General features: G+C 35.8%; 3 protein-coding genes across 3 annotated transcripts; all 3 read right to left on the bottom strand.

Annotated features, from left to right (window-relative positions):
• Window positions 1-12,252: 12,252 nt before the first annotated feature.
• LOC137398147 (uncharacterized) lies at window positions 12,253-25,455 on the bottom strand. Its single transcript, XM_068084252.1, has 11 exons — window positions 25,437-25,455; window positions 23,217-23,358; window positions 23,088-23,098; window positions 20,497-20,662; window positions 19,214-19,361; window positions 18,150-18,270; window positions 16,903-17,093; window positions 16,372-16,542; window positions 15,624-15,732; window positions 13,587-14,294; window positions 12,253-12,383 (listed from the first exon to the last, which is right to left on the bottom strand). The coding sequence occupies exons 1-11, from the start codon at window positions 25,453-25,455 to the stop codon at window positions 12,253-12,255; spliced, it is 1,917 nt and encodes a 638-aa protein (XP_067940353.1).
• Window positions 25,456-49,776: 24,321 nt separating this feature from the next.
• On the bottom strand, window positions 49,777-50,502 carry LOC137398146 (dynein heavy chain-like). The gene has a single exon (XM_068084251.1). The coding sequence runs from the start codon at window positions 50,500-50,502 to the stop codon at window positions 49,777-49,779; it is 726 nt and encodes a 241-aa protein (XP_067940352.1).
• Window positions 50,503-51,722: 1,220 nt separating this feature from the next.
• On the bottom strand, window positions 51,723-53,041 carry LOC137398718 (uncharacterized). Its single transcript, XM_068084905.1, has 2 exons — window positions 51,952-53,041; window positions 51,723-51,822 (listed from the first exon to the last, which is right to left on the bottom strand). The coding sequence occupies exon 1, from the start codon at window positions 53,010-53,012 to the stop codon at window positions 51,978-51,980; it is 1,035 nt and encodes a 344-aa protein (XP_067941006.1). The 5' UTR covers window positions 53,013-53,041; the 3' UTR covers window positions 51,723-51,822; window positions 51,952-51,977.
• Window positions 53,042-72,089: the final 19,048 nt, after the last annotated feature.

Raw genomic sequence — 72,089 nt, 5'->3', positions numbered from 1 at the left:
GTTTGTTTATCAATTAGGTCTGTTATTTAGACGTCTATGTACAGCGGTTTAACAGAAATGCTGAGACCGATGCCATTAATGTTGCTTCGCCTGAAGGAGAGCGTAAACTATGGGCGACATTAATTAGCATCGCTTCACCTGTTTTCGTTCGGAATTTATTTTTCCAAAATTCTAACAAGCTAGTCTAGAATTACAGTATATCCATATGTATGTCACCTCTAATAAAACATCACTATAGGGCAAGGGTTAAAAGTTTGGTCCATAGTGTTCAAATAAAGGATTTACGGTACATGTAGGTCATTGAATTGTTGCTATATATTCTTACATTCAATTTTTTTTTCAATTGGTTCACTTTTTTATCTCGCTCTGTTTTTTCACGTCTATGAAAAACGGTTTAGCAGAAATGTTGAGACCGATGGCATTAATTTCGCTCTGCCTGAAGAAGATTGCAAATCATAGGCAACATTAGCATCGGTTCATCTGTTTTTCGTTTGGATATTGTTTTTCCAATTTTCTGAAAAGCTGGTTAAAAATACTGCGCCATTTCAGCGTCACCTCTAAAAAAACATCACTTTAAGAGAAGGGTTACGAAGTGTCTTTTGCAGATCAGGCTATCTAAACACGAGTCACAAGCCCGCGGCTTCTTGAAGTTACTAGTAGATAAATCAAGGTGTGCGTAAAACACCTGAACAAGAAATGATGTTTGTCTTGTCTTTTTTTCTTTGCTGGTTAAGAGCTCTTGTAGAGCTTAAATTATTGATTTACTGTATTTAGACACAAGGAGTAACAATAAATAATATGATATATTAGCTACTTATTTTATTAAATAACAGAAAGTAAAGAGTGACATGGAGTTTCTGATAACATTGTAAGATTTTGCCCACAATATTCACCATTGAGATAACCTCAGCTAGTTTCCTTTTATAATAGTTTATTCTTCATTCTAATTTACCAGCTCTTCACTAATACTTACTAGTTATTAACAGTAACAACTACTAGTTTATATATTTGTGTAAGTTGAAATTATAGCATAAACTCAGAAGATTTAATCTTAACCATAATTCACCGTCATAAGTTCTTTTGCTTGTACCTAACCGATAATCAGAAATATTGTACCTAAATCTTGACAGGCCAATAAATATCGTAAAACTATTTTCGGCTGACTGAAAATGTTTGAACAAAAATGGTAAACTCTAGTCGTAATTGGTTCAATTTGCAAATGATTGTAAGACAACCTATCAGAGCAGCTTGAGTGCAGTTGCTTCTTCTAGAGTAGTACAAGCTAGCGGCTGATAATAACCAATGAGAGATGATCCGTGTGTAATTAACCGCTATTAAGTTTCGTCAATTTTAATAGTGAAATATCCCGCTTTTAACCGCTATCAAGTTTTGTCAATTTTAATAGAGAAGTCTCCCGGCAGTCAGATCGCCAAAGATGTCAAAATCAGTCGCCAACGATAGGACAATACCAATACTTCCTAATAAAATCTACTAAAATTTTATGCAAGTTCATCGCCGATTTTTAACATTATGGAGTTGTCCTCTAGAGCTAAGTCATGAGCTGACAACTTCTACTAAATCAAACCCGGTTAGAAATTTTCCAGTGTTTTGTTTTTAGACCAAAGCCGCGTGTGAGGAGGCCGGCCCACTTACAGTGGTTACTACAGTACATGTACCTGTTGATACTTGTCAGCTGCTACTTGTGGAAGGACCGAAGGACTATGCACGGATAACTTAAGATCATGGGCAAATACAGACAGAAAACCTGCATTATTTATATACTGAAGTTGTGACGTGAATGATAATAGATTCCAGTGTATAAAGTGATTGAAATTGGAACTGTTTAATATTGTAAACGATTCGATATTCACTAAAATAGAAGTTGTGTCTGTCTGTCGTCTGCTGCGAGCATTAGGAAAAGTTAACTCTAGGAAAAGTTAACTTAGGAAAAGTTAACTCTATTACGTCTGGCAATAGAGTTAACCTTACGCATGCGCGGCTGCGCGCATTGCGCGTTTCGTTTTCTATTTAGCTTACAACTACGGGTAGATCGTACGAAGCTATAAATTCTTTGTTGCGTTCAGAGGTTTTCACGAGTATTCACAGATTTGGAGGCCTTTGATGAACCAACAATTTGTGGTAAGTGATGAGTTTTTCACATTTACTAAATTAGTTGAATCTTACTTTGGTTCTTCGGTAAAACGCAATATTCATGTTTTTCATCCCTACCAATTCATTATTTGTTTTAGTGTGAGAGATAGATTTTTCACCATACACGGAAGAACAATGATTGCAAGGGTGGTGTATGTCATTTTTAGAAGATCACGAATCATTCAGGGAAGTCTGGAAATTCAGATAGAAGTGACCGCAGCTACTTACGAGGAGAATATATCTGATTTTAAAAAAAGCTAAAACGCCTTTACGAGCACAAATCTTTGGCCAACCGGCAGAACTTTGCAATAGTCAGCTACAAGGAGAGTTCTGATGATAACTTCCTTACCAGCCATGTAGTAGTGAGAGAATCGCCTTTAACATCTACCCAAGACAGTGACAGCGATGTAGAGCTGCTATTACCAAAATAATTAGTCAGAGAGCGCCATTACACGCTAGTATTCACTTTTCAAGAGTATCAGTTTAATTTTATTGCTCTAGACAACCGCAATATAGACTAAACTGTTTGTATTTACTCCATTCATCGTTTGTAAAATTGTATTTGTACACTCAAGTTTGTAATAAATTATAATATATCTATACATGAAATAAAATATATAATTTAATCATGTTTGCTGCAGAGATATCAAGGAGTTGTTGTCAATGAAGGGGTCTAGGTTGACTGGTTGCTTCTCTGCCAATATTCCTGCCTTGATGAATATTACTACTTGTCTCTAGTTTTCGTAATCGGAGTAGGTTGTTTCATTCTCAATCTGCAGTAAACACAAAAGAGAAAAAAATCTTAACAAGTGTCAAGGAAGTACAAAAACAATAGCTGAAGTATTTAATTAAAGCGATCAGTTTTTAAACAAAAGAATTATCTAATGCAGTTAATAATGGAAAAACGTATCTGCACTGCACATCAAATACATACTATAATGTCCAGAACAGAATCATGATCGTCGTCAACTTCGGTATTCGAGATTGATGGAGTTGATTTCAGTGTAAAAATACTAGGAGAGCTTTATTGCGATGATGAAGCCATGCCGAACTACTTGTAAAAACCTTGAATAATTCTGTAAAGTTTGCTGCAATGGCAATAAAACTCTAACCCCGGCGAGGATTTTAAAGAAGTTTTGGAACTCGGCTACGTTTAGTACTTCTGCCTAGTGGCTATTTTCTCTATGACGCCATTCTGCCTATCTTGTGACAACCTTGAATAATTTTGTAAATAAATGTGATGCATTGGCAATGGTGTTAGCTCAAAGCCTAGGCGATGATTTTAAAAATGTTTTGGAACTCACCTATGTTTAATAGTTATATTAAAAACTAGCCTAGCGACTAGTTTTCAATTTGATGCAGTAGTTATTCTCCCTTGTGATAAAAAATAGAACTAATTATTCACGGAATTTAATAATTCGCGGAGTTGACTGCTCGCGAAATCGCGAATTTTTATAACCATCGGATATTTTCATCCTGTACGGTATTCAGCTTCCCAACTAAGCTTACTACCATCTATTAAACTCAAACATCTGGTTGTATTCTGGAATAACTGTACACATACTTATTACACATGCACAGGACTGTCGGTGTACCAGTTTGTGGTTATCACTTCATATCTGTTTCTGATTTTGCAGCCAATGCTCAAAAATCATGCTTTATAGACATCACTTGTCTAGCATGAACAATAGTTGCATTTGTCTCCCTCGTTTACATTACTTGTCTTGTTAATTACTGTAAACTGTTTGGACTGGTTTATGCATTGCTAACAGAAGATGGTCATGAGGATGTTAAATCTACTCACTGTAAGATTTAGTGATGCATGGGAGGTTATTAGGCAAAGTGGATCTGGCTTCGATTTCTTCCTCTTGTCTTATCAAGGAGAACTGAAATATGTTGGTTCTGAGTCTATATAGTCATTAACCAGGTATAGAGTGAGTTTTGTGCACAGCTTATGTTTTCTCTGAGAAGGCGGATTGATCTAAGGCTTTATCTTTTTGTTTAAAGCCATGATTAAATGTTGGAAGATTAATGTAAACAATTTAATATTAATAAAATTATATTCATGCGTACCTGGCAATCTGTTATGTCTACAGAGATTGTCAGGTGCAATAACTATATTATTTTGCATTACTCTGGTAAACCAATAGGCAGTGAATTGGAGCAGTTATTATAGTGTCAGTCCACTAAAATGAAAGGTGCAGGTTCAAATCTTATACAGTGCGATCTTTTTCCAATCTGTAACCATGGCTTCGAACAAACACAAAACTGACATGGGCTCTTGCTATTGTAAACATCAGTCCGCTGGCAGTCCTGTATGACGGGAAAGATAATCAAGTGTAATAATCATGTGCATAATTATTCTTGAATATAAAAAGATTGATGTGAGTTGCAGATGGTAGTGTGGTTGGCTTGAAACCTAAATATGTAGGTTCAATTGCTACCCGGAGCAATCTTTTTAATAATAACGCTCCAACCGTGGCTACAGAGAGACACAACTCTCATTACAGTAAGCATTATGATAAACAGTTCCAATGTTTTCTATTCTTGAATTTAAGCTCCATCTGATGAATGTATTAAGAAGGCAGTTCAAAAGACAATCAATGCTGCCTCTGATCATGTCTTCACTACGTACTAGTGCTGTGCACCAGTGCTTTTTCAAACGGTCCACTCATAAAAAAATGGCTCAACATTAACCATTGCCAAACACTTTTACGTAAGTGTGATTATTTTATTCATTTCAAGTAGCTTTAGTTACACCAAGTATCAGTACCTAGAGCAGTTATACCAAGGTCATGTGACGTCTGCTGATTATATCCAGTACATATTCCAACAAGCTTGGTTTTCAAGTGAGCAATAGATATACTGAGCACTGTTTGCTATAACATATGGTTAATACTTTTATTGTTTTTATGTTATCTAATTTCCACATTCTATTACATTTTTTACTTTTATCAGGAACCCTGTGAAACTTTGAGAAATTTAGGTCAATATATGTTAAAAACATTGCTTATGCTTAAGTAATTGTTGAGAAACTTTATATTTTAAGATTTTGGTAAATAATTTTACTTTAAAATATTGAACTAACGCTGAAAAGTTGACTTTTGCAGGTCAAAAAAGAACTATGAATGAAATTGTCGACATACTGAATGTACACACAAGGATTATATATAGCAAAAAATAATATAAAATATTTGCTACTTATTTTATTAAACAACAGGAAATAAAGAGCGACACAAAGCGTCTGATAACTCTGTAAGATTTTGCCCACAATATTCACCATAGAGATAACCTCAGCTAGTTTCCTTTTATAATGGTTTATTCTTTATTCTAATTTACCAGCTCTTCACTAATACTCACTAATTATTAACAGTAACAATTACTAGTTGGTATATTTTAGTAAATGGAAATCATAGCATAGACCCAGAATATTTAATTCTAACAATAACTTGTAGACATTGGTTGTTTTGCTTAAATCCAACAAGTAATCAACAATAATTTACCTAAATCTTGGTTGTCAACAAAAAAACATTTTACGGCTGACTGAGATTTTTTAATGAAAGCAGGTAAAATTCAGTTTGAGTTTGTTAAATTAACAAATTGCTATTAAATTGCAAATAATTGTACGATTGAGACAACCAATTAGAGCAGATCAAGTGTGATTGCATCTTCCGAGCCAGTACAAGCTAGCAGCTGTTAATAACCAATGAGAGATCAGCCATGCATATTTTAACCACGATAGGTTTTATTTATTTTAATTGTGAAATATCCTGGCTGTCAGATCACATGAAACATCAAAATCAGTCGTAAATCATGGAAAAATACCGATAATTACTGATAACTTTACTAAAATTTTGCACAAGTTCAACTTTAAGCTGGCAGCCATATTGCGTCTCCTACAACATATTACTTAGAGGGTTTACAAATAATTGTAGATCCAGCAATCTGTGATGTCTAATCACCATCACCAAAGTGGTTCACATTGCATATGGTCTCGTGGGTGCCTGGCACACTATCAGGATAGTTTGACAGCATCAAACACTCCCCAACAATTTACCAACTAAAATCTACCAACATTTTGTGCGAGTTTATCTCGTTTTTAACACTGATGAAAAGGAGTAGTCTTTTAGAGCTATATCATGAGCTGACAACTTCTGTTAAATCAAACTGTTAGATTTTCAAGCTTTCTTTTGTTTGCAGAGTAATGCCGCATGTGAGTAGGCCTGCCTACCTACAGTGATTACCACAGCATATGTACCTGCTGTTACTTGTCAGCTGCCATTGGTGGCAAGGTCGTGCAGGAATAACTTGAGATCAAGGGGAAATATAGACAAATAATATGCAGTATTAATATACCGATATACTGAGGTTGTGATGGGAATGAAAATATATTCTAGGGATTAAAGTGATTGAAATGAGAACTGTTTAGTATTGTAAACAATTCAATCCTTGTTATAATAGGAGTTGTGTTCGTTTGTTTGAAGCAAAAAAGTTCGTGACACGGCATTCAAATCAGATATTCAGCTTCCCAATTAAGCTTGCTACCGTCTGTGTCACTCGACCACTTGATTGCATTCTGGAATAATGGTGCGTATACTTATTACATGTGACAACCTCTCATGGTACACGGGGCTGACAGTGTACCAGTTTGTGATCATCCTTCATATCCGTTTTTTGATTTTATAGCCAATTCTCAACAAAATTATGATTTATAGCTATTTACCATTCCAGTATAAACAATAGTTGCATTTGTCTTGTATATATTAATTTCCTTGTTCATTGCTTGGGCTGGTTTATGCAATGCAAATAGAAGAGTGGACTGTATATTTAAATGTAACTACGGTTAAGAAGTTTAGATAAAAGATTGCTTCATGAGGGGTTTGAACTTGTGACATTACATCTGGTTGACCAATGCTCTAACTTATCTTGTTGAAGGCTGTAAAATTATTGTAATAATGCTCTTAGCATGGCTAGAAACAGATAGACTCACATCTTGATCTGTCTCTGTGATCAAGGCCTCACTGCTCACCAAACGCGATGTTTGTAATTTAGTTTTTTGTCCCTATGTTGGAAGGATTTTTACTGTTATTTTCCTATTGGTATCGACATCAACTGTTGTTGTGTTTATGTTTGCAGTGTTACAAGTTTCTGTTGACATCTATATTATACTTTGTATTTGCCTATGATTGTTGGAAAAAACTTTAAATATAGCCGGAGATACATTGCTATATTATACGTTTCAAATACTCTATAAAGAGTTTGTAGAAAGAGTAAAATTTGCGCCATTGTTTTTCTCTTACTGTTGTGTAAACATATGTTAGTAACCAATGCTGATGATTGGATAAATAAGATGTCATATAGTTTTCACATTTAAACACGAACAACTGTTAGGTACGTCATTTTAAAGGAAGTCTGAATGTGTTAACTGCTATGAGTTTTGTCAGTTTTAATCATGAAATATCCTGGCACTCAGAACACCTAAAAGAACCAACAAAATCTCACAGGATGGAAGAATATCTATACTTTCTCATATAATCTACTAGAATTTGATGTGATCACATCTTCAAGGATCAGAGATTTTTGAGTTTTAGTTTATTCTAACACCTCGACAGCTGTATTGGCTGAGTGGTCAAGAGTGCCTGACATGCGATTAACAAGTTGTAGTTTGGTGTCACTAATTTTAAGTTGTAGGACCTTTAGACCACCAGAAAGGTGGTAAGAAGTACATCTTATTACACATTGCTGTAGTTGTAAAAAGAGATATACTAAAACATGGTAGTAACCGGGAGTCTTGTTAGCACAAATATTGATTTTTGTAGGAAACTTTTTGTTTCCATTAGCTATAACAATGATTCACTTTTTATTGCTGTAGTTTGGCAATTTCAAATACAGCTATAAAATCACGGAAGAATCACCGAATTGAGGATATATGGCCAATAAATAGCAGCTGTGGCCTTGTGGTCTGGCACGCTTGACCTACAAACAACATATTGTGATGTCAAAAAGTGATCTAAAAATGTCACTGCTGGGAACAACAACGGTACTTTTACCTTAAATTACTGCAACTTGGTATGTCTCATGTATTGGAGGTTTGCTTGCTGCTGGGTTCATGCATGTTCAGATAAGCAGGTTTGTTCACCAATGCTCTCAAAGGTGAACTTCCATTACATTTCACTTGGTTTCAATAGAAACTTTTGTATTTTTTTATTATTTGCGATGGTTTTTCACGCTTGATGCGTCCTGACTTCGAAAATGTTTCAAAAATAAAATATACCAAACTTGATTGCAGTTAAAATAATCAGAAGATAAATACATTCTAAATGACATCACTAATTGCTATTGTTGAGACAGTTGATATCGGCTTTTACATTGAAGTTGTGGCACTACGTGTTTCTATGTTGTTGATCTCTTTACTACTATAGACATTATACTGACACTTTCAAATGATCAGAACATTTTAACTGCAATCAAGTTTTGTAGATTTTTATTATGAAATATCATTGAAGTCAGGTCAGCGCACATGTCTAAAATAATAACAAAACAAAACACCGATGCAAAACATCATAGCAGAAAACTGTATTTTAGCCTGCTATACTAATAAAAAATTATCAGCTGTAAGCTTCTTACTTTTACTTAATGAATTTCAGGCCTGCCACACAATTTATTTCATGTCTATAGCCTGATCAACACAGCGAAGAGAACTTTTTAGCCAGAACGTAAACAAAAAGTGTGGTATTTCCCAATTACAGCGATAGGTTTTATATCAAGCAATCACGAACAAGATAACAAAAATGGGAAACAAGAACGCAGTGTAATATTTCTATTTACTTGCATTACGAAAGTAATTTAAACAGTCGACGCATAAAGTTATCTATCACTTTCTTGATCCTGACGATACAATGGATCGTTTGTATTGTACAAAAAACGGTAACCCCAGTGGCGTATCGGTATGTAGCCTGTCCTCCAACATCTGTTGCAAGGGAATCCCCCTTCAGTACGCTTGGCTACATTGATAATGATGGAAGAAAAGAGACGTCTTACTGAGATAATTGAATTACTAACGGTTTTTAAAAGACACATTGATTTGCTCTAAACTTGTACAGGCACAGCAGTTCATCCAACAATAGAAGAGAGACTTCGTTACCACAGATAGAACTGCACCACAAACAGTAATTACCTTTATTTACAAATTACAAGAAACATGGACTGTTTTGTTACTACATGCACGGTATGTCAGTATGTGAATATGTATATTTTTTTCCATAAATGCAAACAAATAAATACAATAATATTCATGTTTTATTTGCATTATGTTTGTATTTGCATAATAAAATGAGCTACCATCTATGCAACACAAAAGATCTGAATCGGTATCTGAATCGGATTATTTTTAAATTAGGATCGGTATATCGAATCGGTATCTGAATCGGCTGGTGAATTTAGAATCGGGGCATCTCTAGTTTAAGTATATGCAGAGGAGCAGTGGTGATAAGGTGTGACCTTGATAGATGCCACAATTGATTCCGACATTAGTCAGCTTTTTACCTTTAGCTGTCAGTTCTGTTTTCGGTGGGTCAATAACATGTTTATGAACTCTACAACTGCAGGGTAAAAATTCTACAGGCTTATTCACACAATGATCCAACTCTGGGAAATTGAGTCATAGACTTTTCTGTAGTCAATACAAGCCATAGAAAGATTGTGTGTTGAGTCAAAACTATTAGAATCAAGGAAAGTATGAGTGCACTTTTTATTAGAGCTGATGAAGCTCTAAATTTATATTTTACTTTGAGGCATTTAAACTAAGCATTGTGAATCATTGTAGATATTGCAGAGTGGTTATGAAATTATAATTCTTCCATAATTACTCTAGTAAATGAGTTACTATATTATTTGTATTTATCTAACATTGTGATTAAGATAATTGCAGTTACTTGACATTCAGAATGTGGTTTAACTAGCCATCGAGAGAATAACCAGGGTAAATAGCCATAGGGAGAATAAACAGAGGGAAAATTATTGCCACGAGTGGGTCTTGAACCCACATACGTAGAGAACTTAGAGGACATCTAATTTTTATACTCCCTTCTTTTAAAGGACATTGAAGGCATGTGAAAAGAACTGTTAAATCTGATGAATAGGACATTTGATTCCCAAAAGAGAAATGACTGACTTGCGTTTAATCAAATGTGTTCAATTACTACTTCAAATAGCTTGTTGTTATTTAACAAATTAAAACTTTTGTACATTTTATAAAAATTAACTTGTGTTATTAATGTACATGTATAATTGCATACTTTTTTTGCTTTGGTAATTTAGGGTCGAACATAGACTGTAGAAACCAATTTATCAAATATGCTTCTGTTTGTTTTGATCATTTCATAAGTAGATACACGAGTTATATAAAAACCAAGATGCCCAAACCACTGGTCAAGGAAGGTCCCTAGCTTGTCCGTTAATATTCAGCTGACATATAATAGAGGTAAAGGCACCATTCCTCTTGTCTCCAGCAACTAACTAGTTAACACATTTCTCCCCATAATAAATGGATAAATACGCTGGTTGCTGTTTAAGGTCTCTGATAATATGCTAGAGCCTTCATGAAAATCATACAGTGGCTACATGCTGGCCAGTTAACAATATCTGTTCTGGCTGAATATTAGTCAATGTAGTTACTAGTAGCCACTACTATAATCTATTGGTAAGGTCTCTAGTTTGTTAAGTAGGTTTCTCTGTCGACCACTAATACTATCTAACATGAAAATGAATGATGATAATTCAGAGTTATCTTTTCTTTGTCAATATCTATGTTGAGCTAACACAGTAGTTATTCGATTATACTATTCTATTACCTAATATAACTAATATTAACTAATATAACCTTTTAGCACTGCACAAATATGGTTGTTACACTCGTTGCTGGATTTTTACACCACATATTGACTTTCTTTAGTAGACTTGGCAAGCCTCCAAACAGCAATGTCATAATGCCATAATAAATTCAGCTCTATACAAGCTTCCCTGTTATACGCGCCATGTTATAAGCACCGCAGTTGTGTGTCAATAAACAAGCTTTCTTCTAGTAGAGTTGGCAAACTTCCAAAAATTCAATTTGCTGCGAAGAACATTTTTGTCTTGATTAATAGTTTATCTTTATCATTCTTGGTTACTATTTAGGAATTTTTGAAAAAAATTATAATTGGCTAGCTCTGTGAACCGACCTTTTAACCTTTCCTACAGACAGAAAATAGTCTCCAGTTAACAGATTACAGTAAATGAGTGTATCTATTCTCATACTGATTTTTCATGATGAAGACTATATTATAACATACTACATGGCCTAATAATCATATGCACTTATGTCTGTTTTCTGTAACCTGCAGTTTTTCTTATCTACCTGCAAACGTTCACAACATTCAGTATAGCAGGGCAATTCTATCAGATGCTTTATATCTTTTCTAATTGCTTATTACCAGCTTTCTTCTAGAAGGTTTGGCAAGCTTCCAGGTTATGTTGGATTTTATTTCTATGGATGTTTGTTTATCAAGGAAAGTTTGAAGAGCTCTCTGACCTTTCACCTATTAACATATTCCACTGCCCTGCTATGATAGTCTCACATTTTCTGCCCAAAGACAATATAATTTATTACAAACATTTAAATTTTAAAAAACGCAGAGTAAAATGTCAAAACAAGTATAAAAATGAGATATTTGATCTGGTTCACAAATGCCTGAATCCAGCCTCAAATATACCGGCATTCAAACAGCCCAACGCATAAAATCAAACACACTTATTTAGGCACTGTGAGGATGCGTGTAGTTGTCAACATGGATACAAATACCATGACATGTACGCACATGCATGTATATATACTCATACAACTCCAACACTATGGTGAATGTATTCATATTGCTTAGCATGCAGAGAGTCATATACAAGTAGAAACACACATTTTATACTCACACATATTCAGATGTATGCAGACATATGTACATATAGCAAGGATTACAGACAGTCATCAAGAACATCTAGTAATATAATAATCACTAGTAATAATAGAAGGAATCAACATGTTTATAATCAACTCTCTCTAGTTATTAGTTATGCAATTTTGTAGATAGAGAGATTCTTGCTCTTCTCTTTAGGAACAAGAAGGGTGGATTCATACACATCTAAGGAGCACACAGCATCTCCCGCTATATCATCATGTACCATCTGAGAGACTATCTTCCCTACAATATATAATAATAAATACACAGTCAGACGTCCACAAATGAATATTAGCTACACATGGACACTGCTGTCAGTCAGGTCGTCCAGTTAAAATAGAAAAAACATGGAGGCAGCACACAATTTGACATGAAATTACATGATAAATTCCAAAAAGCTGCAGATGATTGGCTCTCTCATAGCACAATAATAGCCATTTTTACATCGAATGCTAAAGGAAGGGGGTTCAGGGAAGGGGGAAATGTAATATTGCTCTTACAATTCCGCAGTAGCAAAAATTTACAAGATAATGACATAGAGTTTGACTTTAAACCAAGAGTAAATATATATCAGAGGTCACTTATAGTTCACCTACTCAGATATGGACTACATGGTCAGAGGGTGTGATAAGAGCTGGTAATGCTTTATCTAACACAGTCCACTCACAGGTACACTTAGAAGTACTTGATTAGGAAGAACAGTATTTCTACAGTATAATGATATTTATTACTGCTATCTTACATATTGGTAAGGTACCAATATACACATTTTCTTGTTGTTAATATAACACACTGATTTATTAGTCTTTATTTTTATACCTTGTAAAAGTTATTAAGAATATCACTCTATTGTTATAAATCTTACAAACATTCTTTTAAAGTGATTTCTTTCTATTTAGTCAGCAATAGGAGCTCAGTCTACCTTCGGCAGGAGTTCTGTCTATCATGTGGGATTACATTTCATATTTAAAATACTGCAAGTACTGTATAAGGACAGCTTTTTCATAGCCAAATAACAAATGCTTCTGGGAGCTCAGTCTACAATAGAATAAAATGCAAGTCCATGTCTTCCATTAACAAATAGCAAAACACCTTTGTTTTAATAACACGCCCTGCAATATGAGCTTAGTCTACCAACGGGTATTATATATGGTACATTCAGTGTAAGCTCAGCTTATCATGTAGTATTATATTAAATATTTTACAATATTATATGGCTCACCTCTTTGTTGCCAAACACATCTTTTTAAGTATTTTTATTTAAAACATAGGATCACAGTCTATCATAGAATATTACATATGTCACCCCTAACAGGAGCTAATTCTATCATGAAACATCTAATATGATACATAGATCTGACTAGCCTATATGTAACATAATTAAAATATATTCCTATAATATAACAGTATATATTATAATAACCCTGCATCATACTCATAACTAACCTGTAGTAGAATTAATGATGTATATAGTCCTGTTGCCGAGTGCAGCCAGTAGAATATACTCTCTATAGCTAACCATCCCTAGAGGCTTCTTCACTTCAGTGAGGGTCCACATCACTCCCTGGGTGGTCTGGTCTATTTTAAAGACTTTGGAACATCTGTAGGATGATATTATGAGAGAGTTGTTATCAGGGGCGCACATTCTGACACTACCACTATCAGCGAGAAGAGGACAGGGAATATGATGTAGAACTTGACCATCTAAGGAGTAGGTAGTGATTCTAGTGCTGGATGGGTCTGTGATAAGAACCTTGTCTTTAATTATCACCATGTCCGAGAGGAAGCGATGATAAGTATGCTTACAGCTGGTGATCAACTCCCCTGACATGCTGTAGACACCAACTGTATAAGGACTGGTACCGGATAAGGTGTAAATTCTTTCCTTGTAACAAGTGACAGACTCTACTGGACCGGAGGTAGAGATGAATTTATTGGTGATCTTATTATCAATATCTACTCTGCTGACTGTCTTATCATCTAGTCCAATATAAGTATTACCCTTATAGTAGCAGATGGAGAGGGGACCGGCTGGTAGTTGTATGGAGGACAGTTTGGAGAGGGACTTAGGGAGTTGAACTGGTGGAGCTTTTTGTTCTTCAATGACGATATCATGAGAGGAGGTAACTTCTAATTCAATATCTCTCCTCTCACCTGAAGTATATAGAGTGTACATGTGACTAGCAACAGTTATTAAATATTATACACAGATATATTGTACTTGAGAGAAATATATTAGCTCATAGTAGTCAGGATTCCAGTTTTATCACCATCTTCACACTGCTCTGTATGCAACTATAATATTACGTTCATGAATTATCCTCTTCCTTGCATGACAAGTAGAGTAAGGAAAGGATATTTTATCCAACTAAAAATAACTCAACATTCAGTCAATATGACAGCGCTGCCATACTGTACAACTATAAACTAATAATTAGTTATATAATACTAATATCAACTGCTATCAGCAGCATCCTATATTAACCATTGTTATAAGAATTACTTGGAGGTATGCCAACCTGGCTCTTTGTAACTAGCTATTTCTCAGCTAAACACCAGACTATTAACTATTAGTATGGTTAAAGGTGCTCTAGTATTCCATGTAACAATAGTAATTATTGTGTGAGTATGTTGATATACAGTGATGGCAGCACATCCTGTAAGAACTGGTTTGGCAGCGCAACTCTAGATTACACCGATGCTGCGCATGAATGGCAAGTAGGCTATGATACTTATATATATCATTGATATAAGATATATTTTTACCGTTGAACCTGAGGCTAATGAGCCGTTCTGACAACTACAAAAAATTGTCTAGCTGTTTTTATTAAAAATATCTCAGCTATCAATATATCAGAAAGCTGAAATGACAAAATGCTGAAAAAAATTGAAACATCAGAAATAAAGGGGATGGACCATCATATACAGTAACTCTGAGGCTATGAACCTAACAGTTCTGCTCAGTAACAGTCTTAATCGTTATAAAGACAATAAAAGTTATAGTTTTATAGTTTTTATATGTTTATACTTAGTCAAAAACTGGGTATTTGTTAATTGTGATTTATTAGATTCATTCATGAGTCATCAATAGAGTAATCCTCTCTTTATTTTAATACCGTAGAAAGTGCCAAGCAGGATATAACTCCAAGATCACAGATATGATTAGAACTTAATGATTGCCTGTAATTATTTATGTCCTTTTTATATTCGCCAACAAACCCTCCAGGACACATGTGTCAAAATTAAGGCTTTCACGACTTTCAGTGACCCAACATGCCATTTTATGTGAGAGATAAAGTTTTTTTTGTTATAGCCAACATATTTAGATTTTAAACACAGCTCTACAAGAAATAACCAAACATACATTTTATTTGAAATACTAAAAAGGTGCAAAGCAAACATGTTGTACAGTACATGCAGCACAGTGGGATCACCCCTCAATGATGATAGAAAATGTATACATGTATTTTCAGTTATTCATACCTATCTGCTTTAACTGCAGCTGGTCTGTAAGTTGGAGCTTTGGCAAATGCTCTTGGGTAATTTTGTCAAGCTGGGCCTTTAACTCCTTGAATCCTCTCACAATCGCCGCCTAAACATAGAGTTACCCTAATAGAATCGATAGAAGACAAAGAGATGTTATCTGTGAGTTGATATACTTACAGTCAGTGTATCTACGGGAGAACTGCCAATGCTGAATATAAGCCCTGACGAGCGGTGCCTGGAAACTGGACTGATGGTAGGTAAAGCAGAGATGGAAAGGCTGAGAGTGTAGACTAAGCAATGGAAACATACAAGTAAGGAGAGCTAGTAGACAGCTCACAATGTACGGTACATTAGTAGTAACAAGTACATAGACTCAGATACATTGAAGGAATGGATGGAGCAGGCAGCTGATGGTAAGAGGTTAGTAGGTCATCAGAAACCAGTCTAGTAGTCTTATTAGGCAGATTAATCTGACTGAGTAGATCAATTGATCATATGCAGCAGATATGCTGACACGTAGACATGGATCCACTGCACAAAACAGACAAGTTCAGAAATAAATCTAAATAATGTACAAACACAGCTATCCATATAATACAACAACTTCATAGACCTCAAGTACTTTACCACACAAGCACTGGTACATAAATGTATACCAACATATTCACAAGCACTCACACACAGCTAGTACAAAAATCATGCACGATACCAAAGTCCTGAATAAGAACACCGATCAATAACTTACTGGAGGATGACTCTTGGTCCCAGTTTCAAGCAACTCTTGATGAGTTCTCAGGCTATTCCATTGCTTGAGCAACACATCTTCTATGAAGTCCGCAATTTTAGTCTGTGATTCCTGTCGGTTTTCAAGCACCTGTCTCTCAAGTGTGTCATATTTAAGTTTAACCTCATTCAGCTGTAACAGGAAATAGTAAACGGAAATAATAGAAAAGCTAAAAATTTGGAGTTGTAGACTCCTCCTCATTCTAACACAGATCCTTCAGTATCACAGTAACCACTACTCAGTGTGTCTGCTCTTGCTGCAACTACTCATTCCACTGATGGAACCATAAAACACTAGTTTGTTTCAGTGAATACTAAATATATTACTCTTACTATCTGCTGCTTTTGTAGCTTCTTAAGATATTTATTAACAAATCTCTAAACATATGCAGTCAATAGAGTCTGTATTAGTTACCTTAATAGAGTAACTGATAGATTTTAGGTACTGGTTTTACCAGCATGAAACCTTGTAACAAGAATAATAATGACAAACCTGACTCTCTCTTGTTTTACGAATAAGCTGAAGCATGCTTTCTGTTTCAGCATCATAGTCTGACTGAACTTTGGATACTTCCTTGAAGAGTTTTTCATATTCCTCATCCTTCTTCCCACTCTCCGCTGTTATCATAGTACTCAGGAGGGAGGCAGCCAGATCTTCCAGCAACTGGAAGTCATGTGGTACACCTGTGGAATATTATCTTAGCTGTTAGTAAGAAACAAATCAAACTGGCAGTACGAATTTGATACAAACCTCATGATATTAGACAGAAGACAGATGTTTGTGTGACGTCGTCAACACCAAACTTTGATCCGGCCTTGTTGGCTATATTTGCGTTGAAACAAGTTCAGCTAAAGAATGTGTATATATGGTGTTTTCCTGTGCTAATCCAGAAACTTGAAGCAGTTCAAAAAGCTAAATGTCTCACCGCATTCTGTATAATAAATCTTAAATGACCAACCAAATTTCCCTAACCTTGTTATAACTGGAAAAAGTGGGTCCATTAAACCACTTAAATAAGGAGAAAAGAAGGAACAGACTGTAGGGAAAATGGAAGTAACTGCGAAATTCTATTAATTTGTCAGACGAGTGTGCGATATTTGTCTTTGACTTTTATTGTAGTCAAATCTCATCAAAGCAGTTGCATTATAAAATGAATATTTTAACAACTGTTTCTATTAATTTTATTAATTACAAACGTTTAGTCAGAATAATAAGTTTAAAGCAGCTGAGTTTTAATTACAAGTTGAACTTTTTGTATTCAGAGCAATTTGTGTTTCTTTAATAAATATACTAACTAGAGATCAGCCTGCCAATCATGAAAAAGGCAGCATATGTCAATATGAAGCACTCTTTACATATGCTAATAGATTGGTGTTCTCCACTAGCATCAGCTACAGCAAAAACCTCATACAAATTTGCCTACTACAGAGCGCCCTGGGGTAACGATGACACTGGTCTTTGATTTTTTTTTGCCCAGCGATGCGGAACACAATGATTTTTTGCTCTTTCTATACAAATATCTTCCGCCATATGTTATTAATAAAATTTGTCTCGAAATTCGGTTGTGCTTATTACGTCAGAATAATACTAGTGTTCACGAATAACATCAGCAGCAGCAACACCCCCTATGTTGATGAGTTCACTGATAGGTTACAGTGTTAACTCAATAAGCTTACCATTATCACATCTGGTTGAATCTGCTACACATTTCATACAGCTGATAGTATGGCAGACCTTACATCCCATTACTAGCGGCTGATTCTCATGTTTTGTACAGATGTCTGGCAGATGGGGGCTTTCTTTTAATAAATACTGAGCCATAGGAATTGTATGATGGTCTTCTAAGGCACCATCGTGTAGCTGAAATAAAGCCAAACATGGTATGGCGAAATACCAGGCTATAGACACTGGCGTGATAGTCATCCATTAACCAATCAAGTTGCAAGAATAAAGAAATATGTGGTTGCCATAGAATTCCTATCATTGTAAATTGTCAGGCAAATAAAAATATTCAATATATTGGTGACAGGCTTGTATTAATATAAATTAAAATCTGAGGAAATTGAAGGATAATTTAGGATTCTCTGGGCAAAGTAGAGAAACAGTTGCGACTCAGATAAGACAATGTGATATCTATTTGTAAACTATAATAAAGCATATTCACTACTCATAGCTTTGATAGCTACATGTATAATATCCACTTTTGTATTAATGAATAATGGAAGGTTGTTGAGCACGAGTATACAAAAAAAACAATTGTGCATAATTTGTATTGCAGCTAAACTTACACAAGATTACAAACATAATATTATCACCTCTAGTATAACAACTGCCTATTATAATCATGTTTAAATGGAATGGCTGAACAAGCGCTAACTAGTGATTTATTTTGCTCTGCTATCAGGATAACCATTAGAAGTAACTTTGATTCATAAAATAACATGAAGTAAAAATGCTCTTTCATAGTAAACCTCTAGTGATTAACTATATAACTTAGTTGAAACTACATAGCCTAAGTGCAAAGTTTCTCCTACTAAATAATAAGCGTATAGCAGGTCACCCCCTAATAATCTAATGCTGTATATGAGCTGGTGGCTAGAGTAAATATTTACAGAGAGAGATATTGCAGCTGGTTAGTATAAGTAAACAACTGGACCATTCCATTTCTATCTAATGAATAACAAAGCTAACAACAGCAATTATGCTGCCATGTAAAATGACCTTCATGTGACCAGCTGAAATCTGAAGGTATGAATGGTAATGACAAATAACCTAATATACTACATGTGCATATGTTACATACCTCAAGGTGCTTCGGGCAAAACTTTCTGGAGCAATCTGTGCAATATGACACAGCCTGACGCTTGTTTTGGCCCTTCTTGACACAAGTGTCACAGAATAGCGCGTCATCAAAATCTGGGAGCATTTCAGGGGACATCTTATACACTTTGCTAAAAATCAGAGATGTCATAAGACAGAACATTCAAAAAATAATGTAATAAAATAACATTATTACCACTGTTACAACAATATATTATGTTATCCTATAAGTTTATTAGGCGCTTGCTCCAATAGACATGCTATCATAATAAAACTATAATGGGCAGCTAATTTCTTTTCAATTTAGATCAATTTGCTAATGAAATACTCTCAATTATCTATAATATTATTAACAATCTTTCGCCCATCTGTTGACTATTACTGTAACAAATCAATATTTATTCCTTGATTGGTACTATTATTTAAGGATTTGGTAGGCAGTTGATTAGCTCAGTTGGTTAGAGTGTCAGCCTGATAATCAGCATGTCAGGTACTCAAGATCCATGTTGACCAACATTTTAGTCATCTCATAACTTGTGTGTACATAATTTCGAGATAGACTAAAAGTTGGCATATTCAAAGCTGCTGCAAAACAAAATAAAAAACAAATTTCTAAAAGAGCTGATTTCAGATTGAAGTTACAATGGAAATTGTAGTCTGTCCAGAAAAATTATTGAAAAAAACTCATTTTGACAAATCTAATTTGCATAAATTTCTCAATTGTCCAATAATAAACTAATACGAAACTAAATACTGGCAAAATATAAGTGTCCTAGGGTATTTAAAACTGCTGCAAAACAAAATAAAAAACAAATTTCTAAAAGAGCCAATTTCAGATTAAAGTTACAATGGAAATTGTAGTATGTCCAGAAAAATTATCAAAAAAAAAACTCAATTTGACAAATCAAATTTTTTATAAATCCTTCTCATTTGTCCAATAAAAAGGTGTACAAATGAAAAGCATGATAGCTATCTTTGGCTTGCGTTTATTAATTGTCAACTCATCACGTTAGTCTCTATTGTCAGTTGTTCAGGCCTATTCAAACCAAGTAAATGCTGATTCACCAAAACAATGTAAAGTAACAGTCAACCTGTTCTACCAATCAATGTCCTTGAAGAGTACAATGATGAGAGGCAAAACTTCAACAACAATCACTATTTGAAGTGTTAACTGGACCAACAGATGAATATTTATCTTTTACAGTTCACTCTAACATGTTAAATATTTTTAATGTTAAGTTGGCAGTATTGTTGAATATTACTTACCCGCAAAGTTGCAGACCACACCAGAAAATGTCATTCTCTTTGTAGTGTGACGTAAGGCATGGCATGCAGTTTATGTGCCCACATGGCAGCTTCTTCGGATCAACTATTTTATCATTTCTTAGTCCGCAAAACTCGCATTCGATGTCCTCTGATGCAGAAGCCATTGCTACAATGAAATACCAAGAATACAATATAATTTAAAAGTTCAAATATTTATAATTTCTACTCCTTAAAATTATATATTCAGCGTTGTATTATAAAATTGCTATGCACACAAATGAGAGCATTGTATTTAGGCAGAAAACTGGCACACATCAATGCTATAGTCTAAATGCATTAGAAAGCTTTTGCTTATTGTGATGGAAAACTATCAAAAGTTCTAATGAAAAATGCCAGAATTGAAACAGTTCATACCAGTTTTCTAATGATTAAATAATAGTATTTCAATATTATTTGTATTTACAATAACAATAAAAACTTTTCATTTTTATCAATAAAATCAGATGTTTTAAAATTGAAAATACAGCTTTGAAGACTAGTGAGGGAACCTCGCACCTTTGACAATAGAAGGCAACTCCCAAGGTGAAACAAAGATGTATAAATTACCAATAAGAATGTCGTAGACTGGGTAACATCTGAATGCGAGACATATTTGTGATGTTTGTTACTTGTAATACATTAAAAATATATTTTAAAACCTCAGAAAATGCACAAAATCATAAAGATTCACAGTAAAAATAGGATTGCTACTAGTAGTACAAACTGAGACAGTCTCGACTAGTCAGTCTATAGTTAAGAGGTTGGTGATTGATTCACCAAAACAGTGATTGACATTTATTGACCTCAGTTTTACGCAATGGCATGACATGAAGACACAACTTGCTCAAAAAGTACAGAACTTCTGAAAAAAACTTGTGCCATCTAGAATATTCTATAAAAAAAAAAGTTGCGCTCATGTCTTTAGAACGATGTTGATGAACAACTCCAAATTTTCTTGTTCACGCTCTCTTATGTACTGCGCTATTATACGCCTAGGCAGCGTCAGTGGTTTGTCAGTAAAGCCAAGCTTTGTTCCTTAACGTGAATTAGCTAGCGGTGCATTTATTTTAACACCTCAAACAATAAGGCTGCAACAAAGCATTCAGCTCTTTCAATATTACAATGCATTCTTGGCAACTGGCAATGCTATCCGCATGGTCTGTGAGCAAAATCGATACACGCACTTTACAAATTTTCGGCCATCTGTCAAAATAGACCAACATCACGTGAAGATGTAAGGAGATAAGCTGAGAAACTATGATCTATTGTGGCAACGACCTAGATTGACTCATTATAATTAACTTATGTGACATAACAACGTAATCAAATGTAATACTCACTGATACAACCTTTACCTCGAGATAGTTGCAACGAAAACGTAACTGCACTTGAAGGAGGAAGTCACCGGTAGGCGTATCCCTTTGTGCGCGCATTCCAATCCGCACTAGCAAATTGCGACCATTTATTTTAACAATGCTTACTAAGGGAAAGGAAGAGTGACAAAACGTAACTAGTAGTTTCGGTAGTTACGCCAGTACGTATTCCGATGTTCTATAGCTATTGGGTAGGAGCAAACAAGTACAACATTTATAGGCTTTCCGTTTCTATACATCGCGTGTGCAGACTGGAGATTATATAAGATCCTTAGGTAGCATTAATTATTTCACTGAATGGAGAGTGTAAGGATTTCAGTGAGGCGTGAATTTTCACGACATGTTAGCGTTGTCATGTTAGTGCCATCTTAAATGTTAACGTTCAACAGAATTCACATTGCAGCTATTTGGTATCACAAGATTAACCATGTCTTACCCTGCTGTGTTGTAAGTTCATAATACATGAAAATGTGATTACAAGCTCTTAAAAGCTCAAAAACGAACTGTTAATCACAGACATCACAAAAATGTCGTAGTTTGGAATCTCTTGATTTCGATGATCTTATCACACAATGTAGTTGTTGTTTTGACATGAGAGGTTATCAGATGAAATTTTAGGCCAATAAAAGGCTCAATATAAAACATCTTGTAGCACTAGTTTATGAAAAACACTTCAATTTCTACCGCAAAGCCCTATAGATGCTGTTTACAGTTTCACTTCAGCCTGACCTAATCGTCTAATAGTAATCTGATCATGTGACCCATGCATTCTGCCATATAACGCGAACCATTTCTGCAGCATTTTTTTACTATAACAGATGCCCAGCAGGCTGCTCACGTTTATCAGAAGATGAAATGCACTCCTTCGAGCTAAGGTTAAAAAGTTGAATAAACTTTTACAGTAGGTTTTGGTATATTAGTGCTCAAAGTGACAGCATTACAATGATGAGGAAGAAGAGGCATTTGGACAATAGACATTGCTCTATTGAATGCGTGAAGTATATTTGTAAAACTATTTCGACAAATGAGGTGGCATAAAAGCGTAAACAGAAACCATTGTGTTCCGCTAGGCCCCATTTGAGCTGTTTTGGAAGGGATTTCCAATATACGGCGTTTTCGCGATGGCTGCAATTAACTGTTTGCTTTTGAGCTTTTAAGACCTTGTAGGGACACTCCCACATATGTTGCACCTACAACATAGCAGAGTAAGACATGGGGATTATGTTGATGCCAAATGACTGTAATGTGAATTTTGTTGAAAATCAACCTGTAAATGAGTCAGTTTCTTGCCGTTTAGTAAAAACCTACCTGAATTTATTCTTGCCACTCTCAGGGCTGTATTCCCTGGTGGCAAGCTGGGACGACAAGTGTTGGACAACTATGTTATGAACATCTGGGGGTTTGGCGGCGGTGTTAGCCTCAACGAGGTTCGGTGCGGCACCACCAAGCTCTGGAAATTTCAAGCATCAACAACTCTCAAAGTATACATAAATGCAATTCATTGTAAGCATCAAAATCTACATTAATATATTGTTTATGGTTCGTGGAAAGCAAAACCTTTTCTTTATTCAACGAACGATAATAAAATTATGACATAAAACTCATGACACTACAGATTTCTGCAAGAGACATTGACAGCACAAGAGCTATTACTTTTTTGGTGGAATAGCTCTTGTTCTGTCAATGTGTCCATGGGGGAATTCTTTGACAACTGATTCCGTTTCTATTTCAACATTTTTATACATGTGTAATATTAGAAAATTATTTATACGAGCCTCCCCTAGTACTCCTCATCGATATTTTGATTTGGTTTTGTTATGATAAGGAAAATGCAAGTTTGGGGGTCTTCTTCACACCCCCACCATAAACAATAAAGTTCAGTTTCCGCGTCTTAACAAAGTCTCACAATATCACTCATTTGGCGAAATTGCTGCGGAGACAATATAGACCGCTAGTTGCTCGTAAATTAGTTGTGGGAAATTCCAAGTGAGTAAGCTTAGACTGCAATCTTTAGTACTTAACCAGCAAAAATCACTAGATGTTTGGGGCGGCTCAGCCAACAAGCCACCCGAGAGAGAATATGGCTCTGGCCACACGTACCAGTATAATTTTCTAACAATTTGTGAGGTAATTAGCAGTACGGCTGGCGTACCAAACAAAATAATAGTAGCAACTTAAAAATGTTGGTAATTGTAATTTTTCGTTCTGGTTTTATGATCTTTTAATAATATTTAAAAACTTATGTTATGATTTCACACATTAAGACCTGCAGTAGTGATAAATTATATATGTGGAGATTTCTTTTGCAGATTTGGAAAAAAGTGTTGTGAGGTTATAATGTCACTGAGTGAAATATTCATAGTATAAATTTAAGCATAATTCTTTAGTGTTTCTAATGAGCAAAAGACAATAATGCAACATGAATTAAATACGAAAAACAACTTTTTTAGTTATTTTAACCAATAGCGTTTGTCTATGTTAATTTTTCTCTGTATGTATAACCAAACATACTCTAAAATTCTATTTCTAGGTTTTAGATGAGGTTTAGGTTCATAGATACTGTTGAGAAAAAATAGCTGGTACTTTTAAGTAAAAAATTCTCAAGGAGAGTTAAAGTTGTGTATATCTCATTCTTATTCTTAGATAGAGCAAAACATTTTGAAAACTGGTAATTAATTTGAATTTAAGTTATATGACAACAATCAAAGAAATACTACTGAATTTTAATTAAAAAAGAAATAATAAAATAGTAGTATTTTACCAGTTCTGTTTTTGTGTGCGGTAGGACTTCTAACCGAGTCTCTCATAAAACAAATAAATGCTTTGAACTCTCAAAGTGGCTCCTTTTGCCAAGCAAAGAAATATTTTTCCAAGCTCTAATACTGTTAATTTAGTCTAGGGATTTCTGTAAGATCGATTAAATATCTATAATTCTGACACTAGTTGTCTTCGCGTGATTATATGAACGCTCAACTCTCAGTTTAGTAGTTGTCTTGCCTCGCTTGGTCACTAAAGTTCGCTTTTCAATAGTATGAAGAGAAGTTTCCGTTTTATCATGCCTAGTTCCTAGCCTTTCCTGGACACCAATGACGACTTTTGTGTGCAATCTTGAATATTGTTGTATCAGCAGCATATTGGCCTACTTGGCCTGGCCTGGCCTACTGGTTTTGATATAATGAATATTTAACAGTAATAATTATAATAATCCTCACCTGCGCAACAAATTATTGTAAAAAATTGTCCAAACAGTTTGTAGCATATACTGAGCATCTAAAGAATATGATCACAATTAGAATTGTTTCAAAAGTTAGTGTAGTATTTGTACTCTGCCACTTGGACAGTTTGGTCTGTTTTCTCCTCATTTCATCTCATTTATTCACTTTCATATGCTCATTTTATACTAACCTTTTTGGTATTATTTGTTGAAGAATAATCTACTTCACTTGACTTTTTGTCAGCGTTGTGCAAGCTATTTACAAACGCTGACTAAGCATAGTGCAGCCCTTTTGCTGTAGTTGAGCTAATTACCTCTTTTAGGGAAGACCATGATGTCTTGAAAACAGTCATTTTACCAAGTTTATAAATTATATAAATGGCTCTATTTCTTTTGTTGTTAGTGTTTAAGATCTAGAAAAAACCTCTAGAGTATATATTTTACTCAATATTTTCTGTTTTATTAAACATGGAAAAAATATTAAAACTTATTTTTCAGAGGCTCCGATTACTTCTAGAACCCAGCTATCTGAGAACATCCGTGATTAAATGAAATGTCATGGAAACTTAGTTAACAGGTCTGGTTATGTGTGCTTTATAGAGTGCCACCTTTACATAGCTAGTGCAAAATACTAATGAAATGTGTATAAAATATAAAAACTAAGTTTAAACGAAAGTGGATAGACAAAATTATCATAAAATACAAATACTAAAATTTAAGCTCAAGCAATGTAAATCTTATTTGTATGACATTTGTCATACAAGTAAGATTTGCCATTCTTTAGCGCAGGTGTTGGAGCAGCAGTCTCCTGAGCCAAAGGTCGCAAGTTTGAATCTCCTGCAAGGTTATTCCTTTTACATCAGTATCAAAACAGATCTCAACTGTCAAATCTTCCAACAATGCGTCAGAAGTGAAGCTGTTAGAGCGTTGATTTAGTGAACCAAAGGCTGCGAGTTCAAAACCCCGAAGGGTAATCATTTTTGAACAACTACTAGGAAACTGCGACTGTTCAACTTGTCCGATAATGGGCCAAGTACCCACAAGAAAATATGCTATGTGTACAACTTGGTGATTGTGATTGGCAGTCAGGATTGCTTTCTATACGACTGCGCTGTACAAACTCGTATTGTAGTCTGGGGATGAATGCATGGAGGCTCTTACTGCTTTGAATGGCTATTCTGTTCTCATGTCTCTCCTTCCGTTGTAAAGACAATACATTGTTGGGTTATGTTAAATCTGATCAAGATTATAAATAAACTAGCTGTGCTACCCAGCTTTGCCCGGGTAGTAGAAGAGCCTTTTAACAGAAAATTGGATTTGTATTTAACATATAACAACATTAGCCATTTTAACTTTCAAACTAAGTATTACGAGAAAAATGGTTTGTCTTATAAACAATGAAAAGTAGTGAGAGTTTTTCGCGATTAGCCTGCCCGCTACTAGCCAGTACGTTTAATAATGTGAGCAAACAGCTTCTCGTAACGTTATGCTATGACCCGCGTCATACACAAAGCAGGTAGGTACTTGCTCTAGTATATTGACTTAGATTGACAAGCTAGCAATTCAATCTCTGTAGTATTAATAGTGGGTTGGGCGACTGACTAGCAAACAGCATTGTCTTAGATCGAATCATCTTGGGGATAGAATCTTTATTCCAAAATTTTAAAACCTATAGCCAGAACGACAGTTGTCTTCATAGGCATAGTAGTTCATGGTTTCAATGCCAAAGTAGGCATTGCTTTTTTCAGAACAGTTACTGATGTCTGACATATGTCTCAACGGTTGGTGTGTGCTTCTTTTGTTCTTTAGCTTTGTGATGAACTCTGCCTTTTTCTTGCTCTACTAGTCACCATGCTACACACAGACCCGCCAGTGATGACTTAGTTAGCTGACTAATTGTTACCGAGCCTTGCTGGCATTGTCCTGTTCTTTTTGGCAGCCTTCCATTGCAATATTGCAATTAAATTTGCATTTACACCAGCTGATTTGCCAACATAGGTTTCGGTGTCGATACCTGAACGATTTTACTGAAGTTATTGGTCCATTTTACCCTTTAGGCGAGTTTGGACCCATGGGCGACTTTACCATTTTTTTGCAGGATTGGATAACTTAAACATTTTTAGTGAGTCATGATTTTCATTTTGTCATAAAAACTATGACATCACTGAAATGGATGCTATACCCACTAGTTATAGATAATGCATTGCTATGCTAAGTATATGTGCTATTCTCTGGATTCTATTTAAAGCCTGATTTCATTGTAGTTCACCTACTGCTAAACTGCAAAGGTAATAGAATACTGTTAGTTTTGATTTAGCAGGTTTGTAGCGAGGAATTATTTCAAGGTCACTACGCGGCCGTCTACATCGTGTCAGAGTCTAAGTCAAACACTTTTTATCTTTTACATCCCCAGTACATTTTCAGCTTGGTCAGCATTCTTAGAGTTTGTGACAAAAATTGAGCCTGCAGCCTATTTTAGATTATAATTAACTACTACAAGGGTTTTTAAGGCCTACCAACTGAATAACTAGCTGCTATTTTCCAGCCATAAATTACATGAACCTGAGAGCACAACAGCTGACCTTTGACACCACAATTCACTCTGTAGTATAGATACTGGATTTGATAGTTTGTACCTTTTGGTTGTAATATAAAATATGAAAATATTTTAAAATACAAAATGTATGTTTTTTAACATTTTAAAATATAAAATACCATATGTATGCTTGTTTGAATACTATATTTATATGTTTAAAATCTCAATAGGTACACTTGATGAAAAAAGTTATGAATGAAAAGGGATTAAGAAAACCTCAATAATACATTTAATGTCCAACCATTTCATTTTGAATAAATGACCAACTCTTCTCCAAGTTCAGAAAGATGAGTATTTAAATCTACATTTATGTCAAATGTAAAAGTTGGACTCGCCAAATGCAAATGTTTAACAATGATAGACGCAAGCGTAAACATTGCTCATTATATAATAGCCAATAAGCTTGCAGCTATCAATGAGAGACAAGATAGAGAATCAGCAGCGAGGGAATCAAACTTAGAGGTTCAGAATACTACCAGCTGCACCACTCGACCACATTTCCACATTTAAAAATACTTGTGCACCTAATTATTACACATGAAAATCTCTTACAGCTCATGAAAATAAGTACATACGTACATAACAAATCACCTCCTTTCTACCACTAAATCTCACAGTAAGTAGATTTAACATCCTCATGACCATCTTCTGTTAGTATTGTTTGAACCAGCTCAAGCAATTTACAGCAATTAACAAAACAATGTAAACAAGGGAGAAAAATGCATTATTGTTCATACTACAAGGGGATTACTATGAAGTATGATTTTTTTGGTACTCGCCTCAAAATCAGAAACAGGCATGAAACAATGGTCACAAACTGGTACATCGGCAGTCCCATGCACCATGAGAGGTTGTCACATGTAATAAGCATGAGTACAATTATTCCAGAATGCAACCAAGTGGTCGAGTAGCACAGATGGTAGCAAGATTAGTTGGGAAGCTGAACATCTAGTTTCTGATGCCGTGTGATGAATCCTTTTTCGTAACGCTCTCAGCATGGCTTTGAAGAGACAGAGACAACTCTTATTATAGTAAATATTGAATTGTTGACAATACTAAACAGTTCTCATTTCAATCACTTTAAACCCTAGAATCTATTTTCATTCCTTCACAACCTCATTATATAAATACTACATATTCACTGCTTATATTTCCCCATGATCTTAATTTATCTCTGCACAGTCCTGCCACCAGTGACAGCTGACAAGTATCAACAGGTACATATATTGTAGTAACAACTGTAGGTGGGCAGGCATCCTCACACGCGGCTTTGGTCTACAAAGAAAAAAAACCACTAAAGAATTTCTGTCAAAGTTTAATTTAACGGGAGTTGTCAGCTCGTGTTTTAGATATAGCAACCAAAGACATTTTCATTAGTGTTAAAAATCAGAGATGAACTTGGACAAAATTTTAGGGGTTTTCACCTAAAAGCAATGGAATTGTTCATTTGAATTGTTGTTGATGTTTTAAGTGATCTGACTGCCAGGATATTTCATGATTAAAATTGGCAAAATTTGATCGCGGTTAAAATGTGCATGGCTCATTTCTCATCGCTTATATGGCAGCCGCGAGCTTGTACTGCTTCAGAAGATGCAATCACACTCGATCTAAATCTAATTGGTTGTCTTAATCATACAACACTCTGCAAGTTGAGAAAATTCAAACTACATTTCACCTCTTTTTAAACATTTTCAGTTAGCCAAAAAGAGTTTTTCGATATTATTTTATTGACAAGTCAAGATTAAGGTTAATTTTTTGTGGTAATCGGTTGGGTAACAACAAAAATTTTTCTGGCAGCGAATTATTGTTAGAATGAAATCTTCTGGGTCTACACTTTAATTTCAATTTACTAAAATATATCTACTAGTAAATTTTACTGTTAATAATTAGTGAGTATTAGTGAAGAGCTGGTAAATTAGAATAAAGAATAAACCATTATAAAAGGAAACTAGCTGAGGTTACCTCAGTGGTGAATATTGTGGGCAAAATCTTACAATGATATCAGACACGGCTTGTCATGCCTTTAATATAATAAGTAGCTAATGTTTAATATTATTTATTATTACTCCTTGTGTCTAAATACAGTAAGTTGATAATTTAAGTTCTACGAGAGTTCTCAGCCAGCAAAGAGATAAGGACAGCGAGCAAAAGCTTTAAAAGATATGCACAAAATAAATCTATGGGCATCGATTAGCGATGAGACAACTCCAGCTATTCATACCCTCATTATTTTTCATATGGTTGGGATGTGTTTTGGGAACACCATGATGTACTTACAGGTAGCTTCAAAAAATTTTGACTTTATCTCCGCAACATTTGATGGCTTATTATTACATAACCTAGTAAATCATCTAATTATCATATCTTGTGTTGACCCTGTCCAACTGACCTGTGGCCCACTGGTTGAAAAAGTTTACCAACCGTTGCGTTGAAGAATCATATTTTTAAGACAGCGGCCACTCATTCCTGCTGGTAAAATATATCTACATGAGTGTGTATTCCATAATCTTTGCTATAATATGAGCTGAGTTCACTTATGTGTCTGTATGTTTGAGGTTATGCTGGTATGTTATAGTAAAGAAATGCTTTCAACAAGATTTGAACTCACACCCTTCAGCATGGCTGCCCAGCGCTCGATTATTTGCACTATTGACCGCCTTAGCAAAATTAGTTATTAATAAAATTAGCCTTAATGATCCCATATGACAACTACTAGTTACATTGTTATGATGGTTTACTGTTCTAGTACCGACAGGTTTGATGGTAAAAGTTGGTTAGTAAAAAGAGTGACCTTCTGTCGCTGGTTTTAAATTGATTTGCATAGATGTGCGCATTGTAGAAATCATAAGTCAACCCGTGGACAGTTTGTTAAAGTGGAAAATGGTTTTCCAATGCATCAAAACTTTAAATAAATAAAATATATTAATAAAAAAGAGCTCAAATAACTTACTACTTCATTAAATTTTCAAATTAATTTTTAGAACATATTTTTATAACAAAACTCTGAATGCAATAAAGACAATAATATAACTTGTGAAGACGATTACTAAAAAATAAAAACTAAAGCCCTTTGTTCATAATTTAAAACCTAATAATGACCTATGAAGCTAATTTGTTATAATAAAGTGAATAAAGTCTCAGCTGTTAACTTGCTATGATAACATGAACACATGAAACACCTGTATATAATATGAATATCTACTAGTATATGCTAGAGTATCTACAATATCTACTAGAGTATTTACTAGTAGATATTCATATCCAAGGATATCCAGGATATTCCAGAATATCCTAGAAATCTAGAGTATAGTAACAGATCATACAGTATTATGATAGAGCACAGAGAAAGAGGGTAAATTGATGCAGGTATAAATACAGTGTCTGCCTACTAAGCTGAATGTCACAGGTTCGAATCCTGTGCAGTGCAATATTTTATCGTAAACTCTACCTTGACTTCAGACATACCCTGCACTTATTATAGTTAATATTTCTTAATTAACTTTTTCGCTACTAATCTTAATTATTTATTTTTTTGATACCGATTTAATCACAAATGTGTTGCGGAATGAGTTCTAACCTTTTTCAGCTATTTTTTCACAATTCCCGTGAGCATGTCCGATACGATATTTTATGAGTTATCGATATCGTTATAGCTCAAGGCATTATTTTTAATGCTACAAATATTTAATCTTAGTAATAGTAATGTTCAATAGAGACCCCATAGATAACATAGATACAACATAAAAAGCCCATAGATATAGAATTAGTGAAACATCTCTAACTGTAAGGTGTCTGAAACAGCTGGGCATCGTTAAGAAGAAATTGTTATAAAAAATTAAGTCTTTACAAAGAGAAACTGAAAGTAGGATGGATTGTAAACATATTTTCTATTGGCTCAACACATGTAGATAATAGTTTCCATTTGGGTCATGATCACAGAAACCATGGTTAAGTCGGGATTGTAAGATTTTGAGTTATCTACATTAGCAGAAAGAGAAAATTCTCAGTTATTTTGCAAAAAAAGTTTTGGTTCTAGCTTAATTACAGCAGATTTTATGGTCAATAAACTGAATGCGCGTTTACCATTAGTGCAAAAACATAGTTCCGAGAAAACTGGTATTAAAGTTTGAGAAACGAAAACCAATGCCCGATTTTGTTTACATTTCAAAACGTCTTAGCGACCAATATCAAGATGTTGTGATATTCATCTAGATTTCTGTGTTTCTATTCAAAAAATTATGCTGAATTCAAAAAATCTAAACAGATTTTAGCTGGTTGTCACAGAAATAGCTGTATATTTATAAGAAAATGTATTACTTAATTTTGTAGATATTTAAAACGGCTTGGCAGTATCGCGATATTGGGCACAGCCAAATCATCAGCAAAATCTTTAAAAAAGTAACAACAGTAACATATTGCACATTGTCGGCCACTATATACTTCGATCTTGGAAATTCGAATAACTATTCTTATAATTAAATCTGATAATAATTCTATAAAATCAAATAATTATTCTTTTGATTAAATAATGTAATAATCTTTTAAGAATTGTTAGGAAATTATCATCATAATTCCCTTTACTTTCGCTGCTTTTGACAAGTTGGATGTCAAAATACTGATTACAAGTGTCCAAAGTGTCAGAGTTATCTTTAAAATCGGCAAAAAGAGAAACGATTATATTTATTGGACGCCATTTTTCAGTACTTCCTGTTTAGCTTAACAACGGTTTTAAGAGGGTTTTTCCGAGGGTTGAAGATTTCTATTGGCTAAACTGATTTCAGATTCAGAAAGATCACTCTTTGATTGGTCCAGATGCACGTGTTACAAAAATCGTTACCAATATTATAAATTCAGTTGGTTCAACTTCAAAGTCGGATAACTCAACTTCGTGATTTGCGACTTAACTATGGTTTCTGTGACTGCGTCACATTTGTTTAATTACAGACACAATATGCTAATTAATTAACCAACTACTCACTAATCAGAAACACTTTACACAGAGTCTACTAAAGCCGTACCATGGGACTCTTGGCCATATACAAAAGATGTAGCGAGCCGCACTACACGGTGTGTGGTCTTCGCAAAGAGTTGATAGTTTTTTGCTTGATAAAGTGAAAGTTAATTTTAACCTGTAGACAATGCATATAGCCTCTTAATCTATCTCATGGAGCTGTAGCTGTCAAGTTTTAATAAAAACCAGTTGTTATGACAATCAAGTAGTAACAGGGTCGATTTAGATGCACAGACAGGAAATGTCAGTTTCGCTTAAAAGAATCAGTTCTCATTCTTTCCGCATCTTCCATAAATGAACTTGACACATCACCTTCCTGACCAACTGAACTTAACAAAAACTGTTAGAGTTCTGGCGGAGATGAACTCCAACACCACTGTCGTTGCTGCTGCCCCAGTCAGCCAATCACTACAAGGACCTTTTACCAGTAAAAGTTTACTGTAGTCATCTGGGTTAGAGCAAGCAGCCCCTCAATCACGTTCGTTTCTAAAATACACAAATAATAAAATGTAAATGTAGTAAATCATTATCATGAATGAAGCAATAAAACTTTAAAAAATTTCACAGCTAAAATACATTTATTTATCTAGTCGTAATCTGATCGTGCGACCAATATTTCATGCCAGGCGCCGCGAACAATTTCTGCAGAATTTGTCGACTATCACAGGCGACCAACAGACTACTCATGTTTATCCAAGGATGATATGCACTCCTCCGATCTAATGTGAAAAAATTAAACAATTTTTTACAGTACGTTTTGAGATATCAGTGTTCAAAGTTACAGCCTTGAATTGATGAAGTAGACGTGCAAGGGCAATATACACGGTTTGATTGAATTCGTTAAGTATATTTGTGATAACATCTCGACGACTGAGGTTGTATAACAGTTTAAACAGAAGCCATCATTTTTAGCTATGTCTCTTTCGAGCCGCTTTAGAAAGAGATTCCAATCTACGGGGGTTCTTGTGACGGCTACGATTTCCTGTTATTTGTTTAGCTTTAAAGAGCTTGTGATCACATTTCTACATATTTTGTACCTATAACACAGCAAAGTAAGACATGGTGAGTCTTTTGATACCAAACAACTGTAATGTGAATATTGTTGCAAGTCAACCTTTAAATCATGGTCTCCTGAGCCAAAGGGTGCAAGTTCAAAACCCTCTCAATGTAATACTTTTTTCTTACACAACTATTGGGAAAGTGTACAGCTACTATTACTACTATTCAATAAAAACTCATTAAAAATCACTTGAGCTACAATTTGCAAGGCCTCAAAGTGAAACTCTGCTCCGCATGAGCTGTAAACACGTTTCCTATTGGTTCAATGCAAGCAGATCATTGATTCATTCCAATTAAGTACAGAAATGACAGGCTATATAACTAACTACTAGCTAATCAGAAATAATTTGTATAAATTTTACTAAAGTCTGGTTCACTAAAGGCTTTAGGATGGGTTTTTCCTTCCGACGATTATTCATCTACTGTGTGCAGAGTAAAGCGATGGATACGTCAAGGCACCACAAATACATCTATTGCATTTGATACAGTTGATGGTTGAAAATTGCAACGTTGACTGATCTTTGGCTGTTTTACTTTTCAATATTCCAACTCATCGAGTCCCTCAGGCTAATTGAGCAAAAAAAACTATCAACGCCTTATTATTATTATTATTATATACTGAACTACTACTACTCTGGTAGTCAAGTCTGCCTATAACGCACAGAAAATAAAGTGCAGATAATAACCATATGTACTTTTTTTCTAAAATGCCAAAAGGTGCATGCTTGGTGCAGGCGTTAAAACATCAGTCTGATGAGCCACAGGTTCTGAGTTCGAACCTCCTACAATGAATTCTCGTTACCTCCGTATCAAAAAAAATCAGCTGTAAAATTTTCCCATAATGCTTCAGAGGTGCATATTTTAAAGCGTTGGTTTAATAAGCCAAAGGTGGCAAGTTCGAAACCCCTACAATGTAATCTTTTTTTCAACCAACATTCAGGAAAATAGCGTCTATCAAACTTTTCTTAATACTGGGCTAAGCATCTGCAAAGACATATGCAATGAGCACCACTTCGGTGATGGTGATTGGTCACCACAGATTGCTTGATTTATTTTTTGTTTTAGAGCAGTTGCTGTAGGACTAGTATTACATCATTTACCCAACCACATTATATAATGAGAACTCTGTGCTGTGAACTATATGCTGATGTAAGCATAGATGCCTTATATCAGTATAAGCCTAGCAATATATGGTCAGGTCGGTATGGCATTAACATTTATGCAAATCAACACGTCGACATATCATGCAGCTAGAATAAAGCACAAACAGGTCATATCAGATTCACTTACATGAATCCGTTCTCATTCCCTCCACAATTTTCTAAAATAAATCTGGCACCGCTCCTTCTTGACCACCCGACAGAAGTATGCCAGGTACACTCCTGTCTCAGCTGACAGATGTCAACAGGTTCTCGTCAAACTATAAGTAGAGGTGATGTAGTTGAATTGGAGTGACAAGGTCTCTCACACTCCTAGTGACTCCTGTTAATGGAATTTATGAATAGTTACTTGATTCAGATACAGAATTGATATGACTGTAACTTTACTATAACTAAAGTAAATGCAAAAAAATATATATCCCGACAAATTTTACCACTTGCTTAAAGTTAAAATTTCAACACGTTGAGAAGTTTCGTTAGTATAATACGAACCATAGTTTAATGCTGAAAAAAAGACTACATCGAAAGGGATTTGAACTCTCAACCTTCTGCACAGCAAACCTAACTTGCTGCTCTAACCCTTGCACAAATCAAGCTCCTTCTATCATAAGTGAACAGACAGTTATTCTCTGTCCTTTGTTGACACATTTCACTACCAGAGTACTAGTAATAAGTGATGTGGTGATTACACTACATACTACTAGTATGACATTGATAAGGCATTACTAATAATACATTGATAAATTATTTTCTACTCATTTACTCTGATATACTTGATAGGGTTATATAGGAATAACAAAGTAAGACTGGCAAAGATCGTTTGCAATTGCAATTTTCTACGATCCATTACATTAAATGCAAAACCTAGTATATGTTTGATCACCTACACTGAGTATTCTATATTCTATAAAGAATAGAGCACCATAACTTTTAATTAAAGGTGTTTACACTCAAAAGCTGTTGTTTAAAATACTAACTACTATATAACATAAACCATTGTACCTCATTCTACCTAGAGCTTCATGATGTAGTGATTCGATTGTAAGGTGGCAATTTTTAAAGTAAACGATTTGAAAATAACCACCATTTAAATAGATATCATCATTTGTACAATAGTGTAATGACGAATTTGCTCATACCTGATTATTTTCGATGTGAGTAATTCCGATAGATACTAAAAATAAAAAGCCTTCCACTCTTATAATAAACTCATTCCATAGCTTTCCACACACACACAGACACACCCACTCACACACAGACACACGCACTCACACACGCACACACACGCACACACACGCAGTCTTGTAAACGCATGCAATTGGGGACGCGATATTTTTACCATCACTTTGAGGACAATTTTCATCTATCATTGAGAGCTTTAAAAAACAACATATTAAAACATTTTTTGTTGGGTTTACAAATGCACTGATTTTTGGAGCTGTCATCTTATCCGTTTTTCAGTTATAGCCCGTGAGAATTTAACACTAACTTTGGGGACTTCACCTCACACACATGTATGAATTTTTTATCTAATTAACGGGGACTTTTGCATAGAGAAGATAACTCTGGCTTATTTTTGTTTTTTTCAACTATTTTGGAGTTGTCGGTATGTGATATTCTTCCCACACTTTCGTAAATGTGCTTGTAAAAGTTATCCATCACTTAATTTGGTCCTCAAATATCAACTTAGAAGTTTAATAGTTCTTTATTAAACCTATTTAAAGTACTAATTCTACACATGTATGGTGCGCAAAGGTTGAATCGACCTGAGACTTTTATGTTTATTAATAAATTCAGTGTAATCAATTGCTTCACAGAATTTATAGTGATCCGTTCAAGTTAAGGTTTTGAATTGCAAACAGCCAGGCCTGGGTTGCAGGCTGATGTCTATCTAGATTTACGACTTTTCAACATTTAACGCGAGTATGTTCAAGGTAAACATTTTAACATAGTTTTCATAGAACTCTTAAGCCCTGAGATCTGGGCAACAAATTTAATTACTATAATCGATAAAGTATTTTGCTACATCTCATTTTTATCGCTACCAAGAGCAGCCATCAGAAAATTTACATTGCGCGATCATGAGTTAACTTTTTTAAACAAAAGTAAAAATAACCAGGCCAGCAAATGTGAGTAATTTTTTTAAAATCAGGAAGCCAAATAAATTTGGATATAGTTAATTTTAGTCGTACTTTTCTGTTTGGTTGCACATGATGATTATCACTTTTAATTTAAATTTTTGCACAATTCCTTTGTTTGTAAGCCATGCATAAAAAGCCAAGCATAGACAGAGACATATTAGAATCAAGCTTTGGAAATGAAGCATTGGTATCTCCAATATGCCTAATGTAAGCCCAAAAACCTTTACCTTATAAAAATATCTTTATGTTTAATAAATCGTGTTATCCGTACCAAAAATTTGCCTTCTATTACATTTTCCTAAAAATATATTGAGTTGCCCATCTTTGCAAAAGCCATACATTTAACTGTAATCTATTCAAATGTTTAATAACAAGATTGACTCAATTTTTAGTGCAGATATGATCAAAAGTTTGCAAAATATTTTAACCATTAGCTTGGGAGTGTTAAATAAATACTATCACTGCACACACTGATTTGAGCTATCTCGGTACTATTGAAATAAACTTTGTTCAATTTGAAGGCGTGTACGTCATCCACATTACGTATGATACTACAGTCAATGTTTTTTGAAGTAATTGGCCAGTTATTGGAACTGCAAACCATCAAAAATAGTCTCAAATATGTTGTCATACAATTTTTCTGATGTATGATGTAAACATAAAACAATAGTGTCTTTGTATTAGTATACAAGTATATTCATTATTTAGGTACAATTGACCAACTACAATGTATTATGAGTGCACACGATATCATAAATTCTCTCAATGCTAGTCTAATAGGGAATCTGTACTTTTCACCCTCAACTATTTAGAGGGCAATTTGAGCACAAGGGAATGTTTGGTACTTTAATCAGCAAGTTTGTAACCATTAGTTTAACAAATTAGTAGAAATATTATTGAGAAAAGATATCCCTATATTGGTTGTAGAAAAATTATCGCAGGTGTGTGTGATATTTTTACCATTGATTTGGGGACACTGACTGATTATTTTATTTCATATCACAGTCATCATCATTCCTAATACCATTGCTGCAAGATGTTCCAAATTTAATGACAGAGTATAAACCCCAATGAATATACTTCTTAAGCAGTTTCCTGAGCACATTGACCAATTAGAACAAAAGAGCACAGTCATTCATAGAATATGTCAACACCATTGCAACAATATGTCCCCAATTTGATGGTAAAATTATTCTCACAGGTGTGTATGATATTTTAACCATTGATTTGGGGACATTGACTGACTATCTTATTCTATATCACAGTTAAGATCATTCCTAATACCATTGCTGCAAGATGTTCCAAATTTAATGACAGAGTATAAACCCCAATGAATATACTTCTTAAGCAGTTTCCTGAACACATTGAACAATTATAACAAAATAACTCAGTCAGTCATAGAATATGTCAACCTCATTGCAACGATATGTCCCAATTTGATGGTAAAATTATTCTCACAAGTGTGTATGATCTTTTAACGATTCATTTGGAGACATTGACTGATTATCTTATTTGATATCACAGTCATGAATATTTCTAATACTATTGCTGCAAGATGTTCCAAATTTAATGCCAAAATACCAACCTCAAAAATATGCTTCTAAAGCAGTTTCCCGAGCACATTGACCAATTATTACAAAACAACACAGTCAGTCATAGAATATGTCAACTCCATTGCAGCATTATGTCCCCAATTTGATGGTAAAATTATTCTCACACGTGTGTATGATATTTTAACCATTGATTTGGGGACATTGACTGATTATTTTATTTGAAATCACAGTCATCATCATTCATAATACCATTGCTGCTCGATGTTCCAAATTTAATGCCAAAATATCAACCCCAGTAAATATGCTTCTAAAGCAGTTTCCCGAGTACATTGACCAATTATAATAAAACAACACAGTCAGTCATAGAATATGTCAACACCATTGCAACGAAATGTCCCCAATTTGATGGTAAAATTATTCTCACACGTGTGTATGATATTTTAACCATTGATTTGGGGACATTGACTGATTATTTTATTTGAAATCACAGTCATCATCATTCAAAATACCATTGCTGCAAGATGTTCCAATTTTAATGCCAAAATATCAACCCCAGTAAATATGCTTCTAAAGCAGTTTCCCGAGTACATTTACCAATTATAATAAAACAAAACAGTCAGTCATAGAATATGTCAACACCATTGCAACGAAATGTCCCCAATTTGATGGTAAAATTATTCTCACACGCGTGTATGATATTTTAACCATTGATTTGGGGACATTGACTGATCATTTTATTTGAAATCACAGTCATCGTCATTCATAATACCATTGCTGCAAGATGTTCCAATTTTAATGCCAAAATATCAACCCCAATAAATATGCTTTTTAAACAGTTTTCTGAGCACATGGACCAATTATAACAAAACAACACAGTCAGTCATAGAATATGTCAACACCATTGCAACGATATGTCCCCAATTTGATGGTAAAATTATTCTCACACGTGTGTATGATATTTTAACCATTGATTTGGGGACATTGACTGGTTATCTTATTTGATATCACAGTCATCATCATTCATAATACCATTGCTGCTAGATGTTCCAAATTTAATGCCAGAATACCAACCCCAATAAATATGCTTCTTAAGCAGTTTCCCGAGTACATTGACCAATTATAATAAAACAACACAGTCAGTCATAGAATATGTCAACACCATTGCATTGATATGTCCCCAATTTGATGGTAAAATTATTCTCACACGTGTGCATGATATTTTAACCATTGATTTGGGGACATTGACTGATTATTTTATTTGAAATCACAGTCATCATCATTCATAATACCATTGCTGCAAGATGTTCCAATTTTAATGCCAAAATATCAACCCCAATAAATATGCTTTTTAAACAGTTTTCTGAGCACATGGACCAATTATAACAAAACAACACAGTCAGTCATAGAATATGTCAACACCATTGCATTGATATGTCCCCAATTTGATGGTAAAATTATTCTCACACGTGTGTATGATATTTTAACCATTGATTTGGGGACATTGACTGGTTATCTTATTTGATATCACAGTCATGAATATTCCTAAAACCAAAATGCTGCTAGATGTTCCAAATCTAATGCCAAAATACCAACCCCAAAAATATGCTTCTTAAGCAGTTTCCCGAGCACATTGACCAATTATAACAAAACAACACAGTCAGTCATAGAATATGTCAACACCATTGCAATGATATGTCCCCAATTTGATGGTAAAATTATTCTCACATGTGTGTATGATATTTTAACCATTGATTTGGGGACGTTGACTGATTATTTTATTTGAAATCACAGTCATCATCATTATTAATACCATTGCTGCCAATGTTCCAATTTTAATGCCAAAATATCAACCCCAATAAATATTTTTTTAAACAGTTTTCTGAGCACATTGACCAATTAGAACAAAAGAACACAGTCAGTCATAGACAATGTCAACACCATTGCAACAATACGTCCCCAATTTGATGGTAAAATTATTCTCACAGGTGTGTATGATATTTTAATCATTAATTTGGGGACATGGAACAATTATTATGTGTGAACTCACAGTCATGAACAATCTAAAAACCATTGCTGTAAGATGGCCGTTATTTGACAGCCAAATATCTCAGACATGTTTACGCTATTTTAAACATTTGTATGGTCGCATTAACCAATTCTGATAAAAGAATGTAAGTTTTAAGCCATGTAAATTCATCATGCCAAGATGTCTCAATTTGATGACAGAACTATTATCACATGTGCATATGACTTTACAATTTTTTGTAAGTTCACTTACAGTCACTAATCATTTCAAAGCATTTGGGCTGTGGTAAAATCTCTCTAATTTAATGGCACAAATATCACAGCAAGTTTTTGTTATATTTGAAACATTAGCTTGAAAAAATTGATCTATAATGGTAAGTGCACACTTATTCGTTAACCATCTTAAAGCGAATGTGTGAGAAGACTTCACCAATTTTTGGCAAAACTATTATTGCAACTGTGAATGATATTGCTTCCATTAGTTTGAAACATTGACCAATTATTACCAATCTACACGCAGTGATCAAGCATCTCATAGCTATTGTGACAAGATGTCCTTAAATAGATGCTAAGATACCATCACCAGTGTTTATAATTATGTAACTATTCTGGGAAGTTGGCCAATTGATGCAACTCCGCTCACAGTCATACAAATATGTATAAACAAATATGTAGAAGTCATATGTAATAAAATGTCCCTAATGCCTGCTCCATTATCTCCACAAAGCGTGTATGATTTTTTAACCATTTGCTCGGGGATATTGAGCAATTATTACAAAAGCAGTTTGAGTGATATAGCATATCAACGCCATTGTGATATGTTGTTGCTAATTTGAGAGTTCCAATATAACCACGAGTTTGCATAACCTTTTAACCATTGGTTTGAAATAATTGTCAAAATTTACTGGTGCATGCATAGTATTAATTCATATCAAGGATGTTATAAAAAGTTTCCTTCAGTTTGTTGTTACATTTGATGACAAAGAATAAAATATTTCTAATTTGGAAAGACGAATACCCCAACAAATACTTATTATATTACAACCATTAGTTTCGAACATTACACAATGATTATAAGAGCAGAATTAGTCGCCACCAATCTCAAAACATTTGTAATAAGATTTTCCCAAATCGATGGTAAAAATATCAGTGCATGAACATTTGCTTGTATGGCCATTGGTTTGAAAACATAAAGCAAATATCATAACTGTACATACAGTCATAAAATTTCTCAATGCTATTTCAATAACCACGAATATTATCAAAACCATTCATTAAAATACAACCATTACTTTTAGAATATTGATGAATTAGTTAATTATACTTTCATCCGTAAAAAATTCATTGAACACATATCCTCATTTCGGTTTCGGAATTATTATCATGGGTGTGTATGCCATATAACCTATTAGTTTGGGATTTTTACTAAATCTTGTACGAAAATTATTGGGTGTAATAAAATATATTTATTTGTTTCAAATATTAGCATGATAGAAACTATTGAGCCTATAATTGGCACACGTAAACAAGACAACAACACTGATGCAATACAAATATAATATAATTTGTGTACAGCTAAAAGACAATATTGCAACTAAAGGTGAATTGCTGTCTACTAAGTAGATATTTGCCAGATTATTTTCAGAACCTGTGAAACAGAATACAACCTTTTAAACACATTTCACTTACTATGCCTGTTTGGCTTTTAATTCATATTGAAGTTTTTAAAAATAAAAATAGACAGTAACTATCAAATTCTTTAAGTATTTAATAAAATTTTAGGTATAACATTTCAGTGTGAAACCTTCGGCCATGTTTTACTAAGTCAGTATTGTTTATGATGATAATCATCTATGTGAGCAACAACTAATAATATGAAATATTTTGAAAAGGTGATTCGTCGTTACCATTAACTGTTGTTCACTTTATTTTGTCGACTCAAGACACGTGGCATAACTCTTTGGCAATTGTGCAGTAAGTTGATGGATCGTGAAAGCTGTTTAGATTGGCAAATATGTACGCATGTCTTTAAAAAATGGGCATAGTGGAAACCATGTGATATAAAATAGAAGTGAGCATGACTATCTGATGTTGCAAATAAAGTTTAAAATCTTGCGCCTAGGTAGAATCTTGACAAATTCTTTGCAGTGTATGTGAGATTTACAAGCAACCATTTTATTAACAACATGTCTTACTCACTGAATCTGCTTTGTTTCTAGCTAACCATAAATCCTTGCACAGAATAGGATATTATAGAATGGAATAGAGAGAAAATATTAAATTCATTGAATATTTGAAAAGTGTATACGCTATTGAGCACAAACTTTATGAGAGTTTAGGATCTTATTTGTCTTTGATGTAGTGTACAAGCATAAAATGTTATAATCTTGTTATTGTGCATGAGCAGTACTGAATTTTACTGATTGCAGTATTGAATAAGTTTCTTTGTTCTCTAAGTTTAATTGGTGCTACTTCAATATTACATAATCATAAGCAGAACACGACATGTTCAATGTATGACAGGCAAAGTTTCAACAGTGATAAACATGTTGGCTCAGAAAAATCTCAAACAGCGCAGAAAGTTTATCAATGCTGCGAGACTTTTTCAAAACAATTATTAATAAAAAGGGGTGGCTATATACATGTATGAGCTACGCAAAGTAAAGTGAGATGAGTTTTCCAATCTTTAAAACTGTATGTAAGCTTTCCAACAAAAGTAGTCAACGGCCAGCTATAGAATATTTCTAAAAAGAAAGGTTAGTTCAAATTAGCGATCCCAATAGAACAATAAGTAGGTTATTGCACTATTGCTATTGCTATCTAAAATTATTTTGTTACAATGCAATTTCTAAAAAGACTTGTGTAGTTTTTTAAACAAAATTACAAATTGACAAAACAGGAATTTTGGCTCGTGAGCTTCCTTGAGTAAAAGACCAAAAGTAATAACTTTGTCAGCAGTAATAAAAACAGTTGACAAGGATCTTCAGGCAATTTTGCAAGTGTGCTTTTGCGAATTTTCAACAAGGGATCTACCAGTTGGTAATTATTGGTGCTCAACACAAGTTTTTGTTTAATTTTGTATCTAAATTTTCAGAAATATTTTTGCATATTGGTATCATTCCTGCAGACCTTTTATTATTGTGAATTTTATAAGCAATTATCAGCCTCTCTTGCTTCATATAAAATTAGCATTGTAATTAAAACTGTTAAATATTTTTCAGTGTAGTATGTTATGGAGAGCATATCTTAAGAGAACAAATTTCTTCTCTGGATGAGAGACTGTAAAAGTCGCAAACCATATAATCTTATTATTGCCTGCGAGTAACCGTATTGCATAACTTGCTTTGTTCTATTAATAGATCTTGTTGCTGTTTGATGTTGCATCATGATTACCCGGGCCCTTGCTGCTTAATGTTTAGCAGAAAATAAGTGGAAAGTAATAATATTTACTTGGTTCAGGAGATTCTCTAACAACACTGACAGTATACCAAAACGACGGATATTAAACAAAAATTATTAGAAAAACAACGGCACTAGAAAACAACTTAGCAATAATCGCTCACTATTAGAGTTCTTGCTGTGCAAGCCGTTACATCAACCGAACTATCTAATGTGATGCAAAAGAAAAAAACTTTGTGAGTGTGATATTCCAACAATCAACCTTGAGAATCATGCATTTTGAGTTTAAAAGATTTTTCCAATTGCGATTTAAATTAAAAACTAAAGCAAATCAGTAAATACATGACTTCAAGCCTTCCATAGTTGGGGGTGATATAATTCTATTGTCTATCATAATTTTCTTCTGGTATAAGTTGCTCATGGTTAAATTGCATATAAATTGTCAAAATAATAAATTTCTCTTGAGAAATTGAAAAAGGTTTCATAAGAAAGATCCTTCATATTTGTTTTAAAATATAACTGTTCAACTCTTTTTAAATTCGATAGTCTGATTAAATAATTAATTTGTGTTCCATATTACAGGTTGTTTTTCATAATGTTATCAAATAAATCATTTGACAATATTTCCCTATGTCAGTATAGGGTATGATAATAGTAGTCTATGGGAACAACATCAATTTAGATGAAACATTTTAAAAATATGATTTGTGTTGATTGTTAGCTTTTGTTCATTTTATTTTTTCTATTTAAGACGCATGTGATAACTCTTTGGAAACTATGCAGTGATTTGATGCACTGCGAAGGCTGTTTAGATAGGCAAATATGTACGCATTTCCTTAAAAAATGGGCTTAGTGAAAATCATGTGATCTGAAATGAACGTGAGCATGACTATCATTAATCCAAAACAAATGTAATATTTCCTGTTTGAGGCTAGCTAGGTGATGTTGCAAATAAAGTTTAAAACCTGGCACCTGGGTAGATTCTTAAAAACTATTTGCAGTGTCTGGAGATTTTGAAGCCACCATAGCATTTACAACATGTCTCACTTGCTGAGTCTGCTTGCATTTTAGCTAACCATAAAGCTTTGCGCAGAATAAAATACTGTAGAGCAAAGTAGACAGAAAATACTAAATTCATCGAATATTTGTAAATTGTATATGCTAGCAAGAGCAAACTTTATGAGAGTAAACATTTGATTTGTCTTTGATTTGGTGTATAAAGCATCGAATGTTATAATCTTGTTATTGTATATGACCAGCAGTACTGAATAAGTTTCTTTGTTCTCCAGATTTAACTCCTGCGTCTTTGATATTACATAATCATAAGCAAGACACTACAGGCTCAAGGTATGACAGGCAAAGATTGAGAAGCGATAACATGTTGGGTCAGACAAATCGCAAACAGCATCAAAATTTCACTAATGCCGTGAGACATTTTCAGAGTAATTATGGAAAAAAGAGCAACTATCAGTAACACAAAGTACAATTAGATGGGTTTTCCAAACATTGAAACTGTAGATAAAATTTACAACCCAAGTTGTCAATGACCAGTTATAAAATAATTCTCATAAAACTGATTAGTTCAAATTAGCAATCACAATAACAATAGAACAATAAGTAAATTATTGCACTATTTATATCTAAAATTAGTTTGCTACACTGCAATAGGATGTTTTCATGTGAAATATTTGACAACATTGATCTATGTCTGTATAGTTTATGATAACAGTGATCTTTGTGTGCAACATCAATTCAGATGTAATATTTTGCAAATATGATCCGGCTTGATTATTACAGGTGGTTCACTTTATTTTCTCTATTTAAAACATATAACATTACTCTTTGGCGCCTGAGCAGTAATTTGATGCATTTTGAAAGCTATTTATATTGGCAAATAAGTACGCATTTTCTTAAAAAGATTGGCATAGTAAAAACCATGTGATTTAAAGTGAACGTGAACATGAGTATCAATAATACAAAACAAATACAATTTGTTCTGTTTGAGGCTAACTGGGTGATATTGCAAATGAAGTTCAAAATCTCGCGCCTAGGTAAATTATTGACAAATTATTTGCAGTGTCTGTGAAATTTACAAGCTACTATTTTATTAAAAACATGTCTCACTACCTGCATCTGCTTGGTTTTTAATTAACAATAAAGCCTTGTGCCAATAGAATATTATAGAACGGAGTAAATGGAAAATAATAAACTCATTGAATATTTGTAAATTGTATACGCTATTGAGCACAAATTTTATGGAAGTAAACATCTTATTTGTCTTTGATTTGGTGTGTAAAGCATCCAATGTTATAATCTTGTTATTACAGATGACCAGCAGTACTGAATAAGTTTCTTTGTTCTCTATATTTAACTTGTGGTTCTGCGATGTTACATAATCATAAGCGAGACACTACAGGGTAAATGTATGACAGGCAAAGGTTGAGAAGCGATAACACGTTGGCTCAAATAAATCTCAGATAGCACGAAAATTTTACCAATGCTGTGAGAGTTTTTTAAAGTAACTATTAAAAAAACAATCAACTATGACCAACAAAAAGTTAAAAAGTCGGTTTTTCAAACATTAAAATGTAGGTAAGCTTTCTAACAGAAGTAGTCAATGGCCAGCTATAGATTAATTCTCATAATACTGTTTACTTCAAATTAGGAATCACAATAACAATAGCACCATAATTAAATTATTGCCCTATCGCTATTGATATTTAAAATTAGTTTGTTACAATGCAATCTATAAAAAATAATTGCAAAGTTTTAGGAACAAAATTAAAAATAGCATCTACTATAGATTTACAAATACTACAAATAGATCTACTATTTGGTATTTTCTGGTGATCAACAGAATTTTTGGTTTCATTTTGTGTTTTCATTATAAAAAATGTTTTTCTTTATATTGGTCTAACTTCTTTAGATTTTTTATTGTTGTGAATTTTTACAAATAGGTAGCAGCCTCTCTTGCTTTATATAAAACAAGCAGATTGCCCGATTTTGCATGGGTAATAAAAATGACGGTTTTAAATAAAGCTTTGTTTTATTTCTGCGTACTGCATTTATTTCTGTATACTGTTTATATATTTGTGTAATTCATACTGTGCCTGTTTCAGTCCTACTACAGCTCTCTACTGATTGCAATATTCTTGCTTAGCATATCAATCAAGCTTATGCGAGAATCATGTAAGTTATGCATTGTTATGTTAAAACAATGCATACTTGTTATAAATAAACATACAATAAAAGACAAAAAGACGCTGATATTTATATATAGATTTTCAGTATGCATTGCTTATTTGCTGAGCCGTTAGCTAAGCGCATTTGGCTTTGTATCGTATAACAAACAAAGTTTCATGCATTCACTGAACCGTATTAGGCTCTTACATATATACATTACTGAAATCCAGCTAAAATTATATATGATGAATACTACAATAAAATTAAAAAAATTTTTATCTTTTGCATTCCCATGAACGAAGTATTAATAAACATTAAAAAAATCATTCATGTCGACGATTATTTGCGTTCAGTATTTCATACCCATTTAACACCCCAAAAAATCTTTTTATTGTTTGCGAGTATACAAAAAAACTTTGTATACTTAACTTTTTGCCAATTTCATGTGCTCGGTGCACAATTTCATGTGCAATCTCATGTGCACACTTTCATAATTATGCTATTAAAAGTTATGCATGACTTCATTTCTACTTCAAACTCAGTTCAAAAGTTCTATAGTTGTCTATGAAATCTTTGTTGAGTAATAAATATACATATTATGACACTTTTTTAATTTACTTTTAGGAACTATTAATTCTACACATGTATGATGTACAAAGGATAACTCAGCGTTAGGCCATTAGCGATTGGCATAAACAGACAACAAATTTAATTACGTTACTGAATTAATTTTGTTGCCGTATCTCGTTTTATACTGCTAGCAATGCCAGTCATCAACATATTTACATTGCGTCAGCATGAGTTAACTATTATAAACAAAAGTAAAAAGAACAAGTGAGGTGATGACAAGCACTTTTTCAAAAATCCAAAAGCCAAAAATAATTAAATATATTCATTAAATGTTGACACTGCTGCTTAGTTTTACACATTGATAACCGCAATTGATTAAACTTGAAACTTGTATAATTCCATTGTTTTCAAGCCATACATAAAAAGCAAGCATAGGGACATAGGAGTTAAATTACAATCAAGCTTTAGATAAAAAGATTGGTATTGTCAACATACTCAATATAAACTTGATGAAATATATATATTTTCTAAAACAACTATAAGTATTTTCAATGAGGAGCGATAAATGTATGGCAGAATTTTCCATCTAGCTATTTCATTCTCAAAAGATATACTACCTTGTCAATCTTTGTAATTGACTCTGATCTTTTAGTAGCAACGAAAGTTTTTTAAGACTATGTGAAATTAACCTGAGATTTTATGCAGCTATAACTTATGTAAAAAATGTACGTAATGAATTCAAACAAATCTTTTGAATAATAAAGCGCAATTTTTTTTAATTGCGTATAAACTACAACCATACTAAAATGAAAGCTAATAAGTGAAGAAGGATGCATATGTGAGAATATTTGAAAAAGTACAAGAGCTCTCAAGGATTATTAAAGGCCTGAACTATTGAAGGAAGCAAACGAGACACACTTTCAAATGTCTGCTGAGCGTGTATAACTGCTGACCAAATACATTATAATGTAAAAAAAACTTTGCAAATGCTAAACTACAAAATACATTTGTAATGCAGAAGAGCAAATATAGCCTTTAGCTAAACATAAGTTCAAAAATAGTGTAAACGCTCAATTTGCTTCCGAAGCTATATTAAAAAAAGCTCACAAATATTGTGACTTTTCACTCACAAATATTGTGAGTTTTCATCTCTTGTAATTTCATTCTTGTAGAAACTCGCAAATATTGTGAGTTTTTACAAGGTAGAAATTAGCTCCCCAATAAGATATAATGTCCCCAATTGTTAGGTAAAAAGTTTCTATGAGAAGAAAACTCCGAAAATATTTGCCTACTAACAAATGGAAACAAGTCAAATGTGTGTGAGAATTTAACAAACTTTATGGGGACTTACATATTTTTTCACACACCCACACTCACAGATGTTCTCGTACAAATGCAGGCAATTGGGGACAGTGCTCAGATTTTGTCGGGAGTTGGATTAAACTATATATTTTTTAGTTTTTTATAAGAAAAAAGGGTTTAAAAGATTGGGGACGTCCCCAATTTCCGAACGTCCCCAATTTGTCTGTTAAATTCTGGTGTGAGTCCCCAATTGCATGCATTTACAAGTTCGCACACACAGACACACCCACTCACACACAGACACATACACACGCACACACAGACACACCCACTCACACACTCACACGGACACACCCACTCACACACTCACACACAGACACACGCAGACACACACACACACACACATGCAGACTCACACACTCACACACGCACACACAGACACGCTCACACACGCACACACGCACGCACACACGCACACACACAAGCATTCATAAAATAAACGTTTCTAATTATTTAGAACACAAAAGTGTTTCTTTTCAAGTTAAAGTATGCAAAGTTTAGTAACAAACATCTACCCTTTTTTACATATAGTATGGCGATACATCGCGGATCGTGTACGTGCAACATGAAGTCATCGATGTGCAATATGAACCGTCTATGTGCAATTGAAATTGTCTATGTACAATATGGAATCGTCTCTGTGCGATATAGAATCGTGTATGTGCAATATGGAATCGTCTGTGTACAACATGGAATCGTCTATGTGCAATATGGAATCGTCTCTGTGCAATATAGAATCATCTATGTGCAATATGGAATCGTCTATGAGCAATATGGAATTGTCTATGTGCAATATAGAATCGTGTATGTGCAATATGGAATCGTCTGTGTACAACATGGCATCGTCTATGTGCAATATGGAATCGTCTATTTGCAATATGGAATCGTCTATGTGCAATATGGAATCGTCTCTGTGCAATATAGAATCATCTATGTGCAATATGGAATCGTCTCTGTGCAATATAGAATCATCTATGTGCAATATGGAATCGTCTATGAGCAATATGGAACCGTCTATGAGCAATATGGAATTGTCTATGTGCAATATGGAATCATCTCTGTGCAATATGGAACCGTCTGTGTACAACATGGAATCGTCTATGTGCAATATGAATATGGCTATGTGTAACATGGAACCGTCTAAGTGCAATATGGAATCGTCTATTTGCAATATGGAATCATTTATGTGCAATATGAAACCGTCTAAGTGCAATATGGAATCGTCTATTTGCAATATGGAATCGTCTATTTGCAATATGGAATCGTCTGTGTGCAATATGGAATCGTCTATGTGCAATATGAATATGGCTATGTGTAACATGGAATCGTCTAAGTGCAATATGGAATCGTCTATGTGCGATAAGAAACCATCTGAGGATCTTTGGATATAGTGAAGCTCCAATACCAACTCACTATACTCTAATTCTACTCACCTTGTATTTTATAAGGAAATATTTTATTTGTTATTAGGTATAGCATTTATGAGAAACTCTAAGATAACTTCATTACAGAGTCATTCAATCCTACAAAGCAGCTGGATACACACTATTTGTGTCTTCAGTAAGTTTAACTTTACTTACATGTATGTACCATTCACTTAGTTTCATTCATGGAGTTGTCTACCCATTAAGTCAATGTGACATACCATAGGCAACATTTCACAGAATTACTACAGCTTTCAACGGCAGGTTTACAAAACGTTAAAATTTTATTAAAATAAAATGAGATAACTTTTAGTCACTTTGAATTAGTAAAAATTCACTAAGTACATTAGGAACCTTGAATTTATTCAAAATAAATAATTTTATTTTAAACTCATTTCAAATAATTTTAATACGTGGTACCAAAGAGTCTTACGTAAATGTGAACCACAGAAATTTTTGACAGGAATGATAAGTAAAGCTTACAGGCCAAGGAGAAAGCCCGGGTAAAATACTGATCCAACCAGGGTTCATCCCGGCTTGATCGGATATGGCAGAATGCCCCTTAGCCTCAGCTGTGGAGAACCCTGGATTCAACATAAACCAAAGAAATAGTTTTAACATAGAAAAGTAGTGAGAGCACGACTAGAAAAGTACATCAACTTATTTTATATACAAAACAAGAGACCAATAGGAGAACAACTCCAATTTTTTGTAATCTGAGTTATTAGCTTTGACCTTGCTCTGTCATGGCAGTTACAGTAACTGATTTGGTGTTAATTATTGCTTATACTGAGCAGGATAGGTCAAGCTTATGCAGTGCTATAGACAATTTTACATCAAAGGTCAAGTTATTTTAACACGATTAATCTTTCAGTAGCTTGACCTTAGTCTGTCTTTGAAACACGAAAACTATAAACAGCTACAAAAACCTAAATAGATCCTCACTATGTTTATCATTTTCATTCTAGAACAATCTAAAACCACTGATGTAGCCTTAGAACTTAATCAAAGTTATCGTGATTGCCACAACATCTACCATATACATGTATGAAACGTGTTATATAAACGGTGTGTACTCACATGCGGTTGATGCAAAGAAGGAAGCTCTCTAAGTTCTCCGACTCCTTTATACTCCCGTAACCTCTCGTACTTCCCGTAACCTCTCGTGCTTCCCGTAACCTCTCGTACTTCCCGTGACCTCTCGTAACTACCTGTAACTACCATGACCTCGGGCATTAGCGTAGCCCGCGGCCCACCAGCTCGATTATACAACATGCCCTTTTTCTTTTCTTTTTTTGTATGGGCCACTAACCTTCCAGAAATACAATACTCATTTATCAACTCACCTTGCTGGTGAAGTTTACCTTACACTTTAACCCATGTCTTCTTCCATCGACACCTCCTGCGTACCATCACTCCCGAGCAACCCGGGGCTGCTGTCGTACTCGGCCGCACTACTCTCCTGATCTCCTCCACCTCCTTCACCACCTCCGTCACCCCCAACGTGACCTCCGTCTCCACCACCGTGACCTCCGTCACCACCACCGTGACCTCTGTCACCACCACCGTGACCTCTGTCACCACCACCGTGACCTCTGTCACAACCAACACCACTTCCACCAACCTCTCCAACACTACTCTCAACTGGCTCGGAAACTGGTAGTTGGGTCGATAACGACTCCTCAACCTCAGATTCCGCCCCTTCCGTCGTGGCCACGCTCTCCCCAGTGGAGACGGGCCCAACAGGCATCCTGTGGGAAGTCTCCCCCTGGGCCGTAATCGGCTGCTCAGGGGGTGGCGCCACAGAGCTGGGAATTGGTATAGGCCCAGACCTATTCCCCTCGGCCTGACCCTCCTCCGGTGCAAGCCTACCACCCGCAATCCTCCTCTGAACTTTGGCCAACTGCTCAATGGCCGCCCTGAATGCCTCTGCATTTTCAAACTCACTGACCGCTGCCCTGCGCTCGGCAGCCAGTCTGACCAACTCTGTCTCGAACCTCCTACGTACCTCCGCCTCCTCTCGCTCAATACTAGCGATCCTCTTCCGGCAACCTTCCATGTCCATCATCCCATCACTGGTCACGTCTGCTAAAAAAGAGCTCACCTTCCCCATAATGGGTACTGGTGCAGCAACTTGCCTAGCACCGCCACTCACCTCAGCATAACTCCTCACCTTCCTCTGAGGCGCTGGTACTTCCTCACTGCCCTTCCTTTTCCCTGCCTCCGTGTTCACTGGACCACCTGTACCTCGACGGGGACATCCATTAACAGCGTGCCCGGTCCCCCCACACCACTGGCAGATGGGTACCTTGCAGTCCTTCTGCCAGTGTCCACTTCTCCCGCACCTCCTGCAAGCATTACCAGGGCAATTTACCGCCAAGTGATCTCGTCTAGCTCTACAGATCATGCACCAACTCTTACCGCTACTGCCATATACCACAGGCTTTTAGCCTCACTACCGTCCTTCCTCTCCCCCACTCTCTCCTCACTGCACTCCTCCGGTCGTCCGCCACCGCTAGCCTCGCCACCTGAACTGCTTGCCATTAGTGATTGTAGTTTTGACGGAATTTCTTTACAACAATCTGCAACATGGCAACCATCTATCAACAACGGTTAATAGTAAAAACTATCTTTATCTAGCCGGAGTTTACTGACCCGACCACTCCTTGTAACAGTGCTTTTGGCTATTGCCCCTTCTCTAGTACCCTGCGAGGTTCGGGTATCTTGACTGCTCACATCGGGACCCCCACTGGCTAGGCCACTTCCAACCGTGGCACCGGGTGGTTCCTCCGATTCATCATTTAAACCACCTATTCTCTCCTCGCCTACACCAGGCCTAGGCTGGTTGTCTACCCAGTACTGCGTTTCACCTTCCTCACTATCCTCAACCAACTCACAGAAATCACTAGGGATGTTATGGTTAGCACCCTGACTACCGGTGTTAGTATCGTTAGAGGAACCCCAGGAGAGATTGTTATTAAGAGGAAAAACATGTTTCCTATTTCTCCTGATCTCACCCGAACCAACACGTATCCAATAACTCTCTGGTGTACTGTCTCTCCTTACCACCGTACCTGCTGCTCCTGTGTCAGTAGGCGCTTTCACGTAGACAACCTGTCCTGGCTCTAATTCCGGCAATTTTGATACCCTATGCTGGATATCCCAACTACTTTTCAATTTCAACTTCCTTTCCCTTTCTCTACTTTCGAACTCCTCGTAATCTACTTCCCCTTTACTGCTCATACCCAAATTCGATTTAACCGCTCTGCCAAACATTAGTTCCCCGGGCGAGTACCCGGTTGACAAAGGGGTTGTTCTATACACTAACAATGTCATCTCCTTATCCCGCTCTTTTCTCCACAAACTTTTCACTGTTTTAACTGCACTTTCAGCCAAACCATTACTCTGCGGATATCGAGGGCTACTAGTAATTACCCTGATACCGTACAAATCTGCAAACTTTCTAAACTCTTGACTATCATAACAAGGCCCGTTATCTGACCGCAGCATGCTAGGAATACCGAATCTAGCAAACACTTTCTTCATAACCGCTATTACCTCCCTAGATGTTTGAGCGTTGATGTGCAGTGCCTCAATCCACCTGGAATAGTAATCAACTATCAACAAATATAACTTGCCATCTAATACAAACACATCACTACCAAGTACTTCCCAAGGCTTTGTTGGCAACTCATATTCAACCATGGGTTGGTGCTTGACTGCCCCATGGATGATACAGGTATCACATTGCCCTATGAACTCATAGATATCTACGCTAACTCCTGGCCACCAGAAGTGGCACCTAGCTCTCCGACGACATTTATCAATTCCCTGATGCCCAACATGACACTTCTCAAGATACAACTTTCTCATAGACCTAGGTATGTATACCCTGTCTCTAAAGAAAAGTAAACCATCCCGTACCGTAAGCCATTCCCTTGCACTATAAAGCTTTAGAAGCTCACTGCCCAACCTTTTGCCACCTCTCGGCCAACCTTCCGTAACAAATTTCAAACATTCAGCAACCTCGTCATCGTTCAACATTTCCGACCTTAACTCCATCGTTAAACTGTCCGTAAAATTGTCAGTAGTCACACTGCTAACTACAGCAGTATTTACATCCTCACTACTACCCATTTCATTTTCGCTGTCCAACTTGCCATTAGGTCGGCTCAAAGAGTCGGCCAAATACATTTGCTCCCCGGGTGTATGAAATATTGTATAGTCATACCTCATTAACCTCATTTTAAACCTCTGAACCCTGACTGGTAAGGCTGACAAGTCCTTCTCACCTAACAGTGAAATAAGTGGCTTATGGTCAGTCTCAACCTCAAACTTTCTACCTACTAGATAGTAGTCAAACTTCTCACATGCCCATGTAATTGCCAATGCCTCCTTCTCTATCATCGCATACCTTTCCTCTGCCTCAGACATTTTTCTCGACGCATACTCCACTGGCTGCCACACATTACCCTCCGTCAATTGTAGCAATACTGCCCCTACTGCGTTTTTACTGGCATCTGCAGACACCCTATGCCTCCTACTCAAGTCGAAGGCACACAAAACGGGTGCTTTAGACAAAGCTATCTTAACCTTCTCAAAAGCCTGTTCCTGATCTGGACCCCAATACCACTGTGATCTACTCCCTGACACCTTATATATAGGCGTGCACAACTCTGCCAACTCGCTACTGAACTTACTCAAATAATTTACCATCCCTGTAAACCTCCTAGCCTCAGTTTTATTAACCGGCGACTTCAAGCCTAGAACTGCCTCTACTTTACCTGGGTCTGGCTTAATGCCAGCCGCACTAACCAAATGGCCTAGAAACTTAATTTCACTTTTTCCAAACTCGCACTTATCCTTCCTTAACGTCATGCCTGAACGCCTGATCTTTCCTAGCACCTCCCTCAACCTTGACCAATGCTCATCTGCATCCCTTCCATATACTAGGACATCGTCCATTAAGCATACCACTCCCTTCATGTTCCCAATAACCTTTTCCATTGCTCTCTGGAAAAATTCAGGAGCTGAGGAGATACCAAACGGCATTCGATTGAACCTATATCTACCCCAAGGGGTGATAAAGGTCGTCAATGACTTTGATCCCTCCTCCACCTGAACTTGCCAAAACCCCGAATTCGCATCCAACTTCGAAAACATCGTCCCCTTAGATAACTCACTGAGCAGATCTGAAATCTTAGGCAAAGGGTAAACCTCTCGCTTGACAGATCTGTTCAGTCCCGTTAAATCAACACACATCCTTATCTTCCCTCCTGCCTTAGGTGCTATAGTTAGCCCTGAGCACCACTCAGTAGGTTCTTCAACCTGCTCAATCACTTTATTTTCCAACATGTCATCTAACTCCTGCTTAGCCTGCTCTTTTAAACCTGCTGCTATAGGCCGAGGCGAGTACAGCCTCACTGGCTCAATACCTTCCTACTACTTAATCTTAAAGATACCTGGCATAGTGCCTAGACCTTCAAAAACTTCCCCGAACTCCTTTACTGGGTCAAACTCGCTGTTGCTCACCGCGTTGACTACAGCCAACAAATTCAGCTGCCTCAACTCGGTTATACCCAACAAGTTTGTCCTAGATCCCTTCATCACGTATACCTCTGTCTCCATAAATCTATATTTACTTTCCAACTGAACACCTGCTTTACCGACTACTCTTAGCTTACGACCATCTATTCCCGCCAAAACAGTAGATGGCTCCTCTAGCCGTAGGTTCAGCCTTTCGGCCGTCCCCTTGGTTACAGTCGACACCTCTGCCCCAGTATCAAACGTAAATTCAACGTTCTTCCCATTGACCTTCAAAACCTGTACAATTCTCCTTTCTAGTCAACTGTCCTCCTCATACTTATCCCTAGAACCTGAGAACCTGACACTTCTGCCCTTACTACTATCTTGGTACCTCTCCTTATACTTCTCCTCCTCAAACCTATCCATACTGTTGTCCCTGTACCTGCCAAATTTGTCTCTAATCTCGCGGGGGCTTCCTCGGCCCCTATACCTTTCCCCACTACTGTCCCTGCTACCATACCGCTCGTAGCTATTATCTCGACTACCTCCTGACCTCCTACTACTACCTCGCCCGTCATAACCTACTTCTCTCCTATCCCTACAATAACGGGATACATGTCCTCGCTGTCCACAACAAAAACATTTAATGGAGGGACAACTCCTCATCTCATGCCCACTACGTTTACAATTGTAGCATACTCTACCTCCACTGCCTTCTCTACTGCTTGCTCTAGATCTAGAGACATGCCTCTCCCTGCTATTGTCTCTATACTTTCTACTGTCACCGTCCTTGTTATACTCCCTGCCTCTTGTCCCATATCTACTAGCACCTTGCTCTTCACTACCATAATACTCTCTACTACTCCTCGGGCTACCCCTAGGGGAAGATCTACCTGCTGACTCATAACTTCTATCTCTATCATTACTCCTGTACTGCGCTCGGCTATCAAACTCTGATACCTTTGCTACTTCTCTCTTAACCTCACTCTTTAAATCGGTACTTCTACCCTCACCTCTCAAAAATCTATCAGAGCTGTCGGCCATTTCTCGAGCCCTCAATGCCTCCTGCAATAACGCCCAAGTAAGATTGGCATTCTTCATTAACTCTCTGCTTACTTCTCTATTTCTCAACCCGTTAACCGCCACAATAAGGGCAAACCTTACCCTATCATTATCGTTAGTCACCTCTGCATATCTGCTCAAACTCTCTACCCGTTGTAAAAACTCTATCACTTTCCCCAAGTGTCTGCCTAGCCGTAAGGAACTTATGCCCCTTTACGAACATACTCTCTTGTCTACCATAATAACCCTGTAAAACCTCCACTGCCCCTTCATAAGTAGAATTTACGCCATCTACGTTAAACCCTGCACCTCTCAATACTTCTCTACCACTGTGCCCAATAGCTCTCAATAGTGGCACTAACCTAGCTCTACCTCTCATAATAGGGCGCCTATTGTCACCTTCTCCTTCGTAACCTCTTCTCTCTACAGCACTCTCTATACATAAATTCATCTCCTCTATGAATCTCTCCCACGACCCATCACCGTGCTCTCCAAACACCAGCTTCGGAAACCCACTCTCCATCTCTACCCGATACAATATCTCCCTCGCCACGAATACACTCTACCCCACTCGTATAATTAGTGTAACTCCCACCTCCGAATATGTAATAAATAATTGCACCTCAACAACACTGCTACTACACCTCACAACACTACCCTAATAAATAATTGCACCTCAACAACACTGCTACTACACCTCACAACACTACCCTACCCCACGTTACCTCACCTGCACGCCCGTGAAAGGGTCTACTCAACCGTTATAACTTACCCGCAACCAGAAAATTTATCGCTAATGATAACAAAACAAGAAAAAAAATCAGAACTTCGTCAACTGCGCCATGTTATATAAACGGTGTGTACTCACATGCGGTTGATGCAAAGAAGGAAGCTCTCTAAATTCTCCGACTCCTTTATACTCCCGTAACCTCTCGTACTTCCCGTAACCTCTCGTGCTTCCCGTAACCTCTCGTACTTCCCGTGACCTCTCGTAACTACCTGTAACTACCATGACCTCGGGCATTAGCGTAGCCTGCGGCCCACCAGCTCGATTATACAACAAAACGTTCACACCTTCCACGGAAAACTCCTGTGCATGGCCTATATTCCAACAGTAAACTACAGTCATACTTCAACTTACGAGCTTAATGCGTTCTGAGACTGAGCCCGTATGTCAATTTACTCACATGTTGGTGCAATTTATTTATATATATAGAACAATTAAATATATATTGATTGGCTTCCATACTCTAAAAAAAGCAAATAAAACACTCAAAACAAGATATTGTAACAGAAAGAACATGATGGTTATTGTCCTTACGTACTACATGCTTTCAAAAAGCAACAAATAAAAAATAATGCAAGAAAATGTGATTAATTAAAATGTAAAATTAAATACATACAATAGCAGTTAACACTCGCATTTTCCAGGGAGGGAAATATAAGTTATCCTTCGTTACAACAGTTGTCCTTGATAAATTTGGATTTTATCAAAGTGTTAAAAGACAAACTTAGGAGCAAACCTAAAAGCAAACTTTCATTTTCAACTAAACGTAATTAAAATTTCTTCGGCGTTCGTAGTTTGAAATTTCTCGCTGGTTAGCAATAAATTTTTCCTTTTTTTTTCGCTTTCACGACTAGCCGGCCGTTTTAAGATAAACCTATCTAAGGACGTTTGCCTTTGTCGCCCTTGCAACATGTTGCAATTAGGACGAACACAGGTGTCGTCACAAATGGTTAACGCACGACCACTAGCCAACTTGTCCGAATGTCTATTAAACAGTTTGGACAGATAGCGCCGGCCTTTTCACATAGCATCGTTTCAGTTACGCTGTCACCGGCCCATTGTTTGTCCAATGCCATCAGCGGTCGTGAAGATCGCTGCACCGTTTAGAAACTATGGTTAGTCCTTTTGCGAACTAAATGCCCTGAATATAATCCTTCTGTTTGATAATTATGCATGTATTTCTGTCATTTTGCCGAGCTAGCTGAATCACGCATACACATTTCGCATATTTTCCAATATTTTTCCGTTTAATATCGACTGTTATCATTTGCTTTTTCTTTGTATTATCTTTCATTTTACTGGCAAACTTTCGGTCTACGCACAGTACTTTTAATTAACATAATTCTGCACAGAAAATCGTGCACAAAAAACACGGTACAACAGTATAACCTGAGCAGTTGAAAAATACAGAGTGATGCTGTTCTTATAAAACACCTCCGGCATACTTGGCAACTGACTCAAGTGCTCGTATCTCAAACATGGCTCGTATGTTAGTGCTGAAACTTGCTTAAAGCTGGCTCGTATCTCAAGTTTCTCGTACGTTGGAGCACTCGTAAGTTGAAGTATTACTGTATACACATAAGATGAAAAGTAAAGCCTTATTTTCTATTACACATGTTTCCTAGAAGTATGTAAGTACACCAAAACTAGAGGAACTTACTAAAGATTGTTAGAGTTTCCCTTGCAACAACTGTAGATGAGCTCAACACAGCTGTCATTGCTACTGCCCCAGTTCAGCTGAGCACTACAAGGTCATCTTACTAGTGGAAGTTCACAGTAGTCATCTGGGTTGGAGCAAGCAGCCCCTCAATTTACCTTTATAGTTTTCCTCCTATTGCACATAGACAGCCAGATTTTCCTACGAAATTTAGCAAGATCTAAAATAAGTGCAAAGAGCTCTCATACAAAATTGTTGAATATATTTAATATTTTTTTCTATTTGTTTCATACGAACTGTTAATAAATAGTCTTTTATATGTATCATATCTTGTGCTGACCGATCCACCTGTCAAATTTTAAAAGTCAAGGTTGCCGCTGGCCTGAAAAGTGGGATCATCAGTGCCTTAGACTCTCCTATTTTTGAGACAACGAGACCACTCATTCCTGTTGATAAATTATATCTAAATGAATGTCTGTATTCATAATCTTTATACTATACCAAGAGTCATGTTCGTTTGTGCATCTGTATGTCTAAAGTCGTGCTAAAATGTTACAGAAAAGAAATGCTTTCTACAGGATTTGAACACACAACTTTCAGCTTGACTGCCCAGCACCCTATTGTGCCCAGCGTGCACTAATCAACTGCCTTAGCATAACTAGTTATTAATAAAATTAGCCTTGATGACCTCATATGACAGCCACTAGTCACATTGTTATGATGGTTTACTGTTCTAGTACCAAAAGGCCCATTGGTAAAAGTTGGTTAGTAAAATGAGTTGTCTTCTGTGGCAAGTTCTAAATTGATTTGCATAGATGTGAAGTAGATACCCTGTAGAAGTCATGTTAAACAGTCAAACCTCAGGCAGTTTGTTAAAGTAGAGATTGCCTTTTCATTAAGTTGAAACTTTAGATAAATATGTTAATAATGAAAGACTTATATATAAAACAAATAACTTAGTGCTTAATAAATTAAAAAAAAAATTTACAGCAAACTTCTGATAACAAAATTCTGATTGGAAGCTAATTTGCAATAACAAAATGAAGAATAGCCTCAGCTGCTGTGATACCTGCTATGATAGAAATACTCTGTAAGTGAGAGACAACTCTTGTTAGACTAAAGAATGGGAGGTTAACACAAAGCGCAGATTGCAACATGGCGGTAGTTATTTAAAAACATACTGAGAACATGTAAGAACTTACATCATCATGTTTCATCAGTTTGTCAAGTGAAAGGGATGACAACTCTAAAGTTTTAATGAGAAATGCATAAGCATTATTTGTTCTGGAGGTTTTGTGTTGCCTGCTAGTCGTCAAACTCGATTCTCAAAGCTGATTACCAACGGTTACCATATGGAGCAAGTTGTCCTGCCTGTAAGAACAGATACTCCAAACTAATTCAAGTGTCAAATTAACTTAAAGCACATCAATTATATCAGTACTGTTTCAGCTCATTCAGGTTCTTCAATATCTTGGCTTTCACATGAGCCAATGCTTGAGATGGTAAGACAGACATTGGTTGGTGTTTATAGGATTTCCCCAGAGCTCTACTGCAGAAATGCTCAATGTTAAAGGTCGTAAATCATTACGTCACAATTTTCATATTCGGTGTTGTGTGCTCTTACCACTATTTATCAACTACCATAATGACGCTAGAGGCAGGCGAAGGTAGGACAACTCAAGAGAACCGATGAAGATGACAAAGGGATCAGTGTCATCAGCTCTCCATGTACAGATTCTTTCTTTAATAAATAGCTCAAATTCCAAGCACTATATTATGTTTTTTAATGATATTATGCACTAGCCATATATTTTTATTGTGATGTTGAGGGGCACGACTGAGGCTAATTAATTTCAAGCATTGTGTGATCTCGCTAGAATGCAAATTACTTATAGTCCTGGAGCCACGCCAACGCAGGTTGACAGTTTATCAATGACAGTACATTTATTGAAGCTTAATCATATTTAGAAAGCAACATGGAAAGAGATACGATTATTTCAGATAATAATACTACTACAAAAGCAACTACTTCCACAAGAGATGCCTACTTGACAAGTTGTACATGTGATGGTTTGGCAAGGGTGTAGCACATAGTTGTTAAGTAGTGTTACTGTTTTCAATGATCAAGCTCCAGCACCAACAAAGAAGAAGGCTACTACCAAGAATAAGACTGACACCAACAAGGAGGCTTCAAACCAGACAACTGCTAAGCGGGAAAATAACTGATGTTTTAGTGTCCTGTTGTATTTTATTTATGTTTTTAAAGTTAGAAGATAAAAACAGCGATGTGATAAATTTATTTATAGGGTAATCAGTATATGCCCAACAGTATCAATCTATTCATTCATGATATTCACTATAAAGTAACTTATTATCAGTGTTAGGAAATTTTAAATGGACACAGTGATACATGCAAGCTGGAAGCAGATGCTTCTCATTTCTTAGAAGTCCAGGATATAGCCAGAACACCAGGTTTCGATAGCCAAAAAACCTCCACTTAAGCCCTTATGCCGCTGGTTCCCCAGTAAGAGCATATTTGTCATCTAGAAATAAAATATAATTAATAATAAATGTGCCTATAAACTGTTGATATAATCACTGCTATTATATCAAATCACTGGAGTTGAGAGGCAACAAGTATGATAACTGCTTACCATAATATACCAGGTATCGATTCCTAGATATTTCTAGAGGTGCCTCATGTAGTAGTTGTTCCACCCCGGATTCATTGTTATGCAACTAAAGTGAGAAAACAACAAAACATGTCAATCCCTGCATGCAAGAGTCACAGTACTGCTAGGGTATAGCCAAGAGCAACCATTATGTTCCAATACCAGTGATAAACATTGAATTGGCACTAACCTGTCTCCAGTCAAAATCTTCTCTGATGCTGCAGCATGTTCTTGACAGCATACATTCTGAGCTCTAGTGGGCATCAAAGCACCATGTCCACAGTGGCACCATCTTCTTACATCTTGATATCCCTTAATCACCTAAGATCAATAAATGATGGTTAGTAATTTTATTGATTAGAGGGTGACCAGCCATGGGTGGGTAACAACCAGGTATGTTGTTGGTAGTCATTTCTGTTTTTGTTTCTTTTGTTGTAGAAGTCAATTGAATTAAATCAATAGTTGGGGTTGACTCACTGCACTCTGGGATTATTTAGAATAGAGAAGCCTACTGTAAATAGCTTAATTTGCCTATAAGCTAGTATCATACACGAAGTGATTAATTTCACTGACCAATACACCTATTTTTATTAACCACATAATTTATTCGAATGTATAATAAAATATAAATATTCCAATTTTTATATTCCTTTTTTGATGTTTAATTACTAATTAGTTATTATTCAAGTTCACTTACTCTTTGTCTCTCTTCAGCAACCTCTTGCATCACAAGCAGCTCGGGGTCGATTCCTCTACATTTCTGTATGGAACAAACAATGCTATCATATAAAATGATGTGATAATAATTACTATGTTTAAAATGAAGGAAAGGATAAAAAAAGCAAACTCTAACAATCGCCCGAAACTATTAACCCAGAACATGTGTTTGTATTGGTCGGACATTAGCACGAACCCAAGAGCATTGTTGATTATCTAAAATGCTGGTGTAATAGTAGCGCTCTCTGGGTTTAAGAGCACTGATGGTCACAGAAAAGCGCAGTCTCAATGGCAACGGAAGGGATCGATGACCTAAGGTTAAATAATAATTGTGACATCACATTTTGAGAACCTGAACCAAGTGTTTTCTTTTCGCAAGACATACTTTTGACACCCTGTTTTTCATAGTTATATTATTCTTTTTGTATAGGCTCATTCGAAAGCCAAGACTCTGATGTATTGAAATCTATAATAAGAAAATTATGTAATTTATGTGCTTTAAAAGGAGTTTGCAGCAGACCTTGTCCACTGTAGACCACCGGTACTGTTGTTGACTGAACAGAACACAAAATAGCAGTCTTTATTTACAACATTTCCAACTGCGCAGTTACTAAACAGACATAGGGCTGCTGCAGAGAAACATGCTATTTGTTATAATTGAATTTTTTTACACACAGATTTCTATCAAATGTTTCATGCTTGCAAAAGATGGAAACGACAAATGCAGACGATGCAAGAGAAATCAACGTGTAAGCTATTCCATGTTAAACATTTTCCATATTTCAGTCATTCCTATTTGAAAGGTTGCTGCCGAATGAGACATGAAATTGCTATGACCCTCTGGTGTAGAATTCTTTATCTTTTTTAACAAAGCACTGATGTTAATCTGCATGTCCATTGTAACACTCATCGCAAGGTAGCTCCAAATGCGCACAAATTCAAATCCACGTCATCATGACGATAGTAACAGTGATAGTTAAGCTGGGTGAACAGACTAACCAAGCTAATCCATTTCATTACATTCCAGTCAGGACAGCATGACAAGACTGCTAGTAGTGCTACGAGCCGCACTGACAGCAGTTAGAGGATTAAACAACCTTATTCCTGTTACTCCTGTGAGTGGAACCAGGTCGAAGGCTGCAAAACAAAGGTCAAACTCAACAAAAATTATTAGATAGATAACTGTGCAGCGTGCTATAAGAGTGTGAAGCCATACAAAGAGGGCTTGGCAGCGGCTAGCGGTGAATTTAGTAGTTAAAACTGATTTAAATTTGATTTACAATTTGTGAAAACTATCAGTTTAAATTGAAAGCCTGATTAAAGACATAAACATCGGAGTTATCCACACAATACGACAATTCAATTGCATCTAAAATTTGAAAAATTTGAGACTACATGAAACTCGCTTGACTTGTGGACTTTTGCCGGTTCCATCTTGTGGATGACACAACCTTGCAAATTAACCGCTTCATGGAAACAGTGATAGAAGTTAGTTAACAAAATGACAACTTTTGATAGGATTGAGGAGGTGCCTGAAGAAAGAGGACCTGTCTAAGGGAGTCTGAAACCACAGCAGCTTTCATATTCAAATTTACATAAACTGATCATGACAGCGGCATTCTAGTTTATACTGAAAAACAACAGAGCAAAAAGTATATACTTTTACCACATATTAAAAAGGTTTCTATTATATGTATGACAGAATTTCCACGATCTCGATCAGATTATTTTTATACAATGTATTTGTTTAAAGGATTCCATTGTTGCATGTCAAATAAGAAAGTATCTCATGTTTGAGTAACCAATTCCTCGAAGATCGGATATGATGATGGCTTAGCCTACCGCAAGTAAAGGCTGCGCATGTTTATAAAAGTATTGTTGTACAAATATTGCCTCTGTGATCTTGACTGGAAATGTCTGAGTCTAGTGTCAAGGGAACCTTAATGACAGGAGACATGCCCATGGTAGAGAGTAAATTAAGGTTTGATGATATTCCTGTCGCTGTCAGTGGCCTTTTTGGGAGTTCAACCCTAACCTGTGTTTGGAGGCCAGGAGTTTTAAACCATCAGGCTGCCTCCGGAACTATACTATAGCAAAAAGGGTTTGAACGGAGTTAATTTACAAAATCAGTATTTAAAATGTTTCATAAGCAGTTCCATTTTATGCTAGTGGTTTCCGTTTATCTGTTACAGTGGAAAGCATCCCACCCTAACCTCACCCGTACAGTGCATTTCGGGAATGTTTTTCCTGTGGCCTTTGGCGAAATTTGAACAGCGCTAAACTATTGCAATGCCGCCGGCAACTACCGGCGGTCCTCGGCGCATAAGTTCCCAATTCACCACTAATAGCCTGCGGTGCTATCGCCGGTGCTTAGCGACGTATATGGGAACCAGGCTATAGTTGGAGAGAATCTTAGGTGAAACCAATTGAACCCCAAACTGTTGTTTGAGAGACACTGATCTGGGTATCTTGTGTTTACATCTTGCGTACCCCTCACAACTTTAAGAACACTCCGGAAGTTGCAGCCGTGATTGAAGTTCATAAAGATACGTAAAAGCCAAGCCAGTTAGGGTCCGTGTAACTGCGCATGTGTGGTGATGCATTAATACATCTTAGAAATATTTTATTGTTTTTTAAAGTACAACAGTCAACACATGCCTTATGACAAAAGCGTAGGGTGTCTGCTGCAACATTGGATTGACGCATAAACCATTGATAGAGTAATTAAAATGCCTGTCGCACATCAAGAATATATGGCAAGTGGAGGACAACTCCAAGTATATGAATATGCTACCCCATTCCACAATAAAGAATGTTTGAAACAGTCAATCCTGTATAATAAACATAGCGACTTGAATGTAGCCTTATAAAATCGCCAGGACAGATCAGCAGCAGGACTCCGCTGCCAGTGACAGCAAGTCTAGTAAAGTAGTTCCAGTTATAGAAAATTTAACTCTAAAGATAGCATCTCATGAGGTCTACTGTGGAATGGAACCGTAAATCCCCCAATATCTATCTTATCAGTGGCAGTACTTTCAACCGTCTTCCTAACGGAGATAAAAACCCTAGGCAAACAGAGGAAAGACAACTTACAGCATCCTTTGAAGATTTCCCACTCGCCTTCATTTCTCTCAGTCTTTTCTCCTGCTTTTCATAATCCTTTATCTGTTCCTTCCGCTTCTGTTTGAACATCTTTTTGAATGACGCTACACAACCAAATACATCCTAATAATAATGCTAAATGACCAAATATGTCCTAATAATAATGCTAAACAACCACCCATATCCTAATAATAATGTTAAACAACCAAATATATCATAATAATTATGCTAAACAACCACATATATCCTAATAATAATGCTAAACAACCAAATATATCATAATAATGATGCTAAACAACGAAATATGTCCTAAAAATAATGTAAAAAACCAAATATACACTAAAATAATGCTAAACAACCACATATATCCTAATAATAATGCTTAACAACCACATTTATCCTAATAATAATGCTACACAACAACATATATCCTAAAACTAGTGCTACACAACCGCACATGTCCTAATAATAATGCTAAACAACCACATATATCCTAATAATAACGCTTAACCAACAAGTACATCATAATAATAATGCTAAACAACCAAATATATCCTAATAATAATGCTAAACAACCAAATATATCCTAATAATAATACTACACAACCACATATATCCTAATAATAATGTTAAACAGTCACATATATCCTATTAATAAGTGCTACACAACCAAATATATCCTAATAATAATGCTAAACAACCACATTTAACCCAATAATAATGCTACACAACCACATATATCCTAATAATAATGCTACACAACCACATATATCCTAATAATAATGCTAAACAACCACATATATCCTAATAATAGTGCTACACAACCACATATATCCTAATAATAATGCTAAACAACCACATATATCCTAATAATAAAGCTTAACCAACAAATACATCATAATAATAGTGCTAAACAACCAAATATATCCTAATGATAATGTTACACAACCACATATATCGTGAAGCAATCCAAAAACATCCAGACATACACATACATCCATGAAGCAAACTACACCAATCACGCAGCATAAATTAAGCAAATTCTACCAACCATAAGAACTGTTTAACAAAAATTACCCCTGAGAAACATGAATATAGCTTAAGTTCCTAATATAATGCAGGTACCCACCATAGTTTCCCTTGTAGAAAAACAGCTTTTGCATGTTAAGGTAAATAATGTCAGTGCACACGTTGTCAAGAAAAGACTGGTCGTGGGAAACGATCAGGAGGATCTTTTTCCAATTCTGCAGGTAATTGTGAAAAGGTAAAATGAAATGATTGCCAATAAATTAGCACATATATATAAATATTACTGTACTGGCCATAATTTCAATAATTAGTAAAAAACTATTTATATATAACATGACTATGTAACATTTGTAAAATAATTTTTTTAGTAAAAAGCTATTTGTAAAAGCCGTGTCCATCTATTTGTCCACAACTACACGTCGAGGTTAGAAAAAAGATTGCTTTAAAGAGGATTCGAACTCACAGCTCATAAGTTCATGGATTGTCATTCCTCCACCTGTGCCAATTGATTGCTTTCCACACTACGGAATAATCGTGCAATTAGTTATTACACCTTACAATTTCTCACATCCTCCCGACATTGCCATGGTATTAGATATTATAAAAGTATAAATAAACAAATAGTCATCTTACAATATAATAACGAGGTGATAACCTTCCCAAGCATGCACCACAATAGGCCAATATTCTGACTTCTATAGTCCTAGAGGACAGACCTGGCAAGAGAAACTCTCATCGTCCAGCCACCAGAGAAGTGTTTGATTGGCCTCTCCTGTATCTCCTTGGTGAAACCGAGAACGGCTGAGATACGCCTGGCCTTGGGTTCCGCTGAATCTACTCCGATAGCTTTTATTTCCCCGTATACCTAACAAATACAATCAGATGTAGTTGTGGTCTCTACTTTAATTCACAATATTTTAACACAATCATATAACCCCTTGTAGTACACAAAAAGAGAAATAGTTTGTCAACCTCAATTTTTTTAATGGACTCGAGATAAAACCGAAAGATAGAACATTTATTTACATATATATTTATAGGAATATACTTATAAATATATTTATATCTTTAAATATAAATATATAAAAAAAATTGTTTCCTCACCCCGGTTAACCCGTACGGGTGATAAATTCTGCTCTAATTCAGGTCTCCTACCAGAGAACTGAGAGTTTGAGCACTCGCCTCAAGATCTTAGCTGTTCCCAATAGCGCACTTTTCTGCAACTCACCTGAGTTGATTGTTGCTGGTATTTGGGCAAGCCACATTTTATGCGCCGGTGTTATTGCGCCCAGTGCCCCAATGACTACTGGGATTACAGTTGTTCTTACATTCCAGCATTTTTCAATCTCTTCTCCAAGAGGGAGATATTTCTCTACCTTTTCTTTTTTTTGCTGGCTATATTGTAGTCATTGGGTACTGCTATATCTATTATAGTAGCCCTCTTGTTCTCCTTGTCTACCACCACGGACATGCTTGTCAGTTCGGATGTAGAAGTCTTAAAGTGTAGAAGTATAAATACATATAAATTTATACATAAATATGTTTAAATATATATTTATATACAAAGAAATATTTAAATACAAATATATCTTTATATATAAATATATTTAAAAAAATATATATTTATATATATCTTTATATATAAACAAGCTGTGCCACCCGGCGTTGCCCGTGTAATAGAAAAGTCTTTGGACAGAAAATTGATTTGTATTTAACATATAACAACATTTGCCATTATAACTTTCAAAGTACATATCATGAGAGAAGTGTGTCGTGTAGTTGAAATAAATTAAGAGAGAAATAAAAACAACTGTAAAGGTTTTAAAACTTTGTCAAACAACTGTACCTTTCAAGCTAGTAGCCTGGCATATTGCCAATGGAAACTCCACTAAGCTAGTTAATAAGGTTAGGCTTCCAATGACAGTAAGAATTCCATGAATTTCCATGAAAGTCCATGAATTTGAGGCTTTATTGTTGTCAAGCTCAGCTGTTCTAATAATAGCCATAGCCGGATTTCCAACAGACATACGGACTTTGAGAAATATATATATATAGATTATAGTAGTTTTTATCAAAAATTATCAGTGTTGTTCTATCATTTGCGACTTTTTTGACGTTTGAAGAAATTTGACTACCACAGTGTTTCAAGATTAAAATCAAGTAAACTTGATCATGGTTAAAATGATAAGGAGAAAAATATGTGCCGAAATAACGGCACTATTCGCTCAGCTGACCGGTCTCTCTCTTTATTAATATCAGCTATTGTGTTAAAGTTGGCACTATTCTGTTAGTCTCTTAAGCCTGGTTTCCATATGACAGCGCAAGGCGCGCAACAAGGCGCACGACGTCGTGCGTAGGCCAGTTGTGATATGGAACTGTCAACACACGACGGTCGCGCGACGTGCGTACGCTGATCGCAAGTATCCAACAAAATGGATCCTTGCGATGGGTGCGTGCGATTATGTATCCCACAATACACCGCTCGACCTTGTCAACCTATCCCACAATTCAAGCGAAGGGCTTTGTTCCGAAGAAATCGGTCTCCCGTACGAAAGAGTAAGCCTGATTTTTATTTGACCACGTAATTTCGCAGCGGAGGGCTGTTTTTCCGAAGAAATATGTCTCTCCTACGAAAAAGTAAGGAAAATATCCACCCTGTCCAATGCAAGCATGGATCTTACGCGCGATATGGAAACACTGCCTCGCGGCCCAAGAAATGCATTGCGCACGATCAATGGGCCACGCGCGATCATTGCGCTGTCATATGGAAACCAGGCTTTAGCAACCATAGATGCCATAACCACACTTTCTTCAAACTGAGTGTTTTAATTGTGATCAGGTTATGAAGAATTTAATCTTGAAACATCCTGAGAGTCAGATCACCTTCAACATCATAAACAATCACAAATAATAGAAGATACTGATATTCTCTGAAAAGTACTACTAGAATTTAGTGTAAGTTTATCTTTAACCGTAATGAAACAAGCCCAAGTTTTAAAGAGTAAACAACTCCACATTGAACAGGAGATAAAATACACGCTGTCAGGAGGTAGGAGATTCCCTGATGGGCTCAGATAAGCAGCAAAATGCCATAAAGCTAATAAAGTTAACGATGATACTTGGTTACAGTAGTTTAGTTATCTTCTATGAAAACAAGAGCTGTCAATCTATGCAATCAGATCTATTAGTAAGCAAAGATGTATCTATACATATTTTATGCCTATGATTTTACACACAGATATTGGAATGCCTCCAAAAGTGTCTATATCATTCATTTTACCAATTTCAGGGACAGTTGAGGGATACTCCTCACCTCCTTAAGACGGGTGCCCGCATCAGCCTGCCCATTTTCAAAGTCAGCAGACAACTTCTTCTCTAGCTCTAGCAGCGAGTATAGCGGGTGTATCGTCTGCCTTTACCTCTACGAACATTATAGATACAGTGTGAGACAAAATTGTTGTGACGCGCAACAGTCAAATAAATTAAGAAACAAAATAAAACAACTATAAAAGCGTTTAAATGTAAATGTGAAATAACTGGATTTAGGAAACATGTTTAGCAGCATACCAAAATATACTACAGACAGCAGCTAAGTTACATGCTAATCCTATACTATGGTTACACAACCAACTTACTGAAAGTTGTTACTATTTCTTCCACAACCACTAAAGGAAATCTCAAAACATTCCATCTCTGCTCCACCAACTAAGAAACATGCCTTTGCATAAGACTGTCACTAGTGGCAGTTGACTACCAATGATTCTGTTGCTGTAGGAAGGCATGCTCTCTCACAATGACTCTCTCACTCTCACAGCGGTCCTAATAATGCACGGAATAAAATCGCCTAGTATGTTTGCGCCTTAAATATGCCTGATATGATTGCTCTGTTATGAAACAAGCAAACACTCCTCAACAAACAGGAAAAACTGGATTCAGCATTCTTACACAAGCTTTTAGAAACATGAAATTTTAAATTTATTTTTAGTGAATTAGTTTTTTAGTTTGTGAGTGACTGAATGTCATCACAGTATAGAGAGCTGCCTTGTGCTAGTAGGTCTAGTCATCTAGAACTCCTGACCTACAACAACAGGTTATGATTCAATTCCCAGAAAGGTCATGGGTGGTGTCAGAATGACACCCAACCTTAATCTGCTCTCTGTAACCGGGCATGTCTACAATAATTCCTCTGCCACCGAACTAAGACATGTCCAGCCAAGATCACAGAGCCGTAGTTTGTGCCTTTTGAGCCGTAGTTTTGCCTTTTAAATCCAAATACAAAAAACTTTATAAAAAGTGACACAATTATGACCTTGCAATAAAGACCAGTTTATTCTTTACTGCTTCCAATTTGCTGTTCTGAAGGAAAACAATTAACATAATCTCACCTTGTTCACAGAGCACAATATCAATGTTAGGTGGAATATTCGGTTTACGCTGGGTCATGTGGTTGAGTAGAGTTGTCTTCCCATGCCCAGTGGGCTAAACGAGACCATACCTCCTTTGGTTGGCTATGGTGAAAGATGCATTCACAAACAAGTCTTTTCCACGTGATCTTATTGAAAAGTTCTCTACCTGCAAGATTACATGTTTGTCATAGAATTACATGAGGAACACGCAGCCACCACTTTCAATTGACACATCTGAAAGCCATCGCCAATCCAATATATAATTGGCGAATCATTTAGCAGACATTAACAAAGGTCTAAAAGGCTTTTACGATCACTCGCCAGCTATTGACCACCACTTGGCAGTTAATGTCAATCACTGTCGCCAGGCAATAATCGACAACAATTTGAAATCCTCAACAAAATCGTCACATCTTCACTGCATCACTGCAGCACTGTTGTCACTGCATCTCAAGAACTTGTCAACTTTCAACAAAACACAAAAAATTCTGATTTGACTTTTCTTAATTATAATTGTGTTGAAAGA

This window comes from Watersipora subatra, chromosome 6 (assembly GCF_963576615.1).
Source record: "Watersipora subatra chromosome 6, tzWatSuba1.1, whole genome shotgun sequence".
Classification (NCBI taxonomy): domain Eukaryota; kingdom Metazoa; phylum Bryozoa; class Gymnolaemata; order Cheilostomatida; family Watersiporidae; genus Watersipora; species Watersipora subatra.
Note: the sequence above shows the minus strand (reverse complement) of the source record. Positions and strands in the feature narration are given on the sequence as shown.

Bases quoted from the DNA above. Each gene is read 5' to 3' on its own strand.
- LOC137398718 (XM_068084905.1), bottom strand. From the start codon at position 53,012: ATGATCTGTAGAGCTAGACGAGATCACTTGGCGGTAAATTGCCCTGGT.
- LOC137398147 (XM_068084252.1), bottom strand. The intron at 17,094-18,149 runs GTAAGGTCTGCC...AATATTCCACAG, and splicing joins TCAGCCGCTAGTAATGGGAT to GTGTACCACATGACTTCCAG. The intron at 12,384-13,586 runs GTTAGTTATGAG...TATATATTGTAG, and splicing joins CATCATTAATTCTACTACAG to GGAAGATAGTCTCTCAGATG.
- LOC137398146 (XM_068084251.1), bottom strand. From the start codon at position 50,502: ATGTTACACATAGCCATATTCATATTGCACATAGACGATTCCATATTG.